We start from the raw sequence: 72,089 nt of genomic DNA, 5'->3' as shown, positions 1-72,089 counted from the left end.
TGGTCTAGTCAGAAGGCATTGATAAGGTTAACAAGTGGCATCTAAGTAACCTTTCTATATCTCTGTTCATGAGATAAAATTTTATTGACATTAATAATTTAAACTGGTTATATTCAAATCAAATTACTTCACTGATTAGGACAGGTAAATGCGTACTAAGCACTAAGATTACCCAAATCATTTAAAATCTTATAGTTTTAATTATACAATAAAATTCTCCAGGGGGTCTTCCCGACCCAGGGATCGAACCCAGGTCTCCTGCATTGCAGGCAGATGCTTTAACCTCTGAGACACCAGGGAAGCTCCAATAAAATTTTAAAAGCTATTAAAATGATATCCTTATGCCCACACTAGGACAGAACATTAATACTTTCCATATATTCTTTTGGTAATAAGATGTCTCTAAGAAAATGCACTGTAAAGAATACAAAAAAGACATACCATATGAATACTAACCAAAAAAGAAGGCTGGCATGATCTTACTAGTATCAGAAAAGGTAGCCTTTCAGGGAAGACTATTATTGGGAATAAGGAGAGACATTGCATAATGTGAACCATTTAGTTAACTTGAAAGCTATAGTAATCTTTAATTAATATTCTATCAAATAACTTCAAAATATAAAGCAAAACCTAAGAAGAAAGGAAATAGGCAAATTCACAGCCAGAATTGGATGGATAACTGGTAGAAAAGATATACGAACATAAATGAATAAGGACATAGAAAATATAAAGAGCACAGCAAAAATTACAAAATTAATATAGTGAAAACACTGAAGGCATGAAGACATACAAAATTTTCCAGGCACACACAGGGCATTTTAGAACATCAACCATGTATTGAATAATAAATGAATACATTTCAGAAGTTTAAAAGCATAAGAGCATTTTGTCTAAAAAAATAATCAAACGAGGCCAGAAATCAGTAACACAGTGAACAAAGGATTAGTGCTCTTAATGTGTAAAAATTTCTAATATGGAAAATGGAAATAGAATAATTTCAAATAAACCCATATATGTTAACAAGCACTTTAAAATGATCAGTATCATGCCAATTTTGTTTCATCTATTTAGTCAACAAAACTTTCCTGCCTAACTTCTCCTTTTCCCTCCACACAGGTTTGCCCTGGCAAGTTCTGAAATTGCGCTTATCAAGCTAGAGGCACAGAGGAACATGCACAAGGTGGAAAGCAGGGACCCAGCTCACCCAAATCGCCACTGCGAGGTCTCAGATGGGAGCAGGCTGACGCTCAGGAAACACAGAATCTTTACATGTAAATCAAGTGTCACTCGCCAGTGGACATTTTATTTACTAATGTGAAAATACTTTATTACTAAAGTGGACACTTTTACCATTTGCAAATGACCAAAAAGGTTATAGCACACTCTGGAGTTGTAAACCAGGACCAAGGAAAGAACTGCTACATGGTACAGGCAAGATGAATAAAAGAATAAAAATATTGTTGTGTTTTAACCACACTCCATGAGTAGTCTCATCATTAATATATCAGTGGGTAAACATGGACTGAGTTTTGCTAGGTGCCAGGTACTCTGCCAAGTATGTTACGTGTGGTAACTCACTTATCACCTACCACCCTAGGAACCTGAAACTGTCATTCCACTCACTATTGATTTGAAAACTTTACCTTCTAGAAGTTCAACAACTTGCCCGAGGAATTAGAACCTAAGTTGATCTGAATCTGGAGTCTATGATCTTATCTAGTATGAAATATTCTTCTTGGGATCATAGGAAGTCCAACTTCCTTAGCATAAAATATATCACTCCCTTTGTGATATGGTACTTTTAAAAATCTTTCAAGTATATTTGTTGTCATTTTCTATTACACTCTGGCTGCCCTAGATATAATAGAATAGTTTAAATCCCTAAAAGATCTGTTTCTCATACTTTCATTAATTAGAACATGAAAGACACATTTGTGAAAGATGAGATTTAAGTTGGACTTTGAGAAGTATATGGTGTAATTTCCATAAATTTAATGAAAGGAAAAAATATTCAGAAACAGCTGGTGTCTACTGATTGAACATAAGATGAATGTCGTGAAAGACAAGAATAAGAATATGGAGAATCGAATTTTGTGCTATTTAGACTTTTACTTGATGTTAAAAAAGAAACAATATATCAAAGAAATATTAATAACCTCAGATACTCAGATGACACGACCCTTATGGCAGAAAGCAAAGAAGAACTAAAGAGCCACTTGATGAAAGTGAAAGAGGAGAGTGAAAAAGTTGGCTGAAAACTCAACATTTCAGAAAATTAAGATCATGGCATCTGGCCCATCACTTCATGGCAAATAGGTGGGGAAACAATGGAAACAGTGACAGACTTTATTTTCTTGGGCTCCAAAATCATTACAGACAGTGGCTGCAATCACGAAATGAAAAGATGCTTGCTCCTTGGAAGAAAAGCTATGACCAAACTAGACAACATTTTAAAAAGCAGAGACATTACTTGCTGACAAATGTCTGTCTAGTCAAGCTCTGGCTTTTCCAGTGGTCATGTACAATGTGCGAGTTGGACTGTAAAGAAAGCTGAGCACAGAAGAATTGATGCTTTTGAACTGTGGTGTTGGGAAAACTCTTGACAGTCCCTTGGACTGCAAGGAGATCTAACCAGTCAATCCTAAAGGAAATCAGTCCTGAATATTCATTGGAAGGATTGATGCTGAAGTTGAAACTACTAGTATTTTGGCCACCTGGTGTGAAGAACTGACTCTTGGAAAAGCCCCTGATGCTGGGAAAGATCGAAGGCAGTAGGAGAAGGGAACAACAGAAGATGAGATGGTTGGATAGCCAACTCGATGGACATGAGTTTGAGCAGACTTCACGTGTTGGAGATGGAAGGGAGGCCTGGCGTGCTACAGTCCATGGGCTTGCAAAGAGTCAGACAGAACTGAGCGACCAAACTGAGCTGAACTGAACTGAAAAAAGAAACAAAAGGCCCCAAGTGGAGTCAGCTGTTCTCAGACCACTTCAGCAAACCAAGACCAAGTACCTAAGTTAAATACAACCTCTCCAAGCAATGTAGTCTTAATCAGTCTGCAATTTTCTAGTCAGCACCAGTAAGGTAACCTGACACATAGACCCAGACCATTCCTCACACACAGGTGACCTAAGCCTGACACAATCCACTCTTTCCCCTTCGGCATATAAATTCCTCCTGTTTTGTACAGCTCTTCTCTACTTGATAAACAGGATGCTGCCCAATTCATGACTCATTCAATGAAACCAATTAGATCTTCAGAATTACTAGGTTGAATTTTTGCATAGACAACTGCAGTATCTGAACTTTATTTTCAAATTATATGCATGTATTATTCTACACATATATCCACTGTATAAATAAACTCCACCCGGTGAATCATTTCACACAAAGCAGGAGGTACACCATGTGTTTTAAAAGCAACTATAAGAAAATGCCAATTCTTCAAGAAGTAATAACAATGCTATGAGTGTAGCATAAATCTTTTCTGATATAAAAACTTTATTTTTAGCCACTTCGAAGAAGAGGTCATGAATTTGCAATAGTCTCTCCCCTTTTATACTAGATACTAGACTCTACTTCTTCCCAGACATTTCCTATTACCCAGAAGTCTGTAGATCTGTTCTTGGATCTTCATTAATTGTGTGTAAACTTCAGGCATGTATTTCCAGATATATGCAGGTCTCCATACTATGTTCAAAACTGAGTTTAACTAATAAAAATTGTAATGAATTTCAACAAATAAATCTTTTAAGATACTATCTATATAACACTGACAATTTTGCACATGTGTGTTTAGCAGGTGGTGTGCAATTGATTGTCTTTCAGCAGCAACAGAAGCACAGTCTCCATGGCTCTTCTCTCTCCAGGGAATGTCTTCCTCTCTAATATAATGCTAGGAAGTTGCCTGGGAAGAACTCAAGAGGTGTGTGCAGAGGAAGCAAGCTAACCACCATCCATCTGAAGAGACTTGAACCATGAGACTACAGGAAAAAGGGGGCAACAAACTGCACACATGGGGTTCCTCCACTGCTTGTCCGAGATCTGTGATCATGAATGACCTTCTCATCAAAATCCCCAAAAATCTCCACAGCTGGATTGTCATTCTTTCTGGAAAGTAGTACTTTGCTGTTTAGGTGGGAGAGAAAAAGAAAATCCATTTTAAAAGTTAAAGAAATGCAGAGCTACTTGCCTTTAGCAGCGAACAAAAGCAGTTTTTCATGTATAAACTGACATTGCCTCTTAATTATAGAATACTGCCTAGCTTCGTCTCTTTGCAGATATAAATCCTTTTATCCTCATCCTGATTAAGAACAGAAATGTGAAAGGGAGCGAGACCAGTTTCAGTGTGGTGTCTGCTTGGAAATAGTTGTTTTTTCTTGTAACATAAATACACAAGGAAATATTACATTGTAGAGTTACATCAAGCAAAATGAGGCCACTCACGTGCAGTCTTTTCCCCAGGAGATGTTCGATCTCTCAAAAGCACAGTTGTTTTACACTTTACTGAATAATAGAGGCAATTTAGCCAGGTAAGGTCAATGTCAATTTTGGTGCATCATAACACTCAGGGTTTTTATTATACCACCAAAATGCGCAGAGAGATAGAAACATGCTAACCAATGTGACCACCAAAATCAGTTTCTTTCTTTTGCTATAATTCTGGAAATAATTATCATTGTCTATTCGTCTAGTCAAGGCTATGGTTTTTCATGTGGTCATGTATGGATGTGAGAGTAGGACTGTGAAGAAGGCTGAACGCCAAAGAATTGATGCTTTTGAACTGTGGTGTTGGAGAAGACTCTTGCGAGTCCCTTGGACTGCAAGGAGATCCAACCAGTCCATTCTAAAGGAGATCAGCCCTGGGATTTCTTTGGAAGGAATGATGCTAAAGCTGAAACTCCAGTACTTTTGCCACCTCATGCGAAGAGTTGACTCATTGGAAAAGACTCTGATGCTGGGAGGGATTGGGGGCAAGAGGAGAAGGGGACGACAGAGGATGAGATGGCTGGATGGCATCACTGACTTGATGGACATGAGTCTGAGTGAACTCTGGGAGTTGGTGATGGACAGGGAGGCCTGGCGTACTGCAATTCATGGGGTTGCAAAGAGACAGACACGACTGAGTGACTGATCTGATCTGATGCAAAACACGTGAGAGCTTTGTCTTGGCCAAAATTTAAAATGAAACTGATTATTACTATGGATGCCAAAGAAAATAAGCCACTTATTCTCTCTAAACTGGACTGTGCAATAATTGCCTGAGAGGTGCTATAAAGGTGAAGGATTCTTAGAAGTAAGTTTAATTTTCTTGCCAGGATACTTAAGGGGAGATCAGTAATTGTCATTGGATGGTTTTGTTGTTTATTTGTGTTTAAGCAGCTTGTTTTAATTCGATCTCCAAGATAAATGACTGTACCTGTTTTGAAGACTTCAAAATTGACCATTCAGAAGTACAAATTTTCATGCCTGTGTTTCTTAATCTTTGCAAGTTAATAGTGTAAAGACACTGATAAATCAAAATAACATACTTGATGGAAGGTCACTGGATTGCATTAGTGGCTGAATTCATGAACTCTTGTAATAAAACTGCACAAAAGCATGTGAAGTATTCATGTCATATAGGGTAGAGCTTGCTTATTGGGGATTGTAAATACAATTTCCAGGAGAGCATATTGCTAAAATAGCAGACGTGTGACTCAAATGGGGAGATTTCAGAAGTTTTCCTCCACACTTATTAGATTAGTAATTATTTGCTTCACAGAAAAAGGATGAATATTAACGATAATTATCTCTAACCCTTCATGTTTGAAAATTCTAACAATTCCTATTTTGTTCCATGTTTTGAATTTTATATGCCTTGTTTCTCAGACTTTTGCTCACTCAATGTATTTTTCAATATTTTTCTATCTATCATCTATCATGTATGTGTATGTGTAACAACCATCTTACTTTCCATTTCTTTGGTTTTTCACACTATGCATGTTGACGGCCCATGTATTTTGTCTTCAGAGAATTTGGGATACTTCTCACATCTGTTCTGGGTTATTCTCTGAAGTCTATTCTATGTTTATATATTTCCTTGCAATGCATTTGGTGTTTTCAGACTCTGTGTGTCTCTTCTTAACAAGACAACCTACTATACTATTTATTTTGCATACTTTTACTCTGTCATTTCTCTATATTAAAAAATCAGTGTCAAAGTGCTCATTTTACTTAGTTTGTTATATATATTTTTGTTATGATATCTGACTTTCTTTCCCACAGGAAGAAAATAGAAATGACCAAGAATGGTGACTCACAATTAAGCAATGAAAGGAACAAATGCTAGCACTCCGGCAGGTTTCATCCTACTGGGCTTTTCTGACCAGCCCCACCTGGAGATGGTTCTCCTTCTTGTCGTCTCTATCATATACATTCTGACACTGATGGGGAACACAGCCATCATACTGGTCTCGTACTTTAACCCCAAACTCCACACACCCATGTATTTCTTCCTCTCCAATCTCTCCTTCCTGGACCTCTGTTTCACCACCAGTATTGTCCCACAAATGCTTTGGAATCTCAAGGGGCCTGACAAGACCATTAGCTACACTGGTTGTGTGATCCAGCTGTATGTTGCTTTGGGGCTGGGCTCCACGGAATGTGTCCTGCTGACTGTTATGGCCTATGACCGCTTCAATGCCATCTGTCGACCCCTCCACTATGCAGTGATCATGCACCCAAAGCTCCTCCAGCAACTAGCAGCTCTGGCCTGGATCAGTGGCTTTGTGGAGTCCACGGTTCAGACCATCCTTGTTTTCCAATTGCCTCTCTGCAGCCATCACATGGTGGATGACTTCATGTGTGAGGAGCCTGCCCTGATTAAGATTGCCTGTGTGAACACAACCTTCCTGGAAAATGAGCTCTCCATAGCTATTTTTCTGTATGTGGTGATACCTCTGGGGCTTATTCTGGCCTCCTATGGCTGCATTGTGAGGAGTGTGCTGAGGATAAAATCCACTGAAGGCAGGAGGAAAGCATTTGGGACTTGTGGGTCCCACCTAATTGTTGTGGTTTTGTTTTTTGGGACAATAATTTCTGTCTACATCCAACCCAAGAGCAAATACACACAGAATTACAGTAAATTCCTCACCCTCTTCTACACTGTAGTGACACCCTCACTGAATCCTTTGATCTACACCTTGAGAAATAAAGAAGTTAAGTGGGCGCTAAGAAGGTTAGTGGGAAGAGATTCAAGCTAAGGAGAAACGTGAGCCATCCTCATATAGTCCTTCAGATATTGGGAACTTTTAACATCATCTATTTCTGGTTTTTCCTTTCACTTATGAGGATCACAGCTAAATTTCCTGAATAAAATGGTGTGAAATTTTCTTTCAATGACATCTTGAAGTTACCAATTCTAAATTCTTCTTATTCTCTTCTCAGAAATGTTGTGTCTCTATTTTGTAAAGATTCTATGAATAAATAAATATTTATATTATGTGCACATGTATTGTATTATGCTTTCATAAGTCTGGAGTTAGTGCTTTAGTGATTAACTAGTGACAGATACTCATAAATGATAATGATACTGTTATGACAGATCTGTTTTCCATTCACAGAAGAAATCTTCTGCCTCATCGTGGTAGAGCTCACATCATAGCTGCAGATATGGGGGTTTACCTGAGACCTTCCTATCGCTCTCCAGGTCTCACACTCAGTAGTTCCTAGGCCATATGTGTTCTGTGCACTTTATATGAAAATGAAAAGGCTCAACGAAAGAGCCACAATTACCTAAAGTTTTTCTTATTTGGAGGATTGTTGATTCCAGTTCATTCACTAGAGGAATCTGGGATTAAGTACACCTGGGATTTTTCAGATCTCCTCTACCCACAGGGAAAGCTTCCAAGGGCTATGAGCCATGAGATGAGTATTTCTCTTTCATGCATGTCTTGTCAGCACAAAATACCTCTCAATCTCTTTTGATCAATTATTTAGCTTTATATCTGGAATCTTAGTATATATGCAAATAGAGCTTTAAGTGTTGTCATTAAATGTGATTATTTAATTTGACAAAGTAAAGAGATATCTTTACAAAAAATGCCTTTTGTCTCTGATATGTTATTCACTTTTATAGATAATATAATTTTATAGAATTTTCAAAATTGTGTTTCTCATATTGAATGTAACATTTTAATCTGTTCCAATAATATTCTTTAAAATATTGACTTTTTCCCGTATATTCACAGTGGTTATTTATATATAAAATATTATCAAGATCCTTCAGTCAGTTCAGTTCAGCTCAGTTGCTCAGTCATGTCCGACTCCTTGCAACTCCGTGGACTGCTGCATGCCAGTCCTGTCCATCACCAACTCCCAGAGTTTACTCAAACTCATGTCCATTGAGTCGGTGATGCCATCCAGCCATCTCATCCTCTGTCATCCCCTTCTCCTCCCACATTCAATCTTTCCCAGCATCAGGGTCGTCACCGAACTGAGTCAGTTCTTCACATCAGGTGGCCAAAGGATTGGAGTTTTAGCTTCAACATCAGTCCTTCCAATGAATATTCAGGGTCGATTTCCTTTAGGATGGACTGGTTGGATCTCCTTGCAGTCAAAGGGAATCTCAGGAGTCTTCTCCAACACCACAGTTCAAAAGCATCAATTCTTCTATGCTCAGCTTTCTTTATAGTCCAACTCTCACATCCATACGTGACCATTGGAAAAACAATAGCTTTGATTAGATGGATCTTACTTGGCAAAGTAATATCTCTGCTTTTTAATACGCTCTATAGTTTTGTCATAGCTTTTCTTTTAAGAAGCAAGTGTCTGTTAATTTCATGGCTGAAGTCACCATCTGCAGTGATTATGAAGCACAGAAAAATAAAGTCTGTCACTGTTTCCCTTGTTTCCCCATCTATTTGCCATGAAGTGATGGGACCAGATGCCATGATCTTCATTTTCTAAATGTGCTTTAAGCCAGTTTTTTCACTCTCCTCTTTCACTTTCATCAAGAGGCTCTTTAGTTTTTCTTCATTTTCTGCTGTAAGGGTGGTGTCATCTGCATATCTGAGGTTATTGGTATTTCTCCTGGCAATCATGATTCCAGCTTGTGCTTCCTCCACCACAGAATTTCTCATGATGTACTCTGCATATAAGTTAAATAAGCAGGGTGACAATATACATCCTTGACGTACTCCTTTTCTTATTTGTAACCAGTCTGTTGCTCCATGTCCTGTTCTAAGTGTTGTTTCTTGACCTGCATACAGGTTTTCCAAGAGGCAGGTCAGGTGGTCTGGTATTCCCATCTCTTGAAGAATTTTCCACAGGTTACTGTGATCCACACAGTCAAAGGCTTTGGCATAGTCAATAAAGCAGAAATAGATGTTTTTCTGGAACACTCTTGCTTTTTCGATGATTCAGCGGATGTTGGCAATTTGATCTCTGGTTCCTCTGCCTTTTCTAAAACCAGCTTGAACATCTGGAAGTTCATAGTTCACATACTGCTGAAGCCTGGCTTGGAGAATTTTGAGCATTTCTTTACTAGCATGTGAGATGAGTGCAATTGTGCAGTAGTTTGAGCATTCTTTGCATTGCCTTTCTTTGGGATTGGAATGAAAACTGACCTTTTCCAGTCCTGTGGCCACTGCTGAGTTTTCCAAATTTGCTGACATATTGAGTGCAGCACTTTCACAGCATCATCTTTCAGGATTTGAAATAGCTCAATTGGAATTCCATCACCTCCACTAATTTTGTTCATAGTGATGCTTTCTAAGGCCCACTTGACTTCACATTCCAGGATGTCTGGCTCTAGGTGAGTGATCACACCATTGTGATTGTCTAGGTCAGGAAGATCCTTTTTGTACAGTTCTCCTATGTATTCTTGCCACCTGTTCTTAATATCTTCTGCTTCTGTTAGGTCCCTACCATTTCTGTCCTTTATTGAGCCCATCTTTGCATGAAGTGTTTCCTTTGTATCTCTAATTTTCTTGAAGAGATCTCTAGTCTTTCCCATTCTATTGTTTTCCTCTATTTCTTTGCATTGATTCCTGAGGAAGGCTTTCTTATCTCTCCTTGCTATACTTTGGAACTCTGCATTCAAATGAGTGTATCTTTCCTTTTCTCCTTTGCCTTTCACTTCTCTTCATCAGGATCATCTAGATTCTTACTGGCTTTAATTCTAGAGCTTGGTTAGGCATACTTGCAACATGTGATTCTTTTATAAGTGTGGCTTTTGAATATACTTAATAGAAGCTAATCCTAATGAATCATTTAACAAAGAAAAGAAACTCTAGCTGAATATAATACAAAGTTAAATGGAATGGTCAAAAAATATTCAACCATATTGGAGAAGAAAAACATGATGAAGTCAGAAGCCATTGATAAGGTAACTTAGGTGTTATCTCTGTAAACTGTATTCATACGACAAACTTTGGTTAGTATTAATTTGCGACCCTATGGACTGTAGCCTGTCAGGCCCCTCTGTCTATGGAATTCTCCAGGAAAGGATACTGGAGTGGGTAGTCTTTCCCTTCTCCAGAGGATCATCCCAACCAGGAATTGAACCCAGGTCTCCTGCATTGCAGGCAGATTCTTTACCACCTGAGCCACCAGGGAGCCCAACCTCATCAGAAATTTTTACAGACTATCCCAATAATTGAACACCATAATTTTCAAATTAGATGTATATATTTATATATTATATTTTATCCATATATTTATAATTTTTGTAAAATATAAATTGTACCTGAACGGATTATTTTACACAAAACCTGATATACACCATCTACTTAAGAGACAACTATAGAATAACATTGGCAATACTTAAAGAAGTGATAATACTGCTGTCTGTAGAGCATAATTCCTTTTTGATACAAAGGCTTTTTTAAAATAAATTTATTCATTTTAATTACAGGCTAATTGCTTTACAATATTATGGTGGTTTTGACATACATTGCCATGAATCAGCCACAGGTGTACATGTGTTCCCCATCCTGAATCCCTCTCCCACCTCCCTCCCCCTCCCATCCCTCTGGGTCATCCCAGTGCACTAGCCCAGAGCACCCTGTCCCATGCATTGAACTTGGACTGGCGATCTGTTTCACATATGATAATATACATGTTTCAATGCCATTCTCTCAAATCATCCCACCCTCACCCTCTCCCACCAAGTTCAAAAGACTGTTCTACATATCTGGTCTCTTTTGCTGTCTCACATATAGGATTCTCGTTACCATCTTTCTAAATTCCATATATATGTGTTAGTATACTGTATTGGTGTTTTTCTTTCTGGCTTACTTCACTCTGTATAATAGGCTCCAGTTTCATCCACCTCATTAGAACCGATTCAAATGTATTCTTTTTAATGGCTGAGTAATATTCCACTGTGTTTATGTACCATGGCTTTCTTATCCATTCATCTGCTGATGGGCATCTGGGTTGCTTCCATGTCCTGGCTATTATAAACAGTGCTGTGATGAACACTGGGGTACATGTGTCTCTTTCATTCTGGTTTCTTTGGCGTGTATGCCCAGGAATGGGATTGCTGGGTCATATGGCAGTTCTATTTCCAGTTTTTTAAGGAATCTCCACACTGTTCTCCGTAGTGACTATACCAGTTTGCATTTCTACCAGCAGTGTAAGAGGGTTCCCTTTTCTCCACACCCTCTCCAGTATTTATTACTTGTAGAGTTTTGGATCGCAGCCATTCTGACTGGCGTGAAATGGTACCTCATTGTGGTTCTGATTTGCATTTCTTTGATAATGAGTGATGTTGAGCATCTTTTCATGTGTTTGTTAGCCATCTGTATGTCTTCCTTGGAGAAACGTCTGTTTAGCTCTTTGGCCCATTTTTTGATTGGGTCATTTATTTTTCTGGAATTGAGCTGCAGGAGTTGCTTGTATATTTTTGAGATTAGTTTTTTGTCTGTTGCTTCATTTGCTATTATTTTCTCCCATTCTGAAGGCTGTCTTTTCACCTTGCTTATAGTTTCCTTTGTTGTGCAAAAGCTTTTAAGTTTAATTAGGTCCCATTTGTTTATTTTTGCTTTTATTTCCATTACTCTGGGAGGTGGGTCATAGAGGATCCTGCTGTGATTTATGTCGGAGAGTATTTTGCCTATGTTTTCTTCTAGGAGTTTTATAGTTTCTGGTCTTACGTTTAGATCTTTAATCCATTTTGAATTTATTTTTGTGTATGGTGTTAGAAAGTGTTCTAGTTTCATTCTTTTATAAGGGATTGACCAGTTTTCCACAAAGGCTTTATTTTTACTCATTCCTTAACAGATTTTATGGCATGCATGTGTACAAAACTGAAGTTTTCTCACAAAAACTTTAATGAATTAAAATTTTAATGAGGAATGAATGAGAAGTTTAGGTTAACAGAAAAACACTACTATATAGAACTATAAAGTAAATTAAAAAGGATATTGAATATCAGTACCTGTAGAGCACATGGACTGATATTCAATAGCTGGTGATAATCTATAATGGAAAAGAATATTAAAAGTATGTTGCTATTGCTAAGTCACTTCAGTCGTGTCCGACTCTGTGCGACCCCATAGACGGCAGCCCACCAGGCTTCCCCGACCTTGGATTCTCCAGGCAAGAACACTGGAGTGGGTTGCCGTTTCCTTCTCCAATGCATGAAAGTGAAAAGTGAAAGTGAAATTGCTCAGTCATGTCTGACCCTCAATGACCCCATGGATGCAGCCTTCCAGGCTCCTCCGTCCACGGGATTTTCCAGGCAAGAGTACTGGAGTGGGATGCCATTGCCTTCTCCCTTAAAAGTATGTAGATGTACATGTATATTATATATGGGGCTTCCCAGGGTGGCTCAGCTGTAAATAATCTGCCTACCAATATAGGAGACATGAGTTCAATCTTTGGATCAGGAAGATCCCCTGGAGAAGGAAATGGCAACCCACTTCAGTATTCTTGCCTGGAAAATCCCACAGACAGAGGTGCCTGGTGGACATCAGTCCATGAAGTCGCAAAAGAGTTGGACATGACTTAACAACGAAACATCATAAATCATATATACATATATATTAAAATACAAGAATATATAAACTATATATATATATATAAAGTTGGATCAATTTGATTACACCTGAAATTAACATACTGTAACTCAACTATACTTCAATAAAAAATCTTTTAAGGTACTATCTAAATAATACTGACACAATATTACCTAGCTATATTTAATAGTATGTAATAGAAAATAGGTGAAAGACCTTAACAGTCTCTGCAAACTTTATTATGTGTAGAACTAAAGGATGTTCTCACAGACTGGAAGTCCATTGGTCCTTTCTATCTGGTATCCAGTATACTATGACAACATGAAAGTATCTGTTTTGAATACCTTTACAGCAAAATGCCTGTGTACATGCACGCGTGTGTTTACAGGGTATTATGCAATTGATTGTCTTCCACTGACAACAGAAGCACAAGTCTCTGTGGCTCTTCTCTCTCCAGGGGCCTGTCTCCCTCTCTAATATAGTTATGGAAAGTTACCTGGGAAGAAAAACTCAAGAAATCTGTGCTGAATAAACAAGCTAACCACCATCCATCTGAAGAGAGCTTCAGATTAGAGGGGTTTGCGATTACAGGAGCATGAGATAACAGGAGAGACTGAGTTTACTGCCCACATGGGGTTCCTCCACTGCCTGTCCTAGATCAGTGATCATGATTAAACTTTTCATCAAAACCCCCAAGAACCTCTACCCTGGATTGCCATTCTTTCCAGAAGGTAGAACTTACTCTCTGTTGTTTTTGGAAAAAAAAAAAAAGGGAAAGTGCTCACTTTGGCAGCACATATACTAAAAAAAAAAAGGCGGAAAAAAGGAAAATTCATTTTAAAATTTGAAGAAATCTAGAGCTACTTGCCTTCAGCAGTGAATGGAAGTAGTTTTTTTAATGTGTGACCCAACATTGACTAATGATGAATAATTGACTACCCTCTCCTCTTTGCAGATGTAAATCCCCGTATTCTCACCTTGATTAACAACAGGAGAGAACAGGTTCAGTGTGGTCTGTTTGAAAAATATTGGTTATTCTTGCAACGTAAATGCACAAGGAAAAATTGTGAAAATGTAGAATTACATCAGCAAAATGAGGCCACTCATTGCTGACATTTTTCCAGGAGTCATTGAATATTTCAACAATCAGATCAGATCAGATCAGTCGCTAAGTCGTGTCCGACTCTTTGCGACCCCATGAATCACAGCACGCCAGGCCTCCATGTCCATCACCAACTCCTGGAGTTCACTCAGACTCACGTCCACCGAGTCGGTGATGCCATCCAGCCATCTCATCCTCTGTCGTCCCCTTTTCCTCCTGCCCCCAATCCCTCCCAGCATCAAAGTCTTTTCCAGTGAGTCAACTCTTCACATGAGGTGGCCAAAGTCATTTCAACAATACAGTTATTTTATTCTTTACTGAATAGTAGAGTCAAAGTTAGCCAGATAAGGTCAGTGTCAATTGTAATGTATCTAGTGTTAATTTTAATTCAGGGTTTTTATTTTCCCACTAAAATGCATGGGCAGATAGACAGATGCTAACCAATGTGATCACCAGGGTCAGTTACTTTCTTTTGCTCTAATTCTGGAAAAAGCAATCATACTCTACTCAAAATTCATGATAGTTTTGTCTTAGCAAAAATTCAAAATTTAGCTGATTTTTACCTTGGATGTCGATAAGCCACTTATTCTCTCTAAACTGGACTATGCAATAATTGCCTGAGAGTCATTGTTGGCCATGGGTTCTTATAAGTAAGTTTTATTTTCTAGTGGATTTATTTAAGGGAAAATCAGAAATTTTCAATGGAGGGTTTATTGTTGTTTTTTTATTTTGTTTTTAAGGAATTTGTTTAGATTTGATATCACAAGTAAATGACTGAAACCATTTTGGAGATCTCTGAACTGACATTCAGAACCACACATTTTCATAACTATATCTCTTAATCTTTTCAAGTTAATAGTTAAAAAGACACGGGTAAGTTCTACATAATTTACTTTTAACAGAGTCAACACATTGTACTAGGTGGCTGAATTTGTATACTCTTGTAATAAAATGACATTAAAGTATGTGAACTGAGGGGCTACTAGGGGCAAGAGTTTGCTATTTTAGGGACTGTAAAGTAGATTTTTCTAGAGAGTAGTATTTACTCTCTAGAAAGTAAATACTAGAAAGTATTACTCTAGAAAGTTGTCAGACTAGTGATTCAATTAGGGAGATCACAGAAGTTTCCTTAACACTATTATCAGGTTAATAACTATTTGCTTCACAGAAAAAGAATGAATAATAATAATAACCATATTTAACACTTGCAACGTGAAAATTCTAACTCTTCTTGTCTTTAGGTCTCCAGAGCTGTGTACCTTGGTAAACTCTTGCTCTCTCAATGTATTTTTCAACTTATCTTTTATATCTATTATCATGTATCCATATGTGTAACCATCATCTTTCTTTCAATTTATTTGGTTTTCACACTATGCTAATTAATGGCCGATATATATATATATATATATATATATATATATATTTAATATAAATTTATTTATTTTAATTGGAGGTTAATTACTTTACAATATTATATTGGTTTTGCCATACTACAACATGGGAGAATGGCATTGGCCTGTATATTTTATCTTCAGAGAATTGGGGATACATTTCAAACCTGCTTTTGTATATGTTCTAATTCTATTCTATATTTATAGATATATATTTTTAAGCACAGGATGTTTTCATGACATATATTTCTATCTGTATAGCAAGTCAACACGTTACATTTTTTATTTTGCACAATTTTATTTTGCCTGTTATTTCTCTATATAAAAATCAGTGTCAAAATGTTCACTTTACTCAGTTATTTTTCCACTGATTTTAATATCTGATTTTCTTCCCACAGGGAGAAAATAGGAATGACCAAGAATGGTGACTCACAATTAAGCAATGAAAGGAACAAATGCTAGCACTCCGGCAGGTTTCATCCTACTGGGCTTTTCTGACCAGCCCCTCCTGGAGATGGCTCTCCTTCTTGTCGTCTCTATCATATACATTCTGACACTGATGGGGAACACAGCGATCATACTGGTCTCATACTTTAACCCCAAACTCCACACACCCATGTATTTCTTCCTCTCCAATCTCTCCTTCCTGGACCTCTGTTTCACCACCAGTGTTGTCCCACAAATGCTTTGGAATCTCAAGGGGCCTGACAAGACCATTAGCTACACTGGTTGTGTGATCCAGCTGTATGTTGCTTTGGGGCTGGGCTCCACGGAATGTGTCCTGCTGACTGTTATGGCCTATGACCGCTTCAATGCCATCTGTCGACCCCTCCACTATGCAGTGATCATGCACCCAAAGCTCCTCCAGCAACTAGCAGCTCTGGCCTGGATCAGTGGCTTTGTGGAGTCCACGGTTCAGACCATCCTTGTTTTCCAGTTGCCTCTCTGCAGCCATCACATGGTGGATGACTTCATGTGTGAGGAGCCTGCCCTGATTAAGATTGCCTGTGTGAACACAACCTTCCTGGAAAATGAGCTCTCCATAGCTTCTGTCCTCTATGTGGTGATACCTCTGGGGCTTATTCTGGTCTCCTATGGCTGCATTGTTAGGAGTGTGCTGAAGATAAAATCCACTGAAGGCAGGAGGAAAGCATTTGGGACTTGTGGGTCCCACCTAATTGTTGTGGTTTTGTTTTTTGGGACTCTAGCTTCCATTTACATTCAACCCAAGAGCAAATACACACAGCATTACAGCAAATTCCTCACCCTCTTCTACACTGTAGTGACACCCTCACTTAATCCTTTGATCTACACCTTGAGAAACAAAGAAGCTAAGTGGGCGCTAGGAAGGTTGCTGGGAAGAGACCCAAGTTAGGGAGAAATGTGAAATATCCTCACACAACCCCTCAGATAGTAAGGACTTTTAGCATCATCTAACTTTGGTTTTTCCTTTTGTTTGTAAAGATCACAGCTAAATCTCCTGAATAAAATGGTATGAAATTTTCTTTCAGTGACACCCTGAAGCTGCCTACTGTAAATCCTTCTCATATTCCTTTCCAGAAATGTTATGTCTCTTTTTTCTTTTGGCTGTTTTCTAAAGATTCTATGAATAAATAAATATTTATAGTGGTGCATATGTATATGTATTATAATTTTACAAATCCTGGAGTTATTGCTCTAGAGATTAACTAATGGTAGGGTGGATATGTTCATGACAGATCTATTTTCTCATCACAGAAGAAATCACCTGCCTCATAGAGATAGAACTTTCTTGAGAACTTTCTATTGTTCTCCAGATCTCTCATTCAGTAGTTCCACAGGCCATAACTGTTCTGTCCATTATTTACATACAAGCATAAAGGTCCACTGGAAAACTACAATTACCTAACAGGTGTTCTTTTGGAGGGGATTATTGATTCTTGTTCATTTACTAGAGGCATCTGGGACTAAGTACATCCAGGGATTTTTCTCATCTCTTCCACCCACAAAGAAGCTTCCAAGAGATAAGAGCCATGAGACTGAGTATTTCTCATTTATACATCTCTTGTCCTCACACAATGGCTCTCAATCTCTTTTGATCAATTCTTTAACTCTCTATCTGGAATCTAAGAAAATATGCATTAGAATTTTAAAGTATTGTCATTTAATCTAAATATCTATATTTGTCACAATATATAGATTTTTTTTACCAAAACATGTCTTAGGCCTCCTATATGTTATTCACTTTTATGGATATCATAACTTTAGAAAATAATTCTCTTCATATTGAATATAAAGCTTTACCTATTCTAATAACATACTTTAAAATCTTGGTAATATGTTCAGTTTAAAAATATTGACCTTATTTTGCCCATATCCACATGGTTATTTGCTTATAAAATATTATCAATAGTTTATTGGCTTTAATCTGGAGCCTGCTTAGATATACTCACAACATGCTATGGTTTTATAAATGTAGTCTGCTTTTTTCTTAAATAGGGATTTCCCTGGGGGTCTAATGGTTAAGACTGCATGCTTCCAAAGCAGGAGGCATGGTTTGATCCCTGGTTGGGGAACTCATTTCCCAGATGCTGTGAGCTGCTGCCAAAAAAATTAATTAATTTAACAGAGATTAAATCTTAGTAATCATTTTAACAAAGATAAATAATTCTATCTGGATATATTAAGTTGAATAAATTAGTAAAGAAAAGCAACTATATTGGAGAAGAAAATAAATGATCTAGTTAGGAGGCATGATAAGGTTAACAGGTGGCATTTAAGTAAACTTTCTATATCTCTGTTCATAAGATAAAATTTTATTGGCATTAAGAATTAAAACTGGTTATAGTCAAATTACTTCACTGATTGATTAGGACAGGTAAATGCATACTAAGCACTAAGATTATTCAAATCATTTAAAATCTTATATTTTTAATTATACAATAAAATTTTAAAAACTATTGAAAATGATATCCTTATGCCCACACTGGGATAGAACATTAATACTTTCCATGTATTCTTTTTGTATGTAGTAGAGTAATTTAAAAAATAAGACAAATCTATAAGAAGATGCACTGTAAAGAATACAGAAAAGACATACCAGATGAATACTAGCCAACAAAGAAGATAGGCATAATCTTACTAGTATCAAACAGGGTAGCCTTAAGGGATGAACTATTATTAGGTATAAGGGGAGACATTGCATAATGTAAACTATTTAGTTAACTTGAAAGCTATAATAATCTTTAATTAAAATGCTTTCTACCAAATGACTTTAAAATATGAAGCAAAACCTAACATATAAAAAAGGAAATAGGCAAATTCACAGCCAGAATTGAATGGATAACTGGTAGAAAAGATATACAAACATAAATGAATAAGGATATAGAAAATATAAAGAGCAGAGATAAAATTACAAAATTAATATAGTGAAAACACTGAAGGCATGAAGACATACAAAATTTTTTAGGCACACACAGGACATTAATAAAACATTGGCATATATTGAATAATAAATGAATACATTTCAGAAGTTTAAAAGCATAAGAGCATTTTGTCTAGAAAAAAATCAAACGAGGCCAGAAATCAGTAACCAGTGAACAAAGGATTAGTGCTCTTAATGTGTAAAAATTTCTAATATGGAAAATGGATATAGAATAATTTAAAATAAACCCATGTACACAATGGAGTATTACTCAGCCATTAAAAAGAATACATTTGAATCATTCTAATGATTTCATCCAGGTGGATGAAACTGGAGCCTATTATACAGAGTGAAGTAAGCCAGAAAGAAAAACATCAATACAGTATACTAACGCATATATATGGAATTTAGAAAGATGGTAAGGATAACCCTGTATGCGAGACAGCAAAAGAGACACAGATGTATAGAACAGTCTTTTGGACTCTGTGGGGAAGGGAGGGGGGATGATTTGGGAGAATGGCATTAAAACATGTATAATATCATATAAGAAACGAATCGCCAGTCCAGGTTCAATGCAGGATACAGGAAGCTTGGGGCTGGTGCACTGGTATGACCCAGAGGGATGGTATGGGGAGGGAGGTGGAAAGGGGGTTCAGGATGGGGAACACGAATACACCCATGGCGGATGCATGTTGATGTATGGCAAAACCAATACAATACTGTAAAGTAAATAATAATAAAAATAAAAATATAAACCCACATATGTTAACAAGAACTTTAAAATTATCAGTATCGTGCCAATTTTGTTTCATCTATTTAATCAACAAAACTTTCCTGCCTAACTTCTCCTTTTCCCTCCACACAGGTTTGCCCTGGCAAGTTCTGAAATTGCACTTATCAAGCTAGAGGCACAGAGGAACATGCACAAGGTGGAAAGCAGGGACCCAGCTCACCCAAATCGCCACTGCAAGGTCTCAGATGGGAGCAGGCTGAAGCTCAGGAAACACAGAATCTTTACATGTAAATCAAGTGTCACTCGCCAGTGGACATTTTATTTACTAATGTGAAAATACTTTATTACTAAAGTGGACACTTTTACCATTTGTAAATGACCAAAAAGGTTATAGCACACTCTGCAGTTTTAAACCAGGACCAAGGAAAGAACTGCTACATGGTACAGGCAAGATGAATAAAAGAATAAAAATATTGTTGTGTTTTAACCACACTCCATGAGTAGTCTCATCATTAATATATCAGTGGGTAAACATGGACTGAGTTTTGCTAGGTGCCAGGTACTCTGCCAAGTATGTTACGTGTGGTAACTCACTTATCACCTACCACCCTAGGAACCTGAAACTGTCATTCCACTCACTATTGATTTGAAAACTACCTTCTAGAAGTTCAACAACTTGCCCGAGGAATTAGAACCCAAGTTGATCTGAATCTGGAGTCTATGATCTTATCTAACATGAAATACTCTCCTTGGAATCATAGGAAGTCCAACTTCCTTAGCATAATATATCACTCCCTTTGTGATATGGTAGTTTTAAAAATCTTTCAACTGTATTTCTTGTCATTTTCTATTACACTCACACTCCCCTAGATATAACAGAATAGTTTAATTCCTTAAAAGATCTGTTTCTCATATTTTCATAAATTAGAACATGAAAGACAGATTTGTGAAAGATGAGATTTAAGTTGGATTTTGAGAAGTAAATGGTGTTCAGTTCAGTTCATTTCAGTTCAGTTCAGTTCAGTCGCTCAGTCGTGTCTGACTCTGTGACCCCATGCATCGCAGCACGCCAGGCCTCCCTATCCATCACCAACTCCAGGAGTTCACACAGACTCACCTCCATCGAGTCAGTGATGCCATCCAGCCATCTCATACTCTGTCGTCCCCTTCTCCTCCTGCCCCCAATCCCTCCCAGCATCAGAGTCTTTCCCAATGAGTCAACTCTTCGCATGAGGTGGCAAAAGTACTGGAGTTTCAGCTTTAGCATCATTCCTTCCAAAGAAATCCCAGGGCTGATCTCCTTCAGAATGGACTGGTTGGATCTCTTTGCTGTCCAAGGGACTCTCAAGAGTCTTCTCCAACACCACAGTTCAAAGGCATCAATTCTTCAGCACTTAGCTTTCTTCACAGTCCAACTCTCACATCCATACATGACCACTGGAAAAACCATAGCCTTGACTAGACAGACCTTTGTTGGCAAAGTAATGTCTCTTCTTTTCAATATGCTGTCTAGGTTGGTCATAACTTTTCTTCCAAGGAGTAAGCATCTTTTAATTTCATGGCTGCAGTCACCATCTGCAGTGATTTTGGAGCCCAAAAAAACAAAGTCTGACACTGTTTCCACTGTTTCCCCATCTATTTCCCATGAAGTGATGGGACCAGATGCCATGATCTTCATTTTCTGAATGTTGAGTTTTTAGCCAAATTTTTTACTCTCCTCTTTCACCTTCACCAAAGAGGCTTTTTACTTCCTCTTGCTTTCTGTTATAAGGGTGGTGTCATCTACATATCTGAGGTTATTGATATTTCTCCTGGCAATCTTGATTCCAGCTTATGGTTCTTCCAGCCCAACATTTCTCATGATGTACTCTGCATAGAAGGTAAATAAGCAGAGTGACAATACAAAGCCTTGACATACTCCTTTTCCTATTTGGAACCAGTCTGTTGTTCCGTGTCCAATTCTAACTGTTGCTTCCTGACCCGCATATAGGTTTGTCAAGAGGCAGGTCAGGTGGTCTGGTATTCCCATCTCTTTCAGAATTTTCCACAGTTGATTGTGATCCACACAGTCAAAGGTTTGGCATAGTCAATAAAGCAGAAATAGATGCTTTTCTGGAAATTTCTTTCTTTTTCGATGATCCAGTGGATGGGGCAATTTGGTCTCTGGTTCCTGTGCCTTTTCTAAAACCAGGTTGAAGAACTGGAAGTTCATGGTTCAATACTGCTGAAGCCTGGCTTGGAGAATTTTGAGCATAACTTTACTAGCATGTGAGATGAGTGCAATTGTGCAGTAGTTTGAGCATTCTTTGGCATTGCCTTTCTTTGGGATTGGAATGAAAACTGACCTTTTCCAGTCCTGTGGCCACTGCTGAGTTTTCCAAATTTGCTGGCATATTGACTGCAGCACTTTCAGAGCATCATCTTTTAGGATTTGGAATAGCTCACCTGGAATGCCATCACCTCCACTAGCTTTGTTCGTAGTGATGCTTTCTAAGGCCCACTCGACTTCACATTCCAGGATGTCTGGCTCTAGGTCAGTGATCACACCAACGTGATTATCTGGGTCATAAAGGTCTCTTTTGTACAGTTCTTCTGTGTATTCTTGCCACCTCTTCATAATATCTTTTTCTTCTGTTAGGTCCATAGCATTTTTGTCCTTTATTGAGCCTATCTTTGCATGAAATGTCCCCTTGGTATCTCTAATTTTCTTGAAGAGATCTCTAGTCTTTCCCATTCTGTTGTTTTCCTCTATTTCTTTGCATTGATCACTGAGGAAGGCTTTCTTATAGCTTCTTGTTATTCTTTGGAACTCTGCATTCAGATGCTTATATCTTTCCTTTTCTTCTTTGCTTTTTACTTCTCTTCTTTTCACAGCTATTTGTAAGGCCTCCCCACACAGCCATTTTGCTTTTTTGCCTTTCTTTTCCATGGGGATGGTCTTGATCCCTGTCTCCTGTACAAGGTCACGAAATTCAGTCCATAGTTCATCAGGCACTCTATCTATCAGATCTAGGCCCTTAAATCTATTTCTCACTTCCACTGTATAATCATAAGGGATTTGATTTAGGTCATACCTGAATAGTCTAGTGGTTTTCCCTACTTTATTCAATTTCTTGGCAATAAGGAGTTTGTGATCTGAGGCACAGTCAGCTACCAGTCTTGTTTTGTTGACTGTATAGAGCTTCTCCATCTTTGGCTGCAAAGAATATAATTAATCTGATTTCGGTGTTGACCATCTGGTGATGTCCATGTGTCGAGTCTTCTCTTGTGTTGTTGGAAGAGGGTGTTTGATATGACCAGTGCATTTTCTTGGCAAAACTCTATTAGTCTTTGCCCTGCTTCATTTCATATACCAAGGCCAAATTTGCCTGTTACTCCAGGTGTTTCTTGACTTCCTACTTTTGCATTCCAGTCCCCTATAATGAAAAGGACATCTTATTTGGGTGTTAGTTCTAAAAGGTCTTGTAGGTCTTTATAAAACCATTCTACTTCAACCATTCAACTGTATATGGTGTAATTTCCATAATTTAATGAAAGGAAAAAATATTCAGAAACAGTTGGTGTCTACTGATTGAATATAAGATGAATGTCATGAAAGACAGGAGTAAGAATATGGAGAATCTAATTTTGTGCTGTTTAGATTTTTACTTGATGTTAAAAAAGAAACAATATATCAAAGAAATATTAATAACTTCAGATACACAGATGACATGATCCTTATGGCAGAAAGCAAAGAAGAACTAAAGAGCCTCTTGATGAAAGTGAAAGAGGAGAGTGAAAAAGTTGGCTGAAAACTCAACATTTCAGAAAACTAAGATCATGGCATCGGGCCCATCACTTCATGGCAGATAGGTGGGGAAACAATGAAAACAGTGACAGACTTTATTTTCTTGGGCTCCAAAATCATTATGGACAGTGGCTGCAGTCATGAAATGAAAAGATGCTTGCCCCTTGGAAGAAAAGCTATGACCAAACTAGACAACATGTTAAAAAGCAGAGACATTACTTGCTGACAAATGTCTGCTAGTCAAGGTCTGGCTTTTCCAGTAGTCATGTACGGATGTGAGAGTTGGACTGTAAAGAAAGCTGAGTGCAGAAGACTGATGCTTTTGAACTGTGGTGTTGGGAAAACTCTTGACAGTCCCTTGGACTGCAAGGAGATCTAACCAGTCAATCCTAAAGGAAATCAGTCCCGAATATTCATTGGAAGGACTGATGCTGAAGTTGAAACTTCCAATATGGCCACCTGATGCGAAGAAGTGACTCTTGGAAAAGACCCTGATGCTGGGAAAGATTGAAGGCAGAGGAGACGGGGACAACAGAGGATGAGATGGTTGGATAGCCAACTTGATGGACATGAGTTTGAGCAGACTTCACATGTTGGAGATGGAAGGGAGGCCTCGCGTGCTACAGTCCATGGGCTTGCAAAGAGTCAGACACAACTGAGCGACCAAACTGAGCTGAACTGAACTGAAAAAAAGAAATGAAAGGCCCCAAATGGAGTCAGCTGTTCTCAGACCACTTCAGCAAACCAAGACCAAGTACCTAAGTTAAATACAACCTCTCCAAGCAATGTAGTCTTAGTCTGCAATTTTCTAGTCAGCATCAATAAGGTAACCTGACACATAGACCCATACCATTCCTCACACACAGGTGACCTAAGCCTGACACAATCCACTCTTTCCCCTTTGGCATATAAATTCCTCCTGTTTTGTACAGCTCTTCTCTACTTGATAAACGGGATGCTGCCCAATTCATGGCTCATTCAATAAAACCAATTAGATCTTCAGATTTACTAGGTTGAATTTTTGCATAGAGAACTGCAGTATCTGAACTTTATTTTCAAATTATATGCATGTATTATTCTACACATATATCCACTGTATAAATAAACTCCACCCGGTGAATCATTTCACACAAAGCAGGATGTACACCATGTGTTTTAAAAGCAACTATAAAAAAATGCCAATTCTTCAAGAAGTAATAACAACGCTATGTGTGTAGCATAAATCTTTTCTGATATAAAAACTTTATTTTTAGCCACTTCGAAGAAGAGGTCATGAATTTGCAATAGTCTCTCCCCTTTTACACTAGATACTAGACTCTACTTCTTCCCAGACATTTCCTATTACCCAGAAGTCTGTAGATCTATTCTTGGATCTTCATTGTGTGTAAACTTCAAGAACGTATTTCCAGATATATGCAGGTCTCCATACTATGTTCAAAACTGAGCTTAACTAATAAAAATTGTAATGAATTTCAACAAATAAATCTTTTAAGATACTATCTATATAACACTGACAATTTTGCACATGTGTGTTTAGCAGGTGGTGTGCAATTGATTGTCTTTCAGCAGCAACAGAAGCACAGTCTCCATGGCTCTTCTCTCTCCAGGGAATGTCTTCCTCTCTAATATAATGCTAGGAAGTTGCCTGGGAAGAACTCCAGAGGTGTGTGCAGAGGAAGCAAGCTAACCACCATCCATCTGAAGAGACTTGAACCATGAGACTACAGGAAAAAGGGAGCCAACAAACTGCACACATGGGGTTCCTCCACTGCTTGTCCTAGATCTGTGATCATGAATGACCTTCTCATCAAAATCCCCAAGAAGCTCCACAGCTGGATTGTCATTCTTTCTGGAAAGTAGTACTTTGCTGTTTAGGTGGGGGAAGAAAAAGAAAATCCATTTTAAAAGTTGAAGAAATCCAGAGCTACTTGCCTTTAGCAGCGAACAAAAGCAGTTTTTCATGTATAAACTGACATTGACATTGAAGTATGGAATACTTCCCAGATTTGTCTCTTTGCAGATATAAATCCTTTTATCCTCATCTTGATTAAGAACAGAAATGTGAAAGGGAGTGAGACTAGTTTCAGTGTGATGTCTGCTTGGAAATAGTTGGTTTTTCTTGTAACACAAATACACAAGAAAATATTTTTACATTGTAGAGTTACATCAAGCAAAGTGAGGCCACTCACATGCTGTCTTTTCCCCAGGAGATGTTGGATCTTTCAAAAGCACAGTTGTTTTACACTTTACTGAATAATAGAGGCAATTTAGCCAGGTAAGGTCAATGTCAATTTTGGTGCATCATAACACTCAGGGTTTTAATTATACCACCAAAATGCGTGGACAGATAGAAACATGCTAACCAATGTGACCACCAAGATCAGTTTCTTTTTTTTACTATAATTCTGGAAATAGTTATCATTCTCTATGCAAAACACATGAGAGTTTTGTCTTGGCCAAAATTTCAAATGCAACTGATTATTACTATGGATGCCAAAGAAAATAAGCCACTTATCCTCTCTAAACTGTATGTGCAATAATTGCTTGAGAGGTGCTATAAAGGAGAAGGATTCTTAGAAGTAAGTTTAATTTTCTTGCTAGGATACTTAAGGGGAGATCAGTAATTGTCATTGGATGGCTTTGTTGTTTATTTGTTTGTTTCTAAGCAACTTGTTTAAATTCGATCTCCAAGATAAATGACGGTTCCTTTTTGAAGACTTCAAAATTGACCATTCAGAAGTACAAATTTCCATACCTGTGTTTCTTAATCTTTGCAAGTTAATAGTAAAGACACTGATAAATCAAAATAACATACTTGATGGAAGGTCACTGGATTGCATTAGTGGCTGAATTCATGAACTCTTGTAATAAAACTACATTAAAGCATGTGAACTATTCATGTCATATAGGGTAGAGATTGCTTATTGGGGATTGTAAATAGAATTTCTTGGATAGCATATTCCTAAAATAGCAGACCTGTGATTCAAATGAGGAGATTTCAGAAGTTCTCCTCCACACTTATTAGATCAGTAAATATTTGCTTCACAAAAAAACAATGATATTAATGATAATTATCTCTAACACTTCAATTTTGAAAATTCTAACAATTCCTATTTTGTTCCATGTTTCGATATCTATATGCCTTGTTTTTCAGCCTCTTGCTCATCAATGTATTTTTCAATATTTTTCTTTTATATCTATCATCTATCCTGTACGAATATGTGTAACAATCATCTTACCTTCCATTTCTTTGGTTTTTCACACTATGTACGTTGACGGCCCATGTATTTTGTTTTCATAGAATTTGGGATACTTCTCACATCTGTTCTGAGTTATGCTCTAATGTCTATTCTCAGTTCAGTTCAGTTCAATCAGTCATATCAGATTTTTTTGACACCATGGACTGCAGCACTCCAGGTTTCCCTGTCCATCATCAACTCCCACAGCTTGCTCAAACTCATGTCCATCGAGTCAGTAATGCCATCCAACCATCTCATCCTCTGTCATCCCCTTTCCTTATGCCTTCAATCTTTCCCACCTTCAGGGTCTTTTCCAATGAGTCAGTTCCTCACATCAAGTGGTGAAAGTATTGGAGTTTCAGCTTCAGGATCAGTCCTTCCAATGAATATTCAGGACTGATTTCCTTTACAATTGACTGATTTGATCTCCTTAAAGTCCAAGGGACTCTCAAGAGTCTTCTCCAACACCACAATTCAAAAGCATTAATTCTTTGGCGCTCAGCTGTCTTTATAGTTCAACTCTCACACCCATACATGACTACTGGAAAAACCACAGCTTTGACTAAATGGGCCTTTGTTGGTAAAGTAATGTCTCTGCTTTTTATTATGCTGTCTAGGTTGGTCATAGCTTTTCTTTCAAGGAATAAGCGTCTTTTAATTTCATGGATGCAGTCACCATCTGCAGTGATTTTGGAGCCCAGAAAAATAGTCTCTCACTATTTCCATTGTTTCCATATCTATTTGTCATGAAGTGATGGGACCAGATGCCATGATCTTAATTTTACGAATGTTAAGTTTTAGCCAACTTTTTCATTCTCCTCTTTCACTTTCTCCCATAAGAGTGGTGCCATCTGCATATCTGAGGTTATTGATATTTCTGCCAGCAATCTTGATTCCAGCTTGTGCTTCACCCAGCCCAGCATTCTGCATGATGTACTCTTCATATAATTTAAATAAGCAGGGTGACAATATACAGCCTTGTTCCAAATATACATTTGGAACAAACTGGTTCCAAATCCTTTCCTGATTTGGAACCAGTCTGTTGTTCCATGTCCACTTCTAAATTGTTTCTTGACCTGAAAACAGATTGCTCAGGAGGCAGGTCAGGTGTGCTGGTATTCCCATCTCTTTAAGAATTTTCCAAACTTTGTTGTGATCTCCACAGCCAAACGCTTTGGCATAGTCAATAAAGCAAAAGTAGATGTTTTCTTGCCTTTTCAGTGATCCAGCGGATGCTGATAATTTGATCTCTGGTTTCTCTGCCTTTTCTAAATCCAGCTTGTATATCTATGTCAATTCTATGTTTATATATATCCTTGCAATGAACTTGGTGTTTTCAGACTCTGTGTGTTTCTTTACACAGCAAGACAACTTGTTATACCATTTGTTTTTGTGTAATTTTACTCTGTTATTTCTCTATATAAAAAAATCAGTGTCTAAGTGCTCATTTTACTTAGTTTGTTATATTTTTATGATGATCTGACTTTCTTTCCCACAGGAAGAAAATAGGAATGACCAAGAATGGTGACTCACAATTAAGCAATGAAAGGAACAAATGCTAGCACTCCGGCAGGTTTCATCCTACTGGGCTTTTCTGACCAGCCCCTCCTGGAGATGGTTCTCCTTTTTGTCGTCTCTATCATCTATATTCTGACACTGATGGGGAACACAGCGATCATACTGGTCTCATACTTTAACCCCAAACTCCACACACCCATGTATTTCTTCCTCTCCAATCTCTCCTTCCTGGACCTCTGTTTCACCACCAGTGTTGTCCCACAAATGCTTTGGAATCTCAAGGGGCCTGACAAGACCATTAGCTACACTGGTTGTGTGATCCAGCTGTATGTTGCTTTGGGGCTGGGCTCCACGGAGTGTGTCCTGCTGACTGTTATGGCCTATGACCGCTTCAATGCCATCTGTCGACCCCTCCACTATGCAGTGATCATGCACCCAAAGCTCCTCCAGCAACTAGCAGCTCTGGCCTGGATCAGTGGCTTTGTGGAGTCCACGGTTCAGACCATCCTTGTTTTCCAGTTGCCTCTCTGCAGCCATCACATGGTGGATGACTTCACGTGTGAGGAGCCTGCCCTGATTAAGATTGCCTGTGTGAACACAACCTTCCTGGAAAATGAGCTCTCCATAGCTTCTGTCCTCTATGTGGTGATACCTCTGGGGCTTATTCTGGTCTCCTATGGCTGCATTGTTAGGAGTGTGCTGAAGATAAAATCCACTGAAGGCAGGAGGAAAGCATTTGGGACTTGTGGGTCCCACCTAATTGTTGTGGTTTTGTTTTTTGGGACTCTAGCTTCCATTTACATTCAACCCAAGAGCAAATACACACAGCATTACAGCAAATTCCTCACCCTCTTCTACACTGTAGTGACACCCTCACTTAATCCTTTGATCTACACCTTGAGAAACAAAGAAGCTAAGTGGGCACTAAGACGGTTGCTGGGAAGAGACTCAGGTTAGGGAGAAATGTGAAATATCCTCACACAACCCCTCAGATAGTAAGGACTTTAGCATCATCTAACTTTGGTTTTTCCTTTTGTTTGTAAAGATCACAGCTAAATCTCCTGAATAAAATGGTATGATATTTTCTTTCAGTGACACCCTGAAGCTGTCTACTGTAAATTTTTCTCATATTCCTTTCCAGAAATGTTATGTCTCTTTTTTCCTTTGGCTGTTTTCTAAAGATTCTGTAGGGGAGGATCTAAGATGGCAGAGGAGTAGGATGGGGAGAACACTTTCTCCCCCACAAATTCATCAAAAGAACATTTAAACGCCAAGTAAATCCCACAAAACAACTCCTGAATGCCGGCAGAGGACATCAGGCACCCAGAAAAGCAACCCATGTCTTCGAAATGAGGTAGGGAAAAATATATAAGACAAAAAAAGAGACAAAAGAGTGAGGGACGGAGCTCCATCCTGGGAAGGGAGTCTTAAAAAGAGAGGTTTCCGAACACCAGGAAACCTTCTCACTGCCGAATCTGTGCCGAGCCTTGGAAGCACAGAGGGCAACATAACAGGAAGGAAAAATAAATAAACAATTATAACCCGCAGATTACGAGCCCTATGGTAACTCCCCCAGTGGAGAAGTAGCGCAGACGCCTGCATCCGCCATTAGCAAATGGGAGCTGGGCAGGGAGGCGCGGCACGGGCTGCATCGCTTAGAATAAGGATCTGGCCTGAATACCCCGAGTGCTATCTGAGCGAAATAATTTGGGCTAGCAAACCAGACTGTGGGATATCTACCACGTGAAAAGCCAGCCCTAACCTAAGACACCACGAGGCCTGCACACGAAACTAAGGACTGTATAGAGATAGGATGGCAGACCGTCCCCCTCTGGTGACAGGCAGCCAGAGCTGGAATGGGGCAATTGCAGCCCCAGAGAGACATGATCTACAAAACTGTAAGCTGGCTTCTTTGCTAACTAAAACTTCTTGGGGGTCTGGACAGTCAACATCCGCCTGAGAAGGTGCACCAGTTGTACACCTAGATAACCGAGCGGCGGTGAGGTGATAAGTTGCAGCAATTGTGCTCGCCAAACACCTCATCACCTGAGCTGCTCGGACCTGGGAAGGGCACAAAACGTAAGCCCAACCAAGTCATTGGAAACGACTCTGATGCTGGGAGGGATTGGGGGCGGGAGGAGAAGGGGACGACAGAGGATGAGATGGCTGGATGGCATCACTGACTCGATGGACGTGAGTCTGAGTGAACTCCGGGAGTTGGTGATGGACAGGGAGGCCTGGCGTGCTACGATTCATGGGGTCGCAAAGAGTTGGACACGACTGAGTGACTGATCTGATCTGATCTGAACCGAGTCTGTGCCTCTGAGGACTACCAGAGTGCCTGAACCTGAGCGGCTTAGACCTGGGAGGTGCAAGCAGCCCAGGGCCGGCCACGGATGGTTCCCAGCAGAGCAACCTAGAGCCTGAGCAATGTGGGCAGGGAGGCTACACGTGCCTTGAGCAGGGGCAGGCCCAGTGTGGCTGAGGCACTGCGAGCACACGCCAGTATTATTTGTTTTCAGCATCCCTCCCTCCCCACAGTGCTACTGAACAAGTGAGCCTAAGTGTCCACCACTGTCCCCCTTGTGTCAGGGCAGAAACCAGACACTGAAGAGACCAGCAAACAGAAGAAGCTATAACAGAGGGAACCGCCTTGGAAGCTACAGGCAATAGATTAAAACCCTGTGGTTAGTACTGAACACATAGGAAGGGACCTATAGATCTTGGGAAATATAAGTCGGACGAAGAAACTAGCCGAAATGAACTGACCCCACAATACCCACAACAAAACCAGAGATATATTTTTACTATTTTTACGATCATTCATTCTTTCTTTTTTTTTTAATTAAAAAAAAATTTTTAAGTCCTCTATTATTCCTTTAATTTTCACTTTTATAACCTACTATTACTTTGCAAAAAAAAAAAAAAAAAGACCCTATTTTTTTTTTAAAAAAGCAAACTTCATATATATATATTTATAATTTTTGTGACCCTTTTTTTCTTCTTCTTTTCTTTAACAATGTATTTTTGAAATTCCAAACTCTACTCTAGATTTTTAATTTTAGCTTTTTGGTATTTGTTATGAATTTTGTACCTATTTTTCTTTTTTTATAATTTTTGTGACTTTTTTTTTCTCTCTTTCTTTCTCTTCTTCTTTTATACAACATTGTATATCTGAAATTCCAAACTCTACTCTAGATTTTTAATTTATGTTTTTTGGTATTTGTTATCAATTTTGTACCTATATTTTGTTTATAATTTTTGCAATTTTGTTTTTGTTTGTTTGTTTTTCTCTCTTTCTTTTTCTTCTTCTTTTTTAATAACATTGTATTTTTGAAATTCCAGACTCTACTCTAGATTTTTAACTTTTGCTTTTAGATATTTGTTATCAATTTTGTACCTATATTTTCTTTATAATTTTTGTGACTTTGTTTTTTTTTTCTCTTTTGTTTCCTTTTTCTTTTCTTTAACATTGTATTTTTGAAATTCCAAACTCTACTCTAGATTTTTAATTTTTGCTTTTATGTATTTGTTACCAATTTTGTACCTTTAAGAACCCAATCTTCAGGACCCATTTTTCACTAGGGAGCGAGATTACTGGCTTGACTGCTCTCTCCCACTTTGGACTCTCCTTTTTCTCCACCAGGTCACCTGTGTCTCCTCCCTAACCCCTCTCTACTCTACCCAACTCTGTGAATTTCTGTGTGTTCCAGACGGTGGGGAACACTTAGGAAACTGATTACTGGCTGGATCTGTCTCCCTCATTTTCATTCCCCCTTTTATCCTCCTGGCCACCTCTGTCTCCTTCCTCCCTCTTCTCTTCTCTGTATAATTCCGTGAACATCTCTGAGTGGTCCAATTGTGGAGTGCACATAAGGAAGTGATTACTGGCTAGCCTACTCTCTCCTCTATTGATTCCACCTCATCTCATTCGGGTCACCTCTAACTCCCTCCTCCCTCTTCTCTTCATTAACGCTGTGAACCTCTCTGGGTGACCCTCATGGTGGAGAAACTTTTCATCTTTAACGTAGATGTTTTATCAATGGTGCTGTATAGAAGGAGAAGTTTTGAAACTACTGTAAAAATAAGACCGGTAACTGGAAGCAGGAGGCTTAAGTCCAAACCCGAACTCCAGGGAACTCCTGACTCCAGGGAACATTAATTGACAGAAGCTCATCAAATGCCTCCATACCTACACTGAAACCAAGCACCACACAAGGGCCAACAAGTTCCAGGGCAAGACATACCAAGCAAATTCTCCAGCAACAAAGGAACACAGCCCTGAGCTCCAAGATACAGGCTGCCCAAAGTCACCCCAAAACCATAGACATCTCATAACTCATTACTGGACACTTCATTGCACTCCAGAAAGAAGAAATACAGCTCTACCAACCAGAACACGGATACAAGCTTCCCTAACCAAGAAACCTTGACAAGCTACCTGTACAAACCCACACACAGTGAGGAAATGGCACAATAAAGAGAACTCCACAAACTGCCAGAATACAGAAAGGACACCCCAAACTCAGCAATTTAAGCAAGATGAAGAGACAGAGGAATACCCAGCAGGTAAAGGAACAGGATAAATGCCGACCAAACCAAACAAAAGAGGAAGGGATAGGGAATCTACCTGATAAAGAATTCCGAATAATGATAGTGAAAATGATCCAAAATCTTGAAAACAAAATGGAATCACAGATTAATAGCCTGGAGACAAGGATTGAGAAGATGCAAGAAAGGTTTAACAAGGACCTAGAAGAAATAAAAAAGAGTCAATATATAATGAATAATGCAATAAATGAGATCAAAAACACTCTGGAGGCAACAAATAGTAGAATAACAGAGGCAGAAGATAGGATTAGTGAATTAGAAGATAGAATGGTAGAAATAAATGAATCAGAGAGGAAAAAAGAAAAACGAATTAAAAGAAATGAGGACAATCTCCGAGACCCCCAGGACAATATTAAATGCTACAATATTCGAATCATAGGGGTCCCAGAAGAACAAGACAAAAAGAAAGACCATGAGAAAATACTTGAGGAGATAATAGTTGAAAACTTCCCTAAAATGGGGAAGGAAATAATCACTCAAGTCCAAGAAACCCAGAGAGTCCCAAACAGGATAAACCCAAGGCGAAACACCCCAAGACACATATTAATCAAATTAACAAAGATCAAACACAAAGAATAAATATTAAAAGCAGCAAGGGAAAAACAACAAATAACACACAAGGGAATTCCCATAAGGATAACAGCTGATCTTTCAATAGAAACTCTTCAAGCCAGGAGGGAATGACAAGACATACTTAAAGTGATGAGAGAAAATAACCTACAGCCCAGATTATTGTACCCAGCAAGGATCTCATTCAAATATGAAGGAGAAATCAAAAGCTTTTCAGACAAGCAAAAGCTGAGAGAATTCAGCACCACCAAACCAGCTCTCCAACAAATACTAAAGGATATTCTCTAGACAGGAAACACAAAAATGATGTATAAATTCGAACCCAAGACAATAAAGTAAATGGCACCAGGATCATACTTATCAGTAATTACCTTAAACGTAAATGGGTTGAATGCCCCAACCAAAAGACAAAGACTGGTTGAATGGATACAAAAACAAGACCCCTACATATGCTGTCTACAAGAGACCCACCTCAAAACAGGGGACACATACAGACTGAAAGTGAAGGGCTGGAAAAAGATTTTCCATGCAAATAGGGACCAAAAGAAAGCAGAATTAGCAATACTCATATCAGACAAAATAGACTTTAAAACAAAGGCTGTGAAAAGACACAAAGACGGTCACTACATAATGATCAAAGGATCAATCCAAGAAGAAGATATAACAATTATAAATATATATGCACTCAACGTGGGAAAACCGCAATATGTTAGGCAAATGCTAACAAGTATGAAAGGAGAAATTAATAATAACACAATAATAGTGGGAGACTTTAATACCCCACTCACACCTATGGATAGATCAACTAAACAGAAAATTAACAAGGAAACACAAACTTTAAATGATACAATAGACCAGTTAGACCTAATTGATATCTATAGGACATTTCATCCCAAAACAATGAATTTCACCTTTTTCTCAATCGTGCATGGAAACTTCTCCAGGAAAGATCACATCCTGGGCCATAAATCTAGCCTTGGTAAATTCAAAAAAATTGAAATCATTCCAAGCATCTTTTCTGACCACAATGCAGTAAGATTAGATCTCAATTACAGGAGAAAAACTATTAAAAAATCCCAACATATGGAAGCTGAACAACACACTGCTGAATAACCAACAAATCACAGAAGAAATCAAAAAAGAAATCAAAATTTGCATAGAAACGAATGAAAATGAAAACACAACAACCCAAAACCTGTGGGACACTGTAAAAGCAGTCCTCAGAGGAAAGTTCATAGTAATACAGGCATACCTCAAGAAACAAGAAAAAAGTCAAGTAAATAATCTAACTCTACACCTAAAGCAACTAGAAAAGGAAGAAATAAAGAACCCCAGAGTTAGTAGAAAGACAGAAATCTTAAAAATTAGGGCAGAAATAAATGCAAAAGAAACAAAAGAGACCATAGCAAAAATCAACAAAGCCAAAAGCTGGTTCTTTGAAAGGATAAATAAAATTGACAAACCATTAGCTAGACTCATCCAGAAACAAAGGGAGAAAAATCAAATCAATAAAATTAGAAATGAAAATGGAGAGATCACAACAGACAACACAGAAATACAAAGGATCATAAGAGACTACTATCAGTAATTATATACCAGTAAAATGGACAACGTGGAAGAAATGGACACATTCTTAGAAAAGTACAACTTTCCAAAACTCAACCAGGAAGAAATAGAAAATCTTAACAGACCCATCACAAGCACAGAAATTGAAACTTTAATCAAAAATCTTCCAGCAAACAAAAGCCCAGGTCCAGACAGCTTCACAGCTGAATTCTACCAAAAATTTAGAGAAGAGCTAACACCTATCCTGCTCAAACTCTTCCAGAAAATTTCAGAGGAAGGTAAACTTCCAAACTCATTCTATGAGGCCACCATCACCCTAATACCAAAACCTGACAAAGATCCCACAAAAAAAAGAAAACTACAGGCCAATATCACTGATGAACAGAGATGCAAAAATCCTTAACAAAATTCTAGCAATCAGAATCCAACAACACATTAAAAAGATCATACACCATGAACAAGTGGGCTTTATCCAGGGATGCAAGGATTCTTCAATATCTGCAAATCAATCAATGTAATACACCACATTAACAAATTGAAAAATAAAAACCATATGATTATCTCAATAGATGCAGAGAAAGCCTTTGACAAAATTCAACATTTATTTATGATAAAAACACTCCAGGAGGCAGGAATAGAAGGAACATACCTCAACATAATAAAAACTATATATGACAAACCCACAGCAAACATCACTCATTATCAGAGAAATGCAAATCAAAACCACTATGAGGTACCATTTCACGCCAGTCAGAATGGCTGCGATCCAAAAGTCTACAAGTAATAAATGCTGGAGAGGATGTGGAGAAAAGGGAACCCTCTTACACTGCTGTTGGGAATGCAAACTAGTACAACCACTATGGAGGACAGTGTTGAGATTCCTTAAAAAACTGGAAATAGAACTGCCTTATGATCCAGCAATCCCACTGCTGGGCATACACACTGAGGAAACCAGAATTGAAAGAGACACGTGTACCCCAATGTTCATCGCAGCACTGTTTATAATAGCCAGGACATGGAAGCAACCTAGATGTCCATCAGCAGATGAACGGATAAGAAAGCTGTGGTACATATACACAATGGAGTAATACTCAGCCATTAAAAAGAATACATTTGAATCAGTTCTAATGAGGTGGATGAAACTGGAGACTATTGTACAGAGTGAAGTAAGCCAGAAAGAAAAACACCAATACAGTATACTAACGTATATATATGGAATTTAGAAAGATGGTAACAATAACCCTGTATAGGAGACAGCAAAAGAGACACAGATGTATAGAACAGTCTTTTGGATTCTGTGGGAGAGGGAGAGGGTGGGATGATTTGGGAGAATGGCATTGAAATATGTATAATATCATATATGAAACGAGTCACCAGTCCAGATTCGATGCACAATACTGGATGCTTGGGCTGGTGCACTGGGACGACCCAGAGGGATGGTATGGGGAGGGAGGGGGGAGGGGGATTCAGGATGGGGAACACATGTATGCTGTGGTGGATTCATTTCGATATATAGCAGAACAAATACAATATTGTAAAGTTTAAAAATAAAATAAAATTAAAATTAAAAAAAGATTCTGTGAATAAATAAATAATTATAGTGGTGCATATGTTATGTAATTTTACAAATCCTGGAGTTATTGCTCTAGAGATTAACTAATGGTAGGATGGATATGTTCATGACAGATCTATTTTCTCATCACAGAAGAAATCACCTGCCTTATAGAAATAGAACTTTCTGAGAACTTTCTATTGTTCTCCAGATCTCTCATTCAGTAGTTCCACAGGCCATAACTGTTCTGTCCATTGTTTACATACAAGCATTAAAGGCCACTGGAAAACCTACAATTACCTAACAGTTTTTCTTTCAGGAGGATTATTGATTTTTGTTCATTTACTAGAGGCATCTGGGACTAAGTACATCCAGGGATTTTTCTGATCTCTTCCACCCACAGAGAAAGCTTCCAAGAGATAAGAGCCATGAGACTGAGTATCTCTCATTTACACATCTCTTGTGCTCACATAATGGCTCTCAATCTCTTTTGATCAATTCTTTAACTCTCTATCTGGAATCTAAGAAGCTTCTGCACAACAAAGGAAACTATAAGCAAGGTGAAAAGACAGCCTTCAGAGTGGGAGAAAATAATAGCAAATGAAGCAACTGACAAACAACTAATCTCAAAAATATACAAGCAACTCCTACAGATCAACTCCAGAAAAATAAATGACCCAATCAAAAAATGGGTCAAAGAACTAAATAGACATTTCTCCAAAGAAGACATACAGATGGCTAACAAACACATGAAAAGATGCTCCACATCACTCATTATCAGAGAAATGCAAATCAAAACCACAATGAGGTACCATTTCACGCCAGTCAGAATGGCTGCGATCCAAAAGTCTACAAGTAATAAATGCTGGAGAGGATGTGGAGAAAAGGGAACCCTCTTACACTGTTGTTGGGAATGCAAACTAGTACAGCCACTATGGAGAACAGTGTGGAGATTCCTTAAAAAACTGGAAATAGAACTGCCTTATGATCCAGCAATCCCACTGCTGGGCATACACACCGAGGAAACCAGAAGGGAAAGAGACACATGTACCCCAATGTTCATCGCAGCACTGTTTATAATAGCCAGGACATGGAAGCAACCTAGATGTCCATCAGCAGATGAATGGATAAGAAAGCAGTGGTACATATACACAATGGAGTATTACTCAGCCATTAAAAAGAATACATTTGAATCAGTTCTAATGAGGTGGATGAAACTGGAGCCTATTATACAGAGTGAAGTAAGCCAGAAAGAAGAGCACCAATACAGTATACTAACGTATATATATGGAATTTAGAAAGATGGTAACAATAACCCTGTATAGGAGACAGCAAAAGAGACACTGATGTATAGAACAGTCTTTTGGACTCTGTGGGAGAGGGAGAGCATGAGATGATTTGGGAGAATGGCATTGAAACATGTATAATATCATGTATGAAACGAGTCGCCAGTCCAGGTTCAATGCACGATACTGGATGCTTGGGGCTGGTGCACTGGGACGACCCAGTGGGATGGTGTGGGGAGGGAGGAAGGAGGAGGGTTCAGGATGGGGAACACGTGTATGCCTGTGGCGGATTCATTTCGATATATGGCAGAACCAATACAATATGGTAAAGTTTAAAAATAAAATAAAATTAAAAAAAGAAAAAGAGAGAGAAAAATAAAGAAAATATGCATTAGCATTTTAAAGTATTGTCATTTAATCTAAATATCTGTATTTGTCACAATATATAGATTTCTTTACCAAAACATGTCTTTGGCCTCCTTTATGTTATTCACTTTTATGGATATCATAACTTTAGAAAATAATTCTCTTCATACTGAATATAAAGTTTTATCTATTCTAATAACATACTTTAAAATCTTGGTAACATGTTCAGTTTAAAAATATTGACCTTATTTTACTCATATCCACATAGTTATTTGCTTATAAAATATTATCAATACTGTATTGGCTTTAATTCTAGAGCCTGCTTAGATATAATCACAACATGCTATGGTTTTATGAATGTAGTCTACTTTTTTCTTAAATAGGGATTTCCTTGGTGGTCCAGTGGTTAAGACTGCATGCTTCCAAACAGGAGGCATGGTTTGATCCCTGGTAGGGAACTAATTTCCCGGATACTGTGTGCTGCTGCCAAAAATATCAATTCTTTTAATAGAGTGTAAATCCTAAGAATCATTTTAACAAAGACAAATAATTCTCTCTGGATATATTAAGAAGTTGAATAAATTAGTAAAGAAAAGCAACTATATTGGAGAAGATAATAAATGATCTAGTCAGAAGGCATTGATAAGGTTAACATGTGGCATCTAAGTAAACTTTCTATATCTCTGTTCATGAGATAAAATTTTGTTGACATTAATAATTTAAACTGGTTATATTCAAATCAAATTACTTCACTGATTAGGACAGGTAAATGCATACTAAGCACTAAGATTACCCAAATCATTTAAAATCTTATAGTTTTAATTATACAATAAAATTCTCCAGGGGGTCTTCCCGACCCAGGGATCGAACCCAAGTCTCCTGCATTGCAGGCAGATGCTTTAACCTCTGAGACACCAGGGAAGCTCCAATAAAATTTTAAAAGCTATTAAAATGATATCCTTATGCCCACACTAGGATAGAACATTAATACTTTCTATATACTCTTTTGGTAATAAGATGTCTCTAAGAAAATGCACTGTAAAGAATACAAAAAAGACATACCATATGAATACTAACCAAAAAAGAAGGCTGGCATGATCTTACTAGTATCAGAAAAGGTAGCCTTTCAGGGAAGAACTATTATTGGGAATAAGGAGAGACATTGCATAATGTAAACCATTTAGTTAACTTGAAAGCTATAGTAATCTTTAATTAATATTCTACCAAATAGCTTCAAAATATAAAGCAAAACCTAAGAAGTAAGAAAAGAAATAGGCAAATTCACAGCCAGAATTGGATGGATAACTGGTAGAAAAGATATATGAACATAAATGAATAAGGACATAGAAAATATAAAGAGCACAGCAAAAATTACAAAATTAATATAGTGAAAACACTGAAGGCATGAAGACATACAAAATTTTCCAGGCACACACAGGGCATTTTAGAACATCAACCATGTATTGAATAATAAATGAATACATTTCAGAAGTTTAAAAGCATAAGAGCATTTTGTCTAAAAAAATAATCAAATGAGGCCAGAAATCAGTAACACAGTGAACAAAGGATTAGTGCTCTTAATGTGTAAAAATTTCTAATATGGAAAATGGAAATAGAATAATTTCAAATAAACCCATGTATGTTAACAAGCACTTTAAAATGATCAGTATCATGCCAATTTTGTTTCATCTATTTAGTCAACAAAACTTTCCTGCCTAACTTCTCCTTTTCCCTCCACACAGGTTTGCCCTGGCAAGTTCTGAAATTGCGCTTATCAAGCTAGAGGCACAGAGGAACATGCACAAGGTGGAAAGCAGGGACCCAGCTCACCCAAATCGCCACTGCGAGGTCTCAGACGGGAGCAGGCTGACGCTCAGGAAACACAGAATCTTTACATGTAAATCAAGTGTCACTCGCCAGTGGACATTTTATTTACTAATGTGAAAATACTTTATTACTAAAGTGGACACTTTTACCATTTGTAAATGACCAAAAAGGTTATAGCACACTCTGGAGTTTTAAACCAGGGCCAAGGAAAGAACTGCTACATGGTACAGGCAAGATGAATAAAAGAATAAAAATATTGTTGTGTTTTAACCACACTCCATGAGTAGTCTCATCATTAATATATCAGTGGGTAAACATGGACTGAGTTTTGCTAGGTGCCAGGTACTCTGCCAAGTATGTTACGTGTGGTAACTCACTTATCACCTGCCACCCTAGGAACCTGAAACTGTCATTCCACTCACTATTGATTTGAAAACTTTACCTTCTAGAAGTTCAACAACTTGCCCGAGGAATTAGAATCTAAGTTGATCTGGATCTGGAGTCTATGATCTTATCTAATATGAAATACTCTTCTTGGGATCATAGGAAGTCCAACTTCCTTAGCATAATATATCACTCCCTTTGTGATATGGTGCTTTTAAAAATCTTTCAAGTGTATTTGTTCTCATTTTCTATTACACTCTGGCTGCCCTAGATATAATAGAATAGTTTAAATCCCTAAAAGATCTGTTTCTCATACTTTCATTAATTAGAACATGAAAGACACATTTGTAAAAGATGAGATTTAAGTTGGACTTTGAGAAGTATATGGTGTAATTTCCATAAATTTAGTGCAAGGAAAAAATATTCAGAAACAGCTGGTGTCTACTGATTGAACATAAGATGAATGTCGTGAAAGACAAGAATAAGAATATGGAGAATTGAATTTTGTGCTATTTAGACTTTTACTTGATGTTAAAAAAGAAACAATATATCAAAGAAATATTAATAACCTCAGATACTCAGATGACACGACCCTTATGGCAGAAAGCAAAGAAGAACTAAAGAGCCTCTTGATGAAAGTGAAAGAGGAGAGTGAAAAAGTTGGCTGAAAACTCAACATTTTAGAAAACTAAGATCGTGGCATCCGGCCCATCACTTCATGGCAAATAGGTGGGGAAACAATGGAAACAGTGACAGACTTTATTTTCTTGGGCTCCAAAATCATTACAGACAGTGGCTGCAATCATGAAATTAAAAGATGCTTGCCCCTTGGAAGAAAAGCTATGACCAAACTAGACAACATGTTAAAAAGCAGAGACATTACTTGCTGACAAATGTCTGTCTAGTCAAGCTTGGCTTTTCCAGTGGTCATGTACGAATGTGCGAGTTGGACTGTAAAGAAAGCTGAGCACAGAAGAATTGATGCTTTTGAACTGTGGTGTTGGGAAAACTCTTGACAGTCCCTTGGACTGCAAGGAGATCTAACCAGTCAATCCTAAAGGAAATCAGTTCCGAATATTCATTGGAAGGACTGATGCTGAAGTTGAAACTCCCAGTACTTTGGCCACCTGCTGCGAAGAACTGACTCTTGGAAAAGACCCTGATGCTGGGAAAGATTGAAGGCAGGAGGAGAAAGGAACAACAGAGGATGAGATGGTTGGATAGCCAACTCGATGGACATGAGTTTGGGCAGACTTCACGTGTTGGAGATGGAAGGGAGGCCTGGCGTGCTACAGTCCATGTGCTTGCAAAGAGTCAGACACAACTGAGCGACCAAACTGAGCTGAACTGAACTGAAAAAAGAAACAAAAGGCCCCAAGTGGAGTCAGCTGTTCTCAGACCACTTCAGCAAACCAAGACCAAGTACCTAAGTTAAATACAACCTCTCCAAGCAATGTAGTCTTAATCAGTCTGCAATTTTCTAGTCAGCACCAGTAAGGTAACCTGACACATAGACCCAGACCATTCCTCACACACAAGTGACCTAAGCCTGACACAATCCACTCTTTCCCCTTCGGCATATAAATTCCTCCTGTTTTGTACAGCTCTTCTCTACTTGATAAACGGGATGCTGCCCAATTCATGGCTCATTCAATAAAACCAATTAGATCTTCAGATTTACTAGGTTGAATTTTTGCATAGACAACTGCAGTATCTGAACTTTATTTTCAAATTATATGCATGTATTATTCTACACATATATCCACTGTATAAATAAACTCCACCCGGTGAATCATTTCACACAAAGCAGGATGTACACCATGTGTTTTAAAAGCAACTATAAAAAAATGCCAATTCTTCAAGAAGTAATAATAATGCTTTGTGTGTAGCATAAATCTTTTCTGATATAAAAACTTTATTTTTAGCCACTTCGAAGAAGAGGTCATGAATTTGCAATAGTCTCTCCCCTTTTACACTAGATACTAGACTCTACTTCTTCCCAGACATTTCCTATTACCCAGAAGTCTGTAGATCTATTCTTGGATCTTCATTAATTGTGTGTAAACTTCAGGCATGTATTTCCAGATATATGCAGGTCTCCATACTATGTTCAAAACTGAGTTTAACTAATAAAAATTGTAATGAATTTCAACAAATAAATCTTTTAAGATACTATCTATATAACATTGACAATTTTGCACATGTGTGTTTAGCAGGTGGTGTGCAATTGATTGTCTTTCAGCAGTAACAGAAGCACAGTCTCCATGGCTCTTCTCTCTCCAGGGAATGTCTTCTTCTCTAATATAATGCTAGGAAGTTGCCTGGGAAGAACTCCAGAGGTGAGTGCAGAGGAAGCAAACTAACCACCATCCATCTGAAGAGACTTGAACCATGAGATTACAGGGAAAAGGGAGCCAACAAACTGCACACATGGGGTTCCCCCACTGCTTGTCCGAGATCTGTGATCATAAATGACCTTCTCATCAAAATCCCCAAGAAGCTCCACAGCTGGATTGTCATTCTTTCTGGAAAGTAGTACTTTGCTGTTTAGGTGGGGGAAGAAAAAGAAAATCCATTTTAAAAGTTGAAGAAATCCAGAGCTACTTGCCTTTAGTAGGGAACAAAAGCAGTTTTTCATGTATAAACTGACATTGATTCTTAATTATGGAATACTTCCTAGCTTCGTCTCTTTGCAGATATAAGTCCTTTTATCCTCATCTTGATTAAGAACAGAAATGTGAAAGGGAGCGAGACCAGTTTTAGTGTGGTGTCTGCCAGGAAATTGTTTCTTGTAAGATAAATACAGAAGGAAATATTATAACATTGTAGAATTACATCAAGCAAAGTGAGGCCACTCACATGTTGTCTTTTCCCCAGGAGATGTTGGATCTTTCAAAAGCACAGTTGTTTTACACTTTACTGAATAATAGAGGCAATTTAGCCAGGTAAGGTCAATGTCAATTTTGGTGCATCATAACACTCAGGGTTTTAATTTTAGCACCAAAATGCGCGGACAGATAGAAACATGCTAACCAATGTGACCACCAAGATCAGTTTCTTTCTTTTGCTGTAATTCTGGAAATAATTATCATTCTGTATGCAGAACACATGAGAGTTTTGTCTTGGCCAAAATTTAAAATGCAACTGATTATTTCTATGGATGCCAAAGAAAATAAGCCACTTATCCTCTCTAAACTGGATGTGCAATAATGCCTGAGAGGTGCTATAAAGGTGAAGGATTCTTAGAAGTAAGTTTAATTTTCTTGCTAGGATACTTAAGGCGAAATCAGTAATTGTCATTGGATGGTTTTGTTGTTTATTCATTTGTTTATAAGCAAATTGTTTAGATTCGATCTCCAGGATAAATGACTGTACCTGTTTTGAAGACTTCAAAATTGACCATCCGGAAGTACAAATTTTCATACCTGTGTTTCTTAATCTTTGCAATTAATAGTAAAGACACTGATAAATCAAAATAACTTACTTGATGGAAGGTCACTGGATTGCATTAGTGGCTGAATTCATGAACTCTTTTTTTTAATGTTAATTAAATTTGTTTTAATAAAGAAAAATCAAAGGAATTATTTAACAAATATGCTCAAATGACAAAGATGATTTGTTTAGGAATCTTAATGCTAAAGATGTATGCTAAAAATAGCACCATTAAAAAAAAAAGACATTCATTCTATGAGTAGAAAATACCTCAAGATAAAAATATTAATTCAATAAGAAAATATTTCATATTTCTTTATCACAGAGACTGTAGATTTAACTAACTCATTTCTAAAATTAAGTTATGCAGTATACATTCCTTTCTCTAGTTGCTCATTCAAAAGAATAGGGGTTTTTCTCAAAATAGAACAAGTCAGTGCCAACAGTTTCAAGTCATGACTTAGAGTTAAGCCTAGAAGAGCTTGACTCAGAAGGCCATTTATATTCACCTGTATCCTGGCCTATAAAACTACATTAAAGCATGTGAACTATTCATGTCATATAGGGTACAGCTTGCTTATTGGGGATTGTAAATAGAATTTCCTGGAGAGCATATTCCTAAAATAGCAGACCTGTGATTCAAATAGGAGATTTCAGAAGATCTCCTCCACACTTATTAGATCAGTAAATATTTGCTTCTCAGAAAAACAATGAATATTAACGATAATTATCTCTAACACTTCAATTTTGAAAATTCTAACAATTCCTATTTTGTTCCATGTTTCGAATTCTATATGCCTTATTTCTCAGCCTCTTGCTCATCAATGTATTTTTCAATATTTTTCTTTTATATCTATCATCTATCCTGTACGAATATGTGTAACAATCATCTTACCTTCCATTTCTTTGGTTTTTCACACTAGGCAGGTTGACGGCCTGCGTATTTTGTTTTCAGAGAATTTGGGATACTTCTCACATCTGTTCTGAGTTATGCTCTAATGTCTATTCTCAGTTCAGTTCAGTTCAGTCAGCCAGTCATGTCAAGTTTTTTTGACACCAAAACTGCAGCACACCAGGCCTCCCTGTCCATCACCAACTCCCAGAGCTTGCTCAAACTCATGTCCGTCGAGTCAGTAATGCCATCCAACCATCTCATCCTCTGTCGTCCCCTTTCCTTATGCCTTCAATCTTTCCCACCTTCAGGGTCTTTTCCAATGAGTCAGTTCTTCACATCAAGTGGCCAAAGTATTGGAGTTTCAGCTTCAGGATCAGTCCTTCCAATGAATATTCAGGACTGATTTCCTTTACAATTGACTGATTTGATCTCCTTAAAGTCCAAGGGACTCTCAAGAGTCTTCTCCAACACCACAATTCAAAAGCATTAATTCTTTGGCACTCAGCAGTCTTTATAGTCCAACTCTCACACCCATACATGATTCCTGGAAAAACCACAGCTTTGACTAAATGGGCCTTTGTTGGTGAAGTAATGTCTCTGCTTTTTATTATGCTGTCTAGGTTGGCCATAGTTTTTCTTTCAAGGAGTAAGCGTCTTTTAATTTCATGGATGCAGTCACCATCTGCAGTGATTTTGGAGCCCAGAAAAATAGTCTCTCACTATTTCCATAGTTTCCACATCTATTTGCCATAAAGTGATGGGACTGGATGCCATGATCTTAATTTTATGAATGTTAAGTTTTAGCCAACTTTTTCATTCTCCTCCACTTTCTCCCATAAGGGTGGTGTCATCGCATATCTGAGGTTATTGATATTTCTGCCAGCAATGTTGATTCCAGCTTGTGCTTCATCCAGCCCAGCATTCTGCATGATGTACTCTTCATATAAGTTAAATAAGCAGGGTGACAATATACAGCCTTGGTGTACTCCATTCCCGATTTGGAACCAGTCTGTTGTTCCATGTCCACTTCTAACTTGCTTCTTGACCTGCATACAGATTTCTCAGGAGGCAGGTCAGGTGTGCTGGTATTCCCATTTCTTTAAGAATTTTCCACACTTTGTTGTGATCCACACAGCCAAATGCTTTGGCATAGTCAATAAAGAAATGTAGATATTTTTTTGTTTTTTCAGTGATCCAGCAGATGTTGGCAATTTGATCTCTGGTTTCTCTGCCTTTTCTAAATCCAGCTTGTATATCTATGTCAATTCTATGTTCATATATATATATATATATATATATATATATATCCTTGCAATGAATTTGGTGTTTTCAGACTCTTTCTTTACACAGCAAGACAACTTGTTTTACCATTTATTTTTTTTCTTTTTTTTTTTAATTTTATTTAATTTTACAATATTGTATTTGTTTTGCCATATATCAAAATGAATCTGTTACGGTATATCATTTATTTTTGTGTAATTTTACTCTGTTATTTCTCTATATAGAAAAATCAGTGTCTAAGTGCTCATTTTACTTAGTTTGTTATATTTTTATGATTATGATCTGACTTTCTTTCCCACAGGAAGAAAATAAGAACGACCAAAAAGAGAGACTCACAATTAAGCAATGAAAGGAACAAATGCTAGCACTCCGACAGGTTTCATCCTACTGGGCTTTTCTGACCAGCCCCACCTGGAGATGGTTCTCCTTCTTGTCGTCTCTATCATATACATTCTGACACTGATGGGGAACACAGCCATCATACTGGTCTCGTACTTTAACCCCAAACTCCACACACCCATGTATTTCTTCCTCTCCAATCTCTCCTTCCTGGACCTCTGTTTCACCCCCAGTGTTGTCCCACAAATGCTTTGGAATCTCAAGGGGCCTGACAAGACCATTAGCTACACTGGTTGTGTGATCCAGCTGTATGTTGCTTTGGGGCTGGGCTCCACGGAGTGTGTCCTGCTGACTGTTATGGCCTATGACCGCTTCAATGCCATCTGTCGACCCCTCCACTATGCAGTGATCATGCACCCAAAGCTCCTCCAGCAACTAGCAGCTCTGGCCTGGATCAGTGGCTTTGTGGGGTCCACGGTTCAGACCATCCTTGTTTTCCAGTTGCCTCTCTGCAGCCATCACATGGTGGATGACTTCACGTGTGAGGAGCCTGCCCTGATTAAGATTGCCTGTGTGAACACAACCTTCCTGGAAAATGAGCTCTCCATAGCTTCTGTCCTCTATGTGGTGATACCTCTGGGGCTTATTCTGGTCTCCTATGGCTGCATTGTTAGGAGTGTGCTGAAGATAAAATCCACTGAAGGCAGGAGGAAAGCATTTGGGACTTGTGGGTCCCACCTAATTGTTGTGGTTTTGTTTTTTGGGACTCTAGCTTCCATTTACATTCAACCCAAGAGCAAATACACACAGCATTACAGCAAATTCCTCACCCTCTTCTACACTGTAGTGACACCCTCACTTAATCCTTTGATCTACACCTTGAGAAACAAAGAAGCTAAGTGGGCACTAAGAAGGTTGCTGGGAAGAGACCCAAGTTAGGGAAAAATGTGAAATATCCTCACACAATCCCTCAGATAGTAAGGACTTTAGCATCATCTAACTTTGGTTTTTCCTTTTGTTTGTAAAGATCACAGCTAAATCTCCTGAATAAAATGGTATGAAATGTTCTTTCAGTGACACCCTGAAGCTGCCTACTGTAAATTCTTCTCATATTCTTTTTCCAGAAAGTTATGTCTCTTTTTTCTTTTCACTATTTTCTAAAGATTCTGTGAACAAATAAATAAATATTTATAGTGGTGCATATGTATATGTATTATAATTTTACAAATCCTGGAGTTATTGTTCTAGAGATTAACTAATGGCAGGGTGGATATGTTCATGACAGATCTATTTTCTCATCACAGAAGAAATCACCTGCCTCATAGAGATAGAACTTTCTTGAGAACTTTCTATTGTTCTCCAGATCTCTCATTCAGTAGTTCCACAGGCCATAACTGTTCTGTCCATTATTTACATACAAGCATAAAGGTCCACTGGAAAACCTACAATTACCTAACAGTTTTTCTTTTAGGGGGATTATTGATTCTTGTTCATTTACTAGAGGCATCTGGGACTAAGTTCATCCAGGGATTTTTCTGATCTCTCCCACCCACAGAGAAGCTTCCAAGAGATATGAGCCATGAGAATGAGTATGTCTCATTTATATATCTCTTGTCCTCACATAATGGCTCTCAATCTCTTTTGATCAATTCTTTAACTCTCTATCTGGAATCTAAGAAAATATGTTTTAGAATTTTAAAGTATTGTCATTTAATCTAAATATCTGTATTTGTCACAATATATAGTTTTCTTTAACAAAACATGTCTTTGCCTCCTATATGTTATTCACTTTTATGGATATCATAACTTTAGAAAATAATTCTCTTCATATTGAATATAAAGCTTTATCTATTCTAATAACATACTTTAAAATATTGGTAATATGTTCAGTTTAAAAATATTGACCTTATTTTACCCATATCCACATAGTTATTTGCTTATAGAATATTATCAATAGTTTATAGGCTTTAATTCTAGAGCCTGCTTAGATATACTCGCAACATGCTATGGTTTTATAAATGTGGTCTGCTTTTTTCTTAAATAGGGATTTTCCTGGTGGTCCAGTGGTTAAGACTGTGTGTTTCCAAAGCAGGAGGCATCATTTGATCCCTGGTTGGGGAACTAATTTCCCAGATGTTGTTTGCTGCTGCCAAAAAAATTAATTCTTTTAATAGAAATTAATTCCTAGATCATTTTAACAAAGATAAATTCTTTCTGGCTATATTAAGAAGTTGAATAAATTAGTAAAGAAAAGCAACTACATTGGAGAAGAAAGTATATGATTTAGTCAGAAGGCATTGATAAGGTTAACAAGTGGTGTCTAAGTAAACTTTCTATATCTGTTAATGAGAAAAAATTTTATTGACATTAAGAATTAAACCTGGTTATATTCAAATCAAATTACTTCACTGATTGATTAGGACAGGTAAATGCTTACTCAGCAATAAGATTATCCAAATCATTTAAAATCTTATAATTTTAAGTATACAATAAATTTTTTAAAGCTATTGAAAATGATATCCTTATGTCCACATTAGGATAGAACATTAAAACTTTCCATATATTCTTTTTGTATGTAGTAGAGTAATTTAAAAACTAAGATAAGTCTATAAGAAGATGCACTGTAAAGAATACAAAAAAGACATACCATGTGAATACTAGCCAACGAAGAAGACTGGTATGATCTCACTAGTATCAGAAAGGGTAGCTTTAATGGAAGAACTATTATTAGGAATACGGAGAGACATTGCATAAACTGTATAGTTACCTTGAAAGCTATAATAATCTTAAATTAATATGCTATCAAATAATTTCTAAATATAAAGCAAAACCTAACAAGTCAGAAAGGAAATAGGCAAATTCATAGCCAGAATTATATGGATAATTGGTAGAAAATATATATAAACATAAATAAATAAGGATATAGAAAATATAAAGAGCACAGCAAAAATCACAAAATAAATACAGTGAAACCACTGAAGGCGTAAAGACATACAAAAATTTTTCAGGCACACACAGGACATTTATAAAATATTGACCATATATTGTATTATAAATGAATACATTCCAGAAGTTTAAAAGCATAAGAGCATTTTGTCTAAAAAAAAATTAAATGAGGCCAGAAATGAGAAACACAGTGAACAAAGTATTAGTGCTCTTAATTTGTAAAAATTTCAAATAATGGAAAATGGAAATAGAATAATTTAAAATAAACCCATGTATGTTAATAATCACTTTATTTATTTTTTTTATTTTCTTTAATGATGGCAAGTTATTTTAAATTCTACCTCTAATTTGCTTATTAAATGCATATGTAATCTTCATTTATCCATTTATTAAAATCAAGAACCAAAAAAAGATGACATCCTCTTATGTGCTGAGGAATTTATCCACCATTCTACTTCTTCTCCCCAGAGTGATCTTTGAAGACCATAAAATTTAGAAGTATTGTTTGTGTGCGTATATGTCCATAAAAATCTTGTAAATGTATTTGCAGAAGTTGCATTGACTGATTTTAATACAATGTTCCCATTCTTGATTTCTTGATTTTGATTATCTTTTAGTAAGCAAGAACATCTTTAATTTTTTCTTTTTTTGTTGTTGTTTTATTTTTTTTTATTTTATTTTTTAAACTTTACAAAATTGTATTAGTTTTGCCAAATATCAAAATGAATCCGCCACAGGTATACATGTGTTCCCCATCCTGAACCCTCCTCCCTCCTCCCTCCCCATTCCATCCCTCTGGGTCGTCCCAGTGCACCAGCCCCAAGCATCCAGTATCGTGCATCGAACCTGGACTGGAAACTCGTTTCATACATGATATTTTACATGTAATGCCAATTTTGTTTCATTTATTTAGCCAACTAAACTTTCCTGCATAACCTCTCCTTTTCCCTCTGCACAGGTTTGCCCTGGCAAGTTCTGAAATTGCGCTTATCAAGCTAGATGCACAAAGGAACATGCACAAGGTGGAAAGCCAGGGACTCAGCTCACCCAAATCGCCACTGCGAGGTCTCAGACAGGAGCAGGCTGAACAGGAAACACAGAATCTTTATGTGTAAATTAAGTGTCACTTGACAGTGGACATTTTAATTACTAATGTGAAAGTACTTTATTACTATAAGTGGACACTTTTACCATTTATAAATGACCAAAAAGATTATAGCACACTCTGAAGCTGTAAACCAGGACCAAGGAAAGAATGCTACATGGTACAGGCAAGATGAATAAAGGAATAAAAATATTGTTGTGTTTTAACCACATTCCATGAGTAATTTCACCATTAATATATCAGTGGGTAAACATGGACTGAGTTTTGCTAGGTGCCAGGTACTCTGCCAAGTATGTCACGTATGGTACCTCACTTATCACCTACCATCCTAGGAACTAGAAACTTTTTTTTTTTAATTTTTTTAATTTTACAATATTGTATTGGTTTTGCCATATATCAACATGAATCTGCCACAGGTATACACGTGTTCTCCATCCTGAACCCTCCTCCCTCCTCCCTCCCCATATCATCCCTCTGGGTCGTCCCAGTGCACCAGCCCCAAGCATCCAATATCGTGCATTGAACCTGGACTGGCGACTCGTTTCGTATATGATATTATACATGTTTCAATGCCATTCTCCCAAATCTTCCCACCCTCTCCCTCTCCCACAGAGTCCCAAAGACTGTTCTATACATCAGTGTCTCTTTTGCTGTCTCGTATACAGGGTTATTGTTACCATCTTTCTAAATTCCATATATATGCGTTAGTATACTGTATTGGTGTTTTTCTTTCTGGCTTACTTCACTCTGTATAATAGGTTCCAGTTTCATCCACCTCATTAGAACTGATTCAAATGTATTCTTTTTAATGGCTGAGCTTCTAGAAGTTCGATAACTTGCCCTGGAAATTAGAACTTAAGTTAGTCAGAATCTGGAGTCCCATGATCTTATCAAATATGAAAAACTCTCCTTGGGATCGTAGGAAGTCCTACCTCCTTAGCATAATATACATCAGTCCCTTTGTGATATGGTCCTTTTTAAAATATTCCAAGTGTATTTCTTGTCATTTCCTAACATACTCTCTTCTAATAGAGTACTTGAATTCCCTAAAAGATCCCATTTTCTCATATTTTTAATAATTAGCACATGAAAGACACATTTGTGAAAGATGAGATTTAAGTTGGACTTTGAAAGTAGATGCAGTGTAATTTCCATAAACTTAATGAAAGGAAAAAATATTTGGAAACTGCTGGGTGTGTACTGATTGAACATAAGATGAATATTGTGAAAGAGAAGAGTAAGAATATGGAGAATCATATTTGGTGCTTTGAACCAGTCCATCCTAAAGGAAATCAGTCCTGGGTGTTTATTGGAAGGACTGATGTTGAAGCTGAAACTCCAATATTTTCGCCACCTGATACGAAGAGCTGACTTATTTGAAAAGACCCTGATGTTGGGAAAGATTGAAGGCAGTTGGAGAAGGGGATGACAGAGGATGAGATAGTTAGATGGCATCACTGACATAATGGACATGAGTTTGAGTGGACTCCGGGAGTTGGAGATGGGACAGGGAGGCCTGGTATGCTGCAGTTCATGGGGTCTCGCAGAGTCGGACACGACTGAGCGACTGAACTGAACTGAGACTCTTACTCTGTGTTAAAAAAGAAACAAAAGACCCCAAATAGAGGCAGCTGTTCTCAGACCACTTCAGCAAAACAAGACTAAGTCCCTAACTTAAATACAACCTCTCCAAGGAATGTAGTCTTAACCAGTCTGCAATTTTCTAGTCAGCACCAGTGAGGTAATCTGACACATAGACCCAGACCATCCTTCACATGCAAATGACCTAAGCCTGAAACATTCCACTCTTTCCCCTTCTGCCTAGGAATTCCTCCTGTTTTGTATAGCTGGTACTGGAATGCTGCCCAATTCATGACTCTTTCAATAAAACTAATTAGATCTTCGAATTTACTAGGTTGAATTTTTGGATAGACAACTTCAGTATATGAACTTTATTTTCAAATTGTATTATAATTATGCATGTATAATACTTTGGAGAAGGCAATGGCACCCCACTCCAGTACTCTTGCCTGGAAAATCCCATGGATGGAGGGCCTAGTAGGCTGCAGTCCATGGGGTCGCTAAGAGTCGGACACGACTGAGCGACTTCACTTTCACTTTTCACTTTCCTGCATTGGAGAAGGAAATGGCAACCCACTCCAGCGTTCTTGCCTGGAGAATCCCAGGGACAGGGGAGCCTGGTGGGCTGCCGTCTATGGGGTTGCACAGAGTTGGACATGACTGAAGTGACTTAGCAGCATGTATAATACATGCAAGTATTATTCTATACATATACTTATATCCACTGTAAAAATACTGCACCTAGGGGATCATTTCACACAAAGCAGAATATACATCATATGTTTTAAAAGCAACTATAAAAAAATGCCAGTTCTTCAAGAAGTAATAACAATGCTATATGCGTAGCAATAAATCTTTTCTGATATGAAAACTTTATTTTTAGCCACTTCATAGAAGAGTTCATGAATTTTCAATAGCCTCTCCCCTTTTATACTAGATTCCACTTCTTCCCCAACATTTCCTGTTACCCAGAAGTCTATAGATCTATTCTTGGATCTTCATTAATTGTGTGTAAACTTCAAGCATGTATTTCCAGATGTATGTATGTCTCCATACTATGTTCAAAACTGAGTTTAACTAATAAAAATTTTAATGAACTAATTTCAAATATAAATCTTTTAAGATAATATCTAAATAACCCTGACAATTTTGCACATGAGTGTTTAGAAGCTGGTTTGCAATTGATTGTCTTCCAGCAACAACAGAAGCACACATCTCTGTGCTCTTCTCTCTCCAGGGACCTGTCTCCCTCTCTAATATAATGATGGGAAGTTGCCTGGGAAGAACTCCAGAGGTACGTGCAGAGTAAGCAAGCTCTCTATTTGAAGAGACTTGAGCCATGAGATTACAGCAAAAAGGGGGCCAACAAACTGCACACATGGGGTTCCTCCACTGCTTGTCCTAGATCTGTGATCATGAATGAACGTCTCATCAAAATCCCCAAGAAGCTCCACAGCTGGATTGTCATTCTTTCTGGAAAGTAGTACTTTGCTGTTTAGGTGGGGGAAGAAAAAGAAAATCCATTTTAAAAGAAGAAATCCAGAGCTACTTGCCTTTAGTAGCGAACAAAAGCAGTTTTTCATGTATAAACTGACATTGATTCTTAATTATGGAATACTTCCTAGCTTCGTCTCTTTGCAGATATAAGTCCTTTTATCCTCATCTTGATTAAGAACAGAAATGTGAAAAGGAGCGAGACCAGTTTCAGTGCGGTGTCTGCCTGGAAATAGTTGGTTTTTCTTGTAAGATAAATACAGAAGGAAATATTATAACATTGTAGAGTTACATCAAGCAAAGTGAGGCCATTCATGTGCTGTCTTTTCCCCAGGAGATGCTGGATGTCTCAAAAGCACAGTTGTTTTACACTTTACTGAATAATAGAGGCAATTTAGCCAGGTAAGGCCAATGTCAATTTTGGTGCATCATAACACTCAGGGTTTTAATTATACCACCAAAATACGTGGACAGATAGAAAAATGCTAACCAATGTGACCACCAAGATCAGTTTCTTTCTTTTGCTATAATTCTGGAAATAATTATCATCCTTTATGCAAAATACATGAGAGTTTTGTCTTGGCCAAAATTTAAAATGCAACTGATTATTACTATGGATGCCAAAGAAAATAAGTCACTTATTCTCTCTAAACTGGACTGTGTAATACTTGCCTGAGAAGTTCTATAAAGGTGAAGGATTTTTAGAAGTAAGTTTAATTTTCTTGCTAGGATACTTAAGGGGAAATCAGTAATTGTCATTGGATGGTTTTGTTGTTTATTCATTTGTTTTTAAGCAAATTGTTTAGATTCGATCTCCAAGATAAAAGACTGCACCTGTTTTGAAGACCTCAAAATTGACCCTTCAGAAGTACAAATTTTCATACCTGTGTTTCTTAATCTTTGCAAGTTAATAGTGTAAAGACACTGATAAATTCAACATAACTTACTTTAGAGAAGGTCACTGGATCACATTAGTGGCTAAATTCATGTACTCTTGTAATAAAACTACACTAAAGCATGTGAATTATTCATGTCATATAGGGTAGAGCTTGCTTATTGGGGATTGTAAATAGAATCTCCTGGAGAGCATATTCATAAAATAGCAGGCCTGTGACTCAAATGGGGAGATTTCAGAAGTTTTCCTCCACACTTATTAGATCAGTATTTGCTTCACAGAAAAATGATGAATATTAATGATAATTATCTCTAACCCTTCATTTGTGAAAATTCTAACAATTCCTATTTTGTTCCATGTTTTGAATTCTACATGCCTTGTTTCTCAGACTCTTGCTCACTCAATGTATTTGTCAATATTTTTCTTTTATATCTATCTTCTACCATGTATGTGTAACAGTCACCTTACTTTCCATTTCTTTGGTTTTTCACACGATGCACATTGATGACCTGTGTATTTTGTCTTCAGAGAATTTGGGATACTTCTCACATCTGTTCTGGGTTATTCTCTGAAGTCTATTCTATGTTTATATATTTCCTTGCAATGCATTTGGTGTTTTCAGACTCTGTGTGTCTCTTTGTAACAAGACAACCTACTACACTATTTATTTTGCATACTTTTTCTCTGTCATTTCTCTATGTTAAAAAAATCAGTGTCAAAGTGCTCATTTTACTTAGTTTGTTATATTTTTATGATTATGATTTGACTTTCTTTCCCACAGGAAGAAAATAGGAATGACCAAGAATGGTGACTCACAATTAAGCAATGAAAGGAACAAATGCTAGCACTCCGGCAGGTTTCATCCTACTGGGCTTTTCTGACCAGCCCCACCTGGAGATGGTTCTCCTTCTTGTCGTCTCTATCATATACATTCTGACACTGATGGGGAACACAGCCATCATACTGGTCTCGTACTTTAACCCCAAACTCCACACACCCATGTATTTCTTCCTCTCCAATCTCTCCTTCCTGGACCTCTGTTTCACCACCAGTATTGTCCCACAAATGCTTTGGAATCTCAAGGGGCCTGACAAGACCATTAGCTACACTGGTTGTGTGATCCAGCTGTATGTTGCTTTGGGGCTGGGCTCCACGGAATGTGTCCTGCTGACTGTTATGGCCTATGACCGCTTCAATGCCATCTGTCGACCCCTCCACTATGCAGTGATCATGCACCCAAAGCTCCTCCAGCAACTAGCAGCTCTGGCCTGGATCAGTGGCTTTGTGGAGTCCATGGTTCAGACCATCCTTGTTTTCCAGTTGCCTCTCTGCAGCCATCACATGGTGGATGACCTCATGTGTGAGGAGCCTGCCCTGATTAAGATTGCCTGTGTGAACACAACCTTCCTGGAAAATGAGCTCTCCATAGCTATTTTTCTGTATGTGGTGATACCTCTGGGGCTTATTCTGGCCTCCTATGGCTGCATTGTGAGGAGTGTGCTGAAGATAAAATCCACTGAAGGCAGGAGGAAAGCATTTGGGACTTGTGGGTCCCACATAATTGTTGTGGTTTTGTTTTTTGGGACAATAATTTCTGTCTACATCCAACCCAAGAGCAAATACACACAGAATTACAGTAAATTCCTCTCCCTCTTCTACACTGTAGTGACACCCTCACTGAATCCTTTGATCTACACCTTGAGAAATAAAGAAGTTAAGTGGGCACTAAGAAGGTTAGTGGGAAGAGATTCAAGCTAAGGAGAAACCTGAGCCATCCTCATACAGTCCTTCTGATACTGGGAATGTTTTCTTTTTTTCCCCACTGGGTACTTTTAACATCATCTATTTCTGGTTTTTCCTTTCACTTATGAGGATCACAGCTAAATTTCCTGAATAAAATGGTGTGAAATTTTCTTTCAATGACATCTTGAAGTTACCAATTCTAAATTCTTCTTATTCTCTTCTCAGAAATGTTGTGTCTCTATTTTATAAAGATTCTATGAATAAATAAATATTTATATTATGTGCACATGTATTGTATTATGCTTTCGTAAGTCTGGAGTTAGTGCTCTAGTGATTAACTAGAGACAAATACTCATTAATGATAATGATACTGTTATGAAAGATCTGTTTTCTCATCACAGAAGAAATCTGCCTCATCATGGTAGAGCTCACATCATAGCTGCAGATATGGGGGTTTACCTGAGACCTTCCTATTGCTTTCCAGGTCTCACATTCAATAGTTCCTAGGCCATATGTGTTCTATGCACAGTTTATATGAAAATGAAAAGGTTCACTGAAAGAGCCACAATTACCTAAAGTTTTCCTTATTTGGAGGATTGTTGATTCCAGTTCATTCACTAGAGGAATCTGGGATTAAGTACACCTGGGATTTTCCAGATCTCCTCTACCCACAGGAAAAGCTTCCAAGGGCTATGAGCCATGAGATGAGTATTTCTCTTTCATGCATGTCTTGTCAGCACAAAATACCTCTCAATCTCTTTTGATCAATTATTTAGCTTTATATCTGGAATCTTAGTATATATGCAAATAGACCTTTAAGTGTTGTCATTAAATGTGAATTATTCATGTGAATAATGAATTACATGAATTACATGAACATGAATTAAATGTGAATATTTAATTTGACAAAGATATCTCTTTAGAGATATCTTTACAAAAAATGTCTTTTGTCTCTGATATGTTATTCACTTTTACAGATAATATAATTTTATAGAATTTGCAAAATTGTTTTTCCTCATATTGAATATAACATTTTTATCTGTTCCAATAACATTCTTTAAAATATTGACTTTTTTCCATATATTCACAGTGGTTATTTATTTATAAAATATTATCAAGATCCTTCAGTCAGTTCAGTTCAGCTCAGTTGCTCAGTCATGTCCGACTCCTTGCAACTTCATGGACTGCAGCATGCCAGTCCTGTCCATCACCAACTCCCAGAATTTACTCAAACTCATGTCCGTTGAGTTGGTGATGCCATCCAGCCATCACATCCTCTGTCATCCCCTTCTCCTCCCACATTCAATCTTTCCCAGCATCAGGGTCGTCACCAGACTGAGTCAGTTCTTCACATCAGGTGGCCAAAGGATTGGAGTTTTAGCTTCAACATCAGTCCTTCCAATGAATATTCAGGGTTGATTTCCTTTAGGATGGACTGGTTGGATCTCCTTGCAGTCAAAGGGAATCTCAGGAGTCTTCTCCAACACCACAGTTCAAAAGCATCAATTCTTCTGTGCTCAGCTTTCTTTATAGTCCAACTCTCACATCCATACATGACTACTGGAAAAACAATAGCTTTGACTAGATGTACCTTTTTTGGCAAAGTAATGTCTCTGCTTTTTAATATGCTCTCTAGGTTTGTCATAGCTTTTCTTCCAAGAAGCAAGTGTGTGTTAATTTCATGGCTGAAGTCACCATCTGCAGTGATTTTGGAGTCCCCAAAAAATAAAGTCTGTCACTGTTTCCCTTGTTTCCCCATCTATTTGCCATGACGTGATGGGACCAGATGCCATGATCTTCGTTTTCTAAATGTTGGGCTTTAAGCCAACTTTTTCACTCTCCTCTTTCACTTTCATCAAGAGGCTCTTTAGTTTTTCTTCACTTTCTGCTGTAAGGGTGGTGTCATCTGCATATCTGAGGTTATTGTTATTTCTTCTGGCAATCTTGATTTCAGCTTGTGCTTCCTCCAGCCCAGCATTTCTCATGATGTACTCTGCATATAAGTTAAATAAGCAGGGTGACAATATACAGCCTTGACGTACTCCTTTTCCTATTTGGAACCAGTCTGTTGTTCCACGTCCAGTTCTAATCGTTGCTTCTTGACCTGCATACAGGTTTCTCAAGAGGCAGCTCAGGTGGTCTGGTATTCCCATCTCTTGAAGAATTTTCCACAGTTTATTGTGATCTACACAGTCAAAGGCTTTGGCATAGTCAATAAAGCAGAAATAGATGTTTTTCTGGAACACTCTTGGTTTTTTGATGGTCCAGAGGATGTTGGCAATTTGATCTCTGGTTCCTCTGCCTTTTCTAAAACCAGCTTGAACATCTGGAAGTTCATGGTTCACGTACTGCTGAAGCCTGGCTTGGAGAATTTTGAGCATTACTTTACTAGCGTGTGAGATGAATGCAATTGTGCAGTAGTTTGAGCATCTTTGCATTGCCTTTCTTTGGGATTGGAATGAAAACTGACCTTTTCCAGTCCTGTGGCCACTGCTGAGTTTTCCAAATTTGCTGGCATATTGCATGCAGCACTTTCACAGCATCATCTTCCAGGATTTGAAATAGCTCAACTGGAATTCCATCACCTCCACTAGCTTTGTTCATAATGATGCTTCCTAAGGCCCACTTGACTTCACATTCCAGGATGTCTGGCTCTAGGTGAGTGGTCACACCATCGGGTCATGAAGATCCTTTTTGTACAGTTCTCCTATGTATTCTTGCCACCAGTTCTTAATATCTTCTGCTTCTGTTAGGTCCCTACCATTTCTGTCCTTTATTGAACCCATCTTTGCATGAAATGTTCCCTTGGTATCTCTAATTTTCTTGAAGATATCTCTAGTCTTTCCCATTCTATTGTTTTCTTCTATTTCTTTGCTTTGATTTCTGCAGAAGGCTTTCCTATCTCTCCTTGCTGTTCTTTGGAACTCTGCATTCAAATGACTATATCTTCCTTTTCTCTTTGCCTTTCGCTTCTCTTCATCAGGATCATCTAGATTCTACTGGATTTAATTCTAGAGCCTTGTTAGGCATACTTGCAACATGTGATTCTTTTATAAGTGTGGCTTTTGAATATACTTAATAGAAGCTAATCCTAATGAATCGTTTAACAAAGATCAGAAACTCTAGCTGAATATAATACAAAGTTAAATGGAATGGTCAAAAAATATTCAACCATATTGGAGAAGAAAAACATGATGAAGTCAGAAGCCATTGATAAGGTACACTTAAGTGTTATCTCTGTAAACTGTATTTCTCTATTCATAAGACAAACTTTGGTTAGTATTAATTTGTGACCCTATGTCTATGGAATTCTCCAGGAAAGGATACTGGAGTGGGCAGCCTTTCCCTTCTCCAGAGGATCTTCCCAACCAGGGATTGAACCCAGGTCTCCTGCATTGCAGGCAGATTCTTTACTGTCTGAGCCACCAGGGAATCCAATAATTATTATTGTAGTAATATTCAAAATAAATTATTTCATTTATGGTTTAGGGCAGCCAAAGGTCTAATAAACAATATGATTACCCAAATAATTTAAATTCTTATTATTTCAAATAGACATCACATTTTTAAAAAAATAATAAAAATGACACTGTTATGCCCAGTGTTGCATGTATTTCTTTTTCTTTGTGCTTATTTTCCTGGGGGTAAGGGGCTTGACATTTGCCTCCTCATTTGTCCATCTACTAAATAGCCTATGTTCAAGTCCAGCATAGCTTCATCTCCTCTCTTGAACTTTCTTCCCAAGAAGTTCTCTCCCTTACCCCCATAATAGTCACTTACATGCCCTTTCCACTCTGTGTTCCCACCACTCTATAACTGCTATTTGAACACTTACACTACCCCAAGGACAATTAATTGTTCATGTCTTCCTGAGCATAGTCTCAGACACAGACGCAGAGTGAAGAATTTTATGAATGCTAAGCTTTACTCTGGCTGTCCATATATTCTGCCCATTGGCACATATTCTGTTTTCTGAAGTTAATTATGGATAAATCTCTCTTCCTCAAATATCTCAAATGTTATTTCTATTTTTCTCAATCTGATCATCATTATCAATCCCTGAGAAAATATTCCTTGTTCTTTTCGTGGACGTACCACAGCTTAGCTTGTTCTTCTGAAATGTCATCAACCGAAATTCTAAACAATTTTTTCCATGAAAATGGCAGAAGAATGAAGAGGTTTTACCTTCATTCCTCTGGACTCTTATCTGTTTATTAGCATCATCTGAGCTTATGCTCATATATTTGTTCATAACACATTATTGTTTATTCCTCATTAACATTTGATGCCAGAATATAAAAAAAAAATAGTATGCTTTTTGAGGCTCCAAATTATTATGAACAGCAGCAAATGTACTGGGGGCATTCATCAAAGAGTATGTATAAAATGTGTATTTTTGCATATACATGAACCCATCTACACTCACAGAAGCACACACATTGAAATCCATACTGAATAGCATAGAAATGGGTATTCTGGATATATTCTATCTGGGTTCAGCTCCTAGTACAGCCATCTAAACTAGGTTCAAAATTAAAATTTTCTTTAATATCTGTTTCTCAATTTTCCCATTTGTAAAAAGGTGTGATAATAATACTTCCCTATTTGGGTTGCAATGAAGAGTAAGTGGGTTAATTCCCTTAAAAGCACTAGAAAAATGGCAAAGTACTTAATAAGTGTTAGCTTCAGCAGTACCTATATATAATACAGGCACACTGTCATGATAAATTTACCTTCATATACACTCTCTCTTATCTTTCTGTATGCAGGTCAAGAAGCAAGAGTTAGACCCAGACATGAAACAGTGGACTACTTCAAAATTGGGAAAGGAGTATGTCAAGGCTGTATATTGTCACCCTGCTTAATTAACTTACATGCAGAATAAATCATGAGAAATGCTGGGTTGGATGAAGCACAAGCTGGGAATCAAGTTTGCCAGGAGAAATATCAATATACAGATGAAATATCAGATATGCAGATATCTGCCATAAGACACCACCCTTATGGCAGAAGTTGAAGAGGAACTAAAGAGCCTCCTGATGAGGGTGAAAGAGGAGAATGAAAAAGTTGGCTTAAAAGTCAATATTCAAAAAACAAAGATCATGGCACGTGGTCCCATCACTTCATGGCAAATAGATGGGAAAACAATGGAAACGGTGACAGACTTTATTTTCTTGGGCTCCAAAATCACTGCAGATGGTGACTGCCACATGAAATTAAAATATGCTTGCCTCTTGGAAGAAAAGGTATGACAAACCTAGACAGCGTATTCAAAAGCAGAGACATTACTTTGCCGATAAAGTTCCACATAGTCAAAGCTATGGTTTTTCCAGTCATCATGTATGGATGTGAGAGTTGGAGCACAGAGAGGGCTGAACACCGAAGAACTGATGCTTTTGAAAGGTGGTGTTGGATAAAACTCTTGACAGTCCCTTGGACTGCAAGGAGATCCAACCAGTCAATCCTAAAGAAATAAATCCTGTGTATTCTTCGGAAGGACTGATGCTGAAGCTCCAATATTTTGGCCACTTGATGCAAAGAGTTGACTCATTAGAAAAGATCCTGATGCTTGGAAAGATTGAAGGCAGGAGGAGAAGGGGACAACAGAGGGCAAGATGGTTGGATGGCATCACTGACTCAATTGACATGAGTTTGAACAAGATCAGGGAGATGATGAAGGACAGGGAAGCCTGGAATGCTGCAGTCCATGGGGTCACAAAAAGTCAGACATGACTGATCGACTGAACAATAACAACACATTCTCTCTTGTAGAATTTGATGTCACTATCCATAATTAGCCCCCCTGTTTATTATCTTCATCTCCATTTCATGTTTTTCTATTCATTTTCCATGATAAAAAGAGAAAAGCGAAAATACATATGTACATAAAAATGCCACCTAAATGTTCACAAAATTCAGGGTCAGTTAAGAAAATAAGATATCAGAAGTAGTTAAGGTCTGTGAGTGTTTTTCAATATTTAAACTGACAAATAATGATACTCTGTCTAGAAATAAATGCTAAATCATATAGAAATAAATACATAGATCTCACTGGAGGTAAGGATACAAGCAACTGCAGTCAAATTCTCTTCTCTGTCCCTGTCACTTAGAATAATGCCAAACCAGATAATATCTGATTTTTTTCATTACACTTCTACTGTTTTCAGGATTTAGTCTATGCTGACCTTTGTCTGGAGACCCTGAGATCCATATAGTAGAGGTCAGATTTATGTACATACAAAGAAAGTTTAATTTCAATCATTGTCTAGAGAAAGAGAGTAAGATGCTCAAGGACTTCCCTCGTGGGGCTCAGTGGTAAAGAATCCACCTGCCAATAAAAAAGACGGGTTCGATTTCTGGTTCAGGAAGATCCCCTGGAGGAGGAAGTGGCAACCAACTTTAGTGTTCTTACTTTGGAAATCCCATAGACAAAGGAGCCTGGCAGGCTACAGTCCATGTGGTCACAAAGAGTCGCACACAACTCAGCGACTAAACAACAATCCATTTATTGCTTTGGAACTCAGTGTGATGGCTGACTCACACAGCAGTTCACACAGTAAGGATAAGGGTCTCCTTTGGGGAGCAAAATTTTAAGTTTGTGTGCCTTCTCTTTACCCTGCAAAGCCTGGCTTGGTACCAATAGTCTTCTGTTTACTTTTCCTAAGACAGTGCTGAATGCTCAAGTTCGTGTGTTTTCTCCCAGTCCCAGAGTTGGATCAGCTTTCTGCACAAACTCTGCAGTCATCTGCAAAGTCTTGCCTCCAGTGCGTACATGAAGCTGGCCACTGGCTAGAGAAGTGTGTGGGTGAGGCATGCAGAGCCTCTGGATACCCATGGACCCTTTGAAGGATCTTCAGATAAGGCATCCTCAGTGACTCAAGGCCAGGCTTCCTAAGGGGGTCCAGAACTTACTTAGTAGGATCCCTGTCTCTTTGATGCATGCCAAGAGCCCTGGCTGCTGTTCTCCCAGCCTTTTCCTACCCACTAGTCATGCTACAGCCCTCAGTATTCTAAAACAAGTGTGTCTCTTTGGCAGCATCCCACACTGCCCAGGAAGCTGGGCACTCACTCCCTTGTCTCACTTTTCCCCATGGGAGAAATCACAGACCAAGAGTATCTCTCTTGGTATGAACTGGGCCACCACGGGGGAGAGGTGACACAAGTAAAGTGAAACTGTTCTTCTACCTTTGTCATACCTCCATCCTCAGAATCTCTGGATTCCTGGAGTTCCATAAAGAAAGTCTCAAAAATACCGTTATTGGGGGAAAGATGGTAGAAAATGTCTATTTCACCAATTTGATGATTTCACATTCTGTTTACACATTATTTTTCTGATATGCTTTAGTTCTTTGTGCATGTTTTCCTTTACCCTCAAATTGTAATGATCACTTTTAAACATATTTTTATACAAACTATGAGAAGATATTAGACTGTTTAAATGTTTTTATTTATTATTTCCTAGCTCTCATGCTCTTCTAAGTTTTTAAATAATTTATAATTTGGTTATTTTGTATCTACCAGTTAATCTGTTCATGAAGGATTATTAACTTAATTTCATCTGCATATAATAATGCCCTTATTTTTAATCTATCATAGTTTATTTATATATATATATATATAGCAATTTCACATATTTGTATGTAATGTCTTCTATTAGCTTGTTTTTTGTAAGACATAATAAAGTGGGGCCAATTTCAGGATCCTCTCAGAGTCATAAGTAGGTAAAAAAGTTTCCTTTATCCTCCTCTGTCTAACTTCAGACATTTTATAATTCAGTTCAGTTCAGTTCAGTTCAGTCTCTCAGTCATGTCCGACTTTTTGCGACCCCATGAACTGCAGCACACCAGGCCTCCCTGTCCATCACCAACTCCCGGAGTCCACCCAGATCCATGTCCATCGAGTCGGTGATGCCATCCAACCATCTCATCCTCTGTTGTCCCCTTCTCCTCCTGCCCTCAATCTTTCCCAGCATCAGAGTCTTTTCCAATGATTCAACTCTTTGCATGAGGTGGCCAAAGTACTGGAATTTCGGCTTTAGTATCAGTCCTTTCAATGAACACCCAGGACTGATCTCCTTTAGGATGGACTGGTTGGATCTCCTTGCAGTCCAAGGGACTCTCAAGAGTCTTCTCAACACCACAGTTCAAAAGCATCAATTCTTTATGCTCAGCTTTCTTTATAGTCCAACTCTCACATTTTATAATTACTCTCCATAAAATCCATGTTCATTGTAAAATGTTGTTTAAATGTCCCTGAAAACTTGTTCCACTATCATCTTTACACAAGATGTTCACAGCATTACTCAATAAAATGTTTTGTGGACAAATAATTTGGGGATATTCTGGAAGAAATATAATGAAAATAGTCATTGCCTTTACCATACCAGTGTACTTTGTGGATTTCTAAGGAGTGTATACGCTGAGTTTCTCAAACTTATTTGACCAGAGAAACTTTTGAAAAGTTTTGGAAATGCTGGCCAAAGTAAATGTGTTACTACCAAGTCTTCTATTGGAGTCTCCTGTCCTATTGGCTTCAATTTGTGTCACATGTACATGTATTCCACTTCTGAGGTCTTGATGATTATATAGTGATTATTTAAACATGAAAGTAATGGTGATAACTGCATGGAAATCACGCCTCTATACATACACTGGGATTCCCTGGTGACTCAGACCGTAAAGCATCTACGTGCAATGTGGGAGATATGAGTTTGACCCCTAGGTTGGGAAGATACATACACTGTGCTGAGAGTGAGAACTTCATTTTCACTTTTCTAAGATCTTATTTTAGCATGTACATTGGAGTCTATAAGTCTTCAAGACTGAAGATCTGTGTGATCAGAAGTAGTTCTTTCCATATAGTTTTCCTATGAGACCTTTGTTCTTGGTCACTATTGGGCTTGGTATTAATTGGGCTTGGTATTAATTGTCCTATTAGGAATATAGAGTCTCTAAGGTTCCATTCCAGACTTGATATCAATTCCTGCTATAGTAACAAACTTTGGTTTATTCTGGCTCCAGAAATAAACACTACCACCTCAGCTTGGTCTTGGAATTAGAGATACGTATTTAGAACCCTGTGGTTTGGAAAGCTCATGCATAAGCATCACTTTCCTGGCTTATTTAACTAGTTAGAAGAGTGAAGGGCAAAATTTTCATAGGTGAGGAAATAATGAGAACCACATATTTTCTCTTGCTTATTTACATATTCTACAAGTTATCTATATAAAGACAAAATAATAATTACTTTCTGCAGTTGCTCATGTCAGTCTTCCTCAAGCCACCCTGGCCAATAATAATTCTCCCAGCTTTCATGTCCATTGTGTATAACGTGTTTTCATTTCTGAACATCATTTTAAACTTACTCTTACTATTTTAGAAGGGAGTTCAATTTGAAGTAAGCTGTTTGTACAGATCCTTTAATTTTGAAGAATGTACATTCAGGATGGGTAAATGCAGAAACAGAAAACAAAGAAAGTGTGCTTTCTCTACATTTGGAAGAATTTCCTTCTCACTCTTAGCTTTCTTAAATTATTTCCACTTATACAGTTTGTTAAGGTATTGAAGATATGAACTCTTCTGATAAAGTCATACATTTGGATTCATACATATATGTATGTTGTGTTTGTATGTGTGTGTTTTTCCTCCCCTTAGTCTTGGAATCATTTTATTTTTTCAAGATTGGTAAAGAAGTGAAGAGACTCCATTCATATTTAAATATATGCAGTTTAAAATGTGGGATGCAGTAAACTGTGATGCTCATGCATTCTATTTTCCTAGGGACAAGTTTCATGAATGGCACTGGGTTAATGAGTGAGTTAAATAAATATGGGCATCATCACTGTATCAGAAGAAATACTTGGAGATTTTATCTATCTATCTATCTTAAGAAAACCCCCTAACATTTCTGGGAAGTATATTTCAGAACTTTACATTTTTAAAAATGAGTCTTCTGATATTGCTGCTGATGACATTAAAATTCACTGACTAAATAATGAGGGGAGTTGGTGCAGCAGTTGAATAACATAGGTCCTTTGAAATAGATACTTAGTTTTTAGATTAACATTATTATATGTAACTATGTTGCTTTATGTTTAAATATATGTTTTAGACATGTTTTTTGCTAGTTCAGGGGAAGAGTGGTTTAGTAGAATTAGCAAAGTTATTAGTTTATTCAAAACATATTTATTTGGCTTTGACTATGTTAAAAAAGATCTGTGTGCTAAGGATAATACAAAAGACATTTAAGATAGATATCTTAGCCCATTAAGAGGTTACTTTCCATTTTATAACACTTGGCATGCTTAATGAAAAAGGTCCTTATGCATATTGACACAATATTACAAAGTAATTCAGGATTTCAGAAGACAAGTGTATTGTACAGTAAGGATGCGAGTGCATCTTAGAATATGTTGATATAGAGATAAACATTAACAGGTAAGTAGAGTTTGTCAAGGGTGAAAGAACTGGGTTCAAAGACATTCAAAGGAGGAGACTTGGAGTTAGCAAGCAGTTTCAGTACATATAACTTTATGGAAACAGAGAGATTAATTTGACCAGAACAAGTTCTAAATGATGGGACATAATTCTGAAAGCAGAAAGGGAAACTGAAACTGTACAGAGCCTTAAAGTCAATTTTACATTTTAAGAAACAGAAGTTGTATCTTGATAAATATACCATTGTTGTATGATTCTGACAATCATGTACAGGAAGGTAATGAAGAATACAAACCAAAAGATATGAGATCATCTAGAATGTGTTGCCATCTAGGATGATATGAATTAAAAAGTCTTCTTAGAAAATTAAATGAAATAAGAATATATTGGTTAAAATGCATGAATGTAATCATCACATTCAAAATTAAATTTGGGTAGTTATGTTATCCAAATGATGAATACAATTGATAGAATATTGCAAAGTGAAAATTTTTTTGTCAGGGAAAGTACTGAAGGTTTCCAATTATAGCAGAAATAAAGAGCCTCTTGATGAAAGTTAAAGAGGAAAGTAAAAAAGCTGGCTTAAAACTCAACATTCAGAAAACTAAGATCATGGCATCTGGTCCCATCACTTCATGGCAAATAGATGGGGAAACAATGGAGACAGTGACAGACTTTATTTTCGGGGCTCCAAAATCACTACAAATGGAGACTGTAGCCATGAAATTAAAAGATGCTGGCTCCTTGGAAGAAAAGTTATGACCAACCTAGACTGCATATTAAAAAGTAGAGACATTATTTTACCAACAAAGGCCCATCTAGTCAAAGGTATGGTTTTTCCAGTAGTCATGTATAGATGTGAGAGTTGGACTATAAAGAAAGCTGAGCACCAAAGAATTGATGCTTTTGAACTGTGGTGTTGGACAAGACTCTTGAGAGTCCTTTGAACTGCAAGGAGATCCAACCAGTCCATCCTAAAGGAAATCAACCCTGAATATTCATTGGAAGAACTGATGCTGAAGCTGAAACTCCAATATTTTGGCCACCTGATGTGAAGAATCGACTCACTTGAAAAGACCCTGATGCTGGAAAAGACTGAAGGTAGAAGGAGAAGGGGGCAACAAAGAATGAGATGGTTGGATGGCATCACTGACACAATGGACATGAGTTTGAGTAAGCTCTGGGAGTTGGTGACGGACAGGGAGGCTTGGCATGCTGCAGTCCATGGGATCGCAAAGAGTCGGACATGACTGAGTGACTGAACTGAACTGAGGTATGTCCAAGCTGGATGACTTAGGAAGATGTGTGACAAAGCATCAAAAGTAGAATTGAATCATGCTTGACATTCTTACCCATTCAACTTTTTTTAAATCATCAACAGAGATATGTATATATAGAATTTTCTCTACAAAAAATTTTCAGCTTTCATACTTCTCTGTAGATGACATCCAATTTTTCAAGAAATAAACCTATGACCCATTATTGACACTTTCTTCTCACTTTCTGCATCCAGAGTCTCAAGTTTGTCTAGACTTAGTCTGTAGAGTCTGTCTAAAAATATAAATCTTCCCTGCTACCACCAAGCCATTTGTTTCCTGAAGTACTGCAACAGCCTCCTAACCAGTTTCCTTGTTTCATTCACTACTTGTCAATCCATTCTGCAATCTGAGGCCAGCTGTTTTTTAAATACAAACAACATGAGCACAAAAGAATTGATGCTTTTGAATTGCAGTGCTACAGAAGATTCTTGAGAGTCCCTTGGACAGCAAGGAGATCAAACCCGTCAGTCCTAAAGGAAATCAACTTCAAATATTCACTGGAAGGACTGATGCTGAAGCTCCAATACTTTGGCCACCTGATGCAAAGAGCCAACTCATTGGAAAAGACTCTGATGCTGGGAAAGATCGAAGGCAAGAGGAGAAGTGGGTGACAGAAGATGAGATAGGTGGATGACATCACCAACTCAATGGACATGAGTTTGAGCAAGCTCTGGGAGATAGTGATGAACAGGAATGCCTGGCATCCTGCAGTTCATGAAGTCATAAAGAATCGGACATGAGTTAGCAAATGAACAAAAAGAACCTGTCAATTATTGACTCCCTCCTGACATTCTTTGCTCCTTGACCTGTTTATAAATCCCTCAAAGGCTGACCTCTAAGGTGCTTTGGATAAATACAAATCTCAAACATTTCTCTTGATTATTTTGTTTGCTTACTATTGCAGTCTAACTATAAGACACTGTGCCCATCATGTTCCTTATTCAGCAATATTTCTCAGATATTTCTCAGCTCCTCAATGTTTTTTCGGTTTAAAGCCTTACCAAGCTACTTCCTCTGCTGAAAATAGTCCTTTCTTATCTTATCCACTAGTAAGCTCTTATTTGCTCTCTACTTCACTTGCCAAAAAAGGCTGTCATTTTTTAAATGTACTGCACCTTTATCTCCTTTCCAAAAATGTTTCTTGTCTCTTATCATCAAATTCTTCAGCAGCGAGTCTGCAGTTGCTATGAAATGAAAGTGTTATGAAGTTAGTGACATATCACAAAGGAATCAAACAGACTTGATATTCTGCTACTATATAATACAAAGTTATATAAAGAAAAATTCATAATATTCCAAAAAGAATTTTATGAAATAAATTAAATTTTTGAGAAGTTTGGGTCCTTTAATTAATATAAAAATAAAATATCTGATTAAAAACAAAATGTTTTTAATGAGGTGCTAAACATTTACTTGCAACTTACAACAATGCTTCCCTCTGACGACTCTGTAACACCATTTAAACTAGACTACCCATTTTTTTCATTATGAAAAAATATTGGGAGAAAACTATTTACATAGATGGTATCTAATAACTAGTTAAAACTCTATGATGATTAGGTTTTTTCACATTACCCTTAGCATGACTTTGAGAATTGCATGTGTTACTGTAGAGTATGGAAATAATTATATAATTTTTTCAAAAAATATTCTTATTGCTATTTTTATTATTGACAACTGATAGAATGTCTACAAAGATGTTTTTTGATTGGATAACATCTCCTTATTTTCTTTAACTTACAAGCTTACAGGATGTTATTGGGGAATAAGAGTGTGGATTTATAAGAAAAAATGAAACACTTGGGAGAACGAAGCAATAATTAATGATTAATCATTTCTTATATGGTCCACTTTATGTCATCATATGTTTAATAGTTTTCTGTAAGCTCTTGCACACTTTTAATTTCCTCCTAGAGACAAACGGTTCTCTCTCTTTCCCCAAATGCCACACCCCTCTTATCTCACCTTCAGGATCAGTTTCTCCCAACTGTATTTCTGATCTTAACTGTTTCTCACTGACTTCTATATTTTCACATGTGCCTCTCTCCTTTTCAAGAGCAGGGTGATGACAATGATTAATGAGAGTTTGGCAGGGGATTTCATACTGGTGGGCTTCTCCGACCACCCACAGCTTGAGAAGATCCTCTTTGCGGTTGTGTTAATCTCCTATCTCCTGACACTGGTTGGCAACACAGCAATCATCTTGATCTCTTATCTGGATCCCATGCTCCACACACCCATGTATTATTTTCTTACCCATCTCTCCTTTGTTGACCTCTGCTTTACCACCAGCATTGCTCCCCAACTTCTATGGAACCTCCGTGGTCCATACAAGACAATCAGTCCTACAGGCTGTGCCATTCAACTCTACGTATCCCTTGCACTGGGATCCACTGAATGTGTTCTCCTAGCTGTCATGGCATTTGATCGCTATGCTGCTGTTTGTCGACCACTCCATTATGCCACAGGTATGCACTCACGACTTTGCCAGTCTCTGGTAGGAATGGCATGGTTGAGTGGAGTGGGCAACACCCTAATTCAGGGCACCATCACCCTTCGGCTGCCCCGCTGTGGGAACCACAGGATTTACCACTTCATCTGTGAAGTGCCTGCCATTGTCAAGTTGGCCTGTGTAAACATTCATGCCAATGAGGTCCAGCTCTTCATGGCTTCCTTGGTGCTTCTCCTCCTCCCTCTGACACTTATCTTGATCTCATATGGATGCATTGCTCAAGCAGTAATGAGGATCAGGTCAGCTCAAGCCTGGCGAAAAGCCCTTGGCACTTGTGGGTCCCACCTCTTGGTAGTAACTCTCTTCTATGGAACCATCACAGCTGTCTATATCCAGCCCAACAGCTCTTATGCCCACAGTCAAGGAAAGTTCATAACCCTTTTGTATACCATTGTAACTCCCACCCTTAACCCTCTCATTTACACTCTGAGAAACAAAGATGTAAAGGGGGCTTTAAAGAGGCTGGTACAGAAAGATAGGGCACAGCAGAGTGAGAAACTCTGATGAGGTAAAAGTATAGACATGGCCTGACTAAGGTTGAGGTGCTGAAGGAAAGATGTACCAGAAGGCATTATCTGGAGACAGCTTCACATATATGCTGCAAAACCAAACCTGCAAGACTTTCTAGAGAATCCATAAGCCTGAAATTGCTTTCTTTCATTTCCTTCCTTAAAGTACTAGAGGATAAATGGTCTAAACAGACATCTTTGTTATCTGTCAGTCAATAAATTACAAGCATGACTTACTATTTCCAAAATCTCTGTGGCTAATTTTCTTCCCTCTCTGCCCTTTCTCTTAGGTAAGTCTTGGCTTTGCCTTGTTAAATTAAATCAATCTATTGGTTGGTCCCTTTGTATAAATAAACTGTGTGATACTCACGAGCTAGGTGTTTTTAAACCTAGTAGTTTTGCTACTACTACTACTCTTTAGCAGCTTATTTCTGGTGGTCTGGTGCAGTATTGCCCATCTGGATCCCACCCTTGAACCAGTAGAAGCCTGTAGCTTGAAAATCCACCTTATCTGCACTTAACTCTTTGACTCTGCAACGCACCATCCCTTGGCCATTCTGTTTAAGTCTGCTGTTAAATTGTTTGTTTGTTTGTTTCTCACTCTTATAGTCTAATTTGAGTCGTTGTCAGGTTAGCTTTTCCTTGATATTTTGATTGTCCATAGAAATTGTGTCCACACTGGTGCCAGCAATGTGGATTTTGAGTTTTCATTTTGCATTTAGATGATTAAATGATTTCTATCAAGTGACAGATTATAGGATCCAGTCCTTGCCATGTGAAAAGTGACAGGGCATTTAAACCTAATTCATTTCATTTCATGAGTGAGTGAGTGTGTGTGTGTCTGAGGGTACCAATATTTCTAGCAGTTGTATTTCCTGATATGGGAGAGATATAGGGTTGAGAGGTTTTTAGTCCTTTTTCTTTCTGACATTTGAAGGATTCCTCTCTGTGTGCTTTGTGTTTGCCCCAGTATGAGTGTTCCTATATCTTAACAGTTAGAACATTTTTTCCTCCTCCCAACACTCTGATTTTTTTAAATACATATTCATTGTCAGTTCAGTAATTGTCAGTGTCAGCAAAAATGGAGTTTGTATATCTTGATATGCCACCCTCTCTTACATGTATTTTTGGCTTTGTGTGTTATGTGCTCAGTCGTGTCTGATTCTTTGCAGCCCCATGGACTATAGCCCACCAGCCTCCTCTGCCCATGGAATTCTCCAGGCAAGAATACTGAAGTAGGTGCCATTTCCTACTACAGGGTT

General features: G+C 37.8%; 6 protein-coding genes across 6 annotated transcripts; all 6 read left to right on the top strand.

Annotated features, from left to right (window-relative positions):
• Positions 1–6,312: 6,312 nt before the first annotated feature.
• Positions 6,313–7,245, top strand: LOC129647496 (olfactory receptor 2H1-like). The gene has a single exon (XM_055574577.1). It carries the CDS (start codon positions 6,313–6,315, stop codon positions 7,243–7,245), a length of 933 nt encoding a protein of 310 aa, XP_055430552.1.
• Positions 7,246–15,936: 8,691 nt separating this feature from the next.
• LOC129647495 (olfactory receptor 2H2-like) lies at positions 15,937–16,992 on the top strand. Its single transcript, XM_055574576.1, has one exon. It carries the CDS (start codon positions 15,941–15,943, stop codon positions 16,871–16,873), a length of 933 nt encoding a protein of 310 aa, XP_055430551.1. The 5' UTR covers positions 15,937–15,940; the 3' UTR covers positions 16,874–16,992.
• An 11,210-nt stretch (positions 16,993–28,202) lies between these two features.
• LOC129647493 (olfactory receptor 2G3-like) lies at positions 28,203–37,103 on the top strand (the record flags this gene model as incomplete). The annotated part of the gene is made up of 2 exons (XM_055574575.1): positions 28,203–29,130; positions 37,084–37,103. Coding segments are annotated over exons 1-2 (948 nt in total), but the record flags the coding sequence as incomplete, so codon positions are not given.
• Positions 37,104–46,293: 9,190 nt separating this feature from the next.
• On the top strand, positions 46,294–47,226 carry LOC129647492 (olfactory receptor 2G3-like). Its single transcript, XM_055574574.1, has one exon. The coding sequence runs from the start codon at positions 46,294–46,296 to the stop codon at positions 47,224–47,226; it is 933 nt and encodes a 310-aa protein (XP_055430549.1).
• A 7,907-nt stretch (positions 47,227–55,133) lies between these two features.
• LOC129647491 (olfactory receptor 2G6-like) lies at positions 55,134–56,066 on the top strand. The gene has a single exon (XM_055574573.1). It carries the CDS (start codon positions 55,134–55,136, stop codon positions 56,064–56,066), a length of 933 nt encoding a protein of 310 aa, XP_055430548.1.
• Positions 56,067–69,871: 13,805 nt separating this feature from the next.
• Positions 69,872–70,822, top strand: LOC129647177 (olfactory receptor 2G3-like). Its single transcript, XM_055574379.1, has one exon. It carries the CDS (start codon positions 69,872–69,874, stop codon positions 70,820–70,822), a length of 951 nt encoding a protein of 316 aa, XP_055430354.1.
• The last annotated feature ends 1,267 nt before the right edge of the window (positions 70,823–72,089 follow it).

This window comes from Bubalus kerabau, chromosome 3, assembly GCF_029407905.1.
Source record: "Bubalus kerabau isolate K-KA32 ecotype Philippines breed swamp buffalo chromosome 3, PCC_UOA_SB_1v2, whole genome shotgun sequence".
Lineage (NCBI taxonomy): Eukaryota > Metazoa > Chordata > Mammalia > Artiodactyla > Bovidae > Bubalus > Bubalus kerabau.
This window is presented reverse-complemented; position numbering and strand designations above follow the sequence as displayed.

What these genes read in the sequence shown, in the direction of transcription:
- LOC129647492 (XM_055574574.1), top strand. Translation starts at nt 46,294, where the DNA reads ATGAAAGGAACAAATGCTAGCACTCCGACAGGTTTCATCCTACTGGGC.
- LOC129647491 (XM_055574573.1), top strand. Translation starts at nt 55,134, where the DNA reads ATGAAAGGAACAAATGCTAGCACTCCGGCAGGTTTCATCCTACTGGGC.
- LOC129647496 (XM_055574577.1), top strand. Translation starts at nt 6,313, where the DNA reads ATGAAAGGAACAAATGCTAGCACTCCGGCAGGTTTCATCCTACTGGGC.
- LOC129647495 (XM_055574576.1), top strand. Translation starts at nt 15,941, where the DNA reads ATGAAAGGAACAAATGCTAGCACTCCGGCAGGTTTCATCCTACTGGGC.
- LOC129647177 (XM_055574379.1), top strand. Translation starts at nt 69,872, where the DNA reads ATGACAATGATTAATGAGAGTTTGGCAGGGGATTTCATACTGGTGGGC.